Below are 63,040 nucleotides of genomic sequence, written 5' to 3'. Positions count from 1 at the left end.
GGACGAGCCAAAAGTCAGAGCAAATGTGTTGTGATTTGCCCACAGTACATTAATTATATACACTTACATCACATTTTCCCTTATGTGTTTGTTTGGGTTTTATTTTTGCTGTCTTGTCAATCAATCCAAATACATGTAAACTCATCAGATCAAGTTCTTGTCTACCTTGTACGCAATTACAAACATAGAGGAGGCCAAGTGGTTAATGTCATCTCATTCCTGATACACAAAATCCATTCTGTCTTTTATTGCTCTTTGCACCTGCAGCACAAGAATAGGACTAAACTCACATATACAGTATGCCACGAAATTAGATGGAATCAATATTTCCAATCATTAAGTGTTAATTCTGTAACAAAATAATTCTCGTTCCATAATTACATTTTATGCTATCACCCTTGCTTCAAGTGATCTTGTCTGCTCTTACTTGCTGAAAAATGTATTCAAAATGGGTCAATTGCTCATATATGAGGGCTGAACAGCGCATGGCCGGTCTGTTCAAAGCCACACTGTTTCCTGCAATGGTTAGAAATCCTTATTACTTTCAAGAAATTGTTGCACTTTATCTTGAATCGCATATGTCTGACTTTAGAGGAGTTAGTTATTCATTTGAGGGTCTGCTTTTTTGACCCTCTTCAGCTGGAGCAATTTTCACTCATTTATTAGTAAGTACAACAACTAAAAGAATATGCTGCAGTGGCCCTTGGGGTCACTGAAGCACTGATTATTCACTAAACACTTACTTAATATTCACAATGCAGTTGATAGTCACCAATTATTTCAGTGACAAAATGAAAAGTCAGAGGATTTTCCCCCCTGTTGTTACTTCATAGAATACTCAATGCATTTTGTGCAGCTTGCCTACTGATCCTTTCTCCTGTATATAACATTACCCATCTTAGCCCAGTGAATATTGCTGATTTTTCCTGTCTGAGTATAATATATGCTCTTCCCTCACCCTCCCACCATCTCCCCTGGTAGGGTGGGTGGCTGTTCATCTCAAGCTCGGGTACTCTACCAGAGGCCTGGGAGCTTGACGGTCCTGCGCTGTATGTTCCTAGGACTGCGCACTTCTGGACAGAGATGTCTGATGTTCTTCCAGGTATCTGCTGGAGCCACTTGACCCTGGGCACCACTGTTGCTTTCACCCCTCAGGCTCTCTCCAGCTCTTCCTTGATCACTTGGTATTCCTCTAGTTTCTCGTATTCCTTTCTCTTGATATTGCCATCGTTGGGGATGGCTACATCGATCACAGTGGCTGTCCTCTGCTCCATCACCATGAGAGGTGTTTCCCATTTCTATGTAGGGGTCTCTAGTCCATACTCTGCACAGATGTTTCTGTACACTGTACCGGCTACTTGGTTATGGCGTTCCATGTATTTTTTTTCTTCCAGTATCTTACACTCTGCTATTATGTGTTGGACTGTTTCATGGGCCTCTTTGCACCTTGACTTTAAGGTGTCAAAAAATGCCCTCCTGTTCAAAACTTTTCTTCCCCCAAAAAATAGAGCTTTTAAGCTTTCCAATTATGTATCACACATGCATATTAGACAATTCTGAAATTTGGCCAAATTTGAGTGTCATCGTTATTGCTGATTCTCAGGGGTACTTTTGAACCCCAGTAAATTACAAATAAATTATTTTAAAAAATCATACAATGTGAGTTCCAGATTTCAGTGGAAATGCATCCATGATTGAAATTTCACACTGCTACCTATTTTCTAAGTGAGTGAAATCACAAGGGGTGCAAATACTCCTGCTCCTCACTGTGTTTATTTGTAGCGACGGACAGAATGAGGAAATTGAATGACATGTGGCTCTGTGGAGACAGAGAAAAACGTGAAGTTCATTGACCAGGTTAGATCCAGATTCAGTTGCCAGAGTAACAGACTCAGAGATTTAGTTACACCTCTTAGTTAAACAGGCTTGTGTTTACAAAAAAAACATCATTTCCCTTATTACAGGTATATTTATTTATTTAGTTAGTTAATTTTCAGAGGGACAACCCACATAGAGATATCAAATGACGGAAAACAATCATATATACTAGTAGAGAACAATGATGAGTTATAATCTAACTCGTTATTATATATATTTTTAAAAATACATATAAATGTGCAGTCGGGCCACGTTGCATTCAACAGTTTAAACTAGTTTGGTAATATAGACCTTTTTTTTTTTTTTAATGTGCAAAATTACTTGGGGCAGCTTGACAATATTTTAATAAAACATGCAAAAAAAACAAGCCTAATAATGCCACTGATATAGCTATTTAATGACTATTTGGTACAAGCTGGCAGTTGCAGTAGGGCCATATACTGTATGTGAGTGCCCTACTTATCACTGTCGCACTGATTATGTCTGCCTTTGTTCAGATGGCTGCAAGCGCCTATCATTAGACACCAAGTTGAGAATGACTCATCCTTTTCAGTCAAGTAGTAATATTTCTGCGTATAAATATGGATGCAGTGGTATTGCTGATATCTTTGACCAAGTTTTTTAGCAAAACATTTTCTTTAGTGTTCCCATTCAAGCACGCTAGGTAAGTCCACTTGAGCAGTTACCTACCAAAAGACAAACACCACAGTTTTACGATAGATAGATACATACAGCAGGTTATGATTCTACATAGAGGCAATTACATTTCCTCTGTTATCATCATTCATGACCTTGGGAGCGAGAAAAATAGCTGAGATAAGGTCTGATCAAGCGTCTAGCGAATTTTGTCAGTGCTAGTGTAGCAGCTGAGAGCCATGCCATGGCAACATTTGGATATCGACTTTTTAAAAATATGTGTAATTATCCATGGTTAGCCTTAACCCTCTGATGCATTAGTTATGAAATCCTTGGTCAAATTTTTTTTCTGTAGTGTTTCTATTCTTCTTAGGACATTCATAGGCCTGAATAAGAAAACCAATGAAACTTCTATTTGTGACTCTGACACTTAAGCACCAATGTCTCTGTTGTTGTGTCTGGCAGCCACTCATCATCACCGTTGTCACTGCAGTCATCATCACTGAAGCTGCATCTAATTTCCTGGGCTATTCTGTAAACTTCCTTATTCTTTGCTGTTTTTGTTTACAAAATACGACAAAATGCATTTAGTAATGCAAACTACAGCTAATAGGCACAAAAAAATGTGTATTTTAAATCAACTGTTTATAAATATAACAATTACATACCAACTTATGACCAAAACAGTCATTAAAAAAGTGACACAATTATGTGACATGTGTTCAAAAATATACTGGGGATGCTTGATGTCCACTTCATTGGACACATGGTTATTCATAAATTTCTATATATCGGTATAGACAAATGTTTGATATTCCAAACATATATTATCTTTCCCTAAATGTCACTGTATATCATAATATTTCTTTTTACCAAAGTAGCTCTTCAGGCATAGAAGTATATCAAGATAGAATATGCCAGCTGTAGTCAACACAGGTGGCAAGTTCAAGTTGTTGGCTATCTTGCATGCATATGATATTTACTTGCAGTTACACCAACTGACCACTGAATTGACCTCAATAAAGTATCCCTACAGAGAGCACTTTTGAGGTTGTTATGCATTTAAACCATAGAAACCAATGCATTAAAGAGAAAGGTATGTCTCAGTAGCTGTCCACTGTAGTGACCACTATCCAACAGAGGGTTAAATGGCTCTTCTGTATCTTCTAAGTCGGCATGTAACTTATTTGACTGATTTTTTTCTCAAACGAACTTTCTTATGCTGTTTCTAGGCACTGCTTTCATGCTCGATCATCAGAATGTTTATATGGTGTTACAAAACAATCCAGTCGTCTGGGTGCATTTCACTGAATACAAAATTATCAAAAGGTAAATGGGAGTGTTCTTGTTGGATCATCTTCTACTTAGGAATGAAGGAGTGGAAATTCTCTGTTTAAAGAGTTTATCTCACTAGGTCACTACATCTGCTGTTGCTGATCAGTTGCAGCGACTCAGGATACCAAAATACTATTCTTGCTTACCCTAGGAGGAAGTGTCCTGGCAACTGTGACATTTCCTCACGGTCTCCTTAGTCTCTATCCGGTCTAGGAGATTACGCAGAGATCTCGCGGGGACATCTCCTGACTGACTTTTTGTGGTTACCGGTATGTGTGCTTGAGCGGGCTTGTGTGGGAGTGTGCGGGGGTGTTGTTGTCACCTGGAGTAAAACTACTTGAAAAACACATTTATGTACATAATTCATCGGAATTAATCCTACCTATTCATATTTTGTCATTATAACCTGTATGCAAGTTTGAATGATAGTCTTCCATTTGCAAAACGAACATTACAATTAGGGTGGTTCTGATCATGTTTTTTTGCTCCCGATCCGATCCCGATCGTTTTAGTTTGAGTATCTGCCGATCCCGATATTTCCCGATCAGATTGCTTTTTTTTGCTCCCGATTGAATTCCAATCATTCCCGATAATTTTTCCCGATCATGTACATTTTGGCAATGCATTAAGAAAAAAATGAATAAAACTCAGACAAATATATACATTCAACATACAGCACATAAGTACTGTATTTGTTTATTTTGACAATAAATCCTCAAGATGGCGTTTACATTATTAACATTCTGTGAGAGGGATCCACGGATAGAAAGACTTGTGACTTTGTATATTGTGACTAAATATTGTCATCTAGTGTATTTGTTGAGCTTGTAGTAAATGATACTGTGGGCATGCCCAAATGCATGATGGGAAGTGGAACCATGACTGTGCGTCGTGCTACCAATTGATAAATCTTGTCTGCATTGGGAAATAACATAAGGTGTTAAAAAAAAGATCAATTGCTACCTTGCTTCCCCACATTGCTTCCCATGATATTTCTAATCGTACGGAGAGGGATTGTAAGGCTTTAGCCAATTAAAAAAAGGCTCCAAAGGCTGCCAAAATTCACTCTACTCATTTTACGCTGCCTTTTATCTCTCTATATAGGTAAAACGGAGCCATTATAGATTGACCGCTACAATGGTTGAGTGGGTCGTGCAGTGCATGCATTAATTGCGTTAAATATTTTAACGTGATACATTTTTAAAAAAATTAATTACCGCCGTTATCGGGATAAATCTGATAACCCTACCTTAAGCCTAAACTAAAGACTCTGGATGAGTGTAACATATTATGTCTGTAACGTTAAATACAATTAGAAAGCGATTTAATTAAAATATATATATACTGTATATTAAAAAAAGGCATGGCCGATATTTTTTTGCCAATTCCGATACTTTGAAAATGACGTGATCGGACCCGATCGATCGGCATCCGGATCGGGACATCTCTAATTACAATCACAATATATCGGGATGAATTGATGGGCTGACTAAAATAGATAAAGCATCTTTGATATTTTTATGCTGCTGAGTGACCATTGCTAATATGGCTTTTCCCAAACCAGTTCAATATTTGCTCTCATTTGGTCTTAGCTATTAAAAGCTGCTTTGCTCCTTCTAATTGTTGAATGCTGTCATACAGCACTCTAGGGTTCCTTGGGGGAGGTCGTGTCCTCGTGGTGCTGCAGCAGTATTGTTTAAGTGCTAAATGGTTTGTGGTTGAGTGCTATGTCCCTGTTCACAGAAGACAGATAATATAAAAGGTTTATTTAAAGTGGTACTGTCTAGTGATTTACAATAAAATATTAATGTAAATTGAGAGACTTTCATCATCAATCACTGAAATAATAATTGCAGATTTAGAGACCTATTCCAATCACACAATTGGGCTCTATTTCGTGAGATAAAAACTCAGTCTATCTGTCTGTCGGTCAGTCAGTCATTCATTCACCCATTCACTCATTCACTCACTCATTGACTCACCCAACCATCCACCTGATAGGCTTGATGGAAGGGGAAAAAACCGTATCGTAGGGCTGTTCAATTTGTCAAGAAAATCTGGATTTTCTCTCAAACCCTGTTTTGTAATATCGTTTCTTGGAAAATTATAAATAATAACAATAAAGTATTCGGAATGTCTTCTATTTAAACTTACCGAAATGCCTGGACTATTGAGCGCCCCTGATTACAAGCCTCACCCTGTACATTTTTAAAGGAAAAACCAATTCGTACATACATAAGCATCTCCTGTTTATAAGCAGCGTGTGCCCACATAGTAACATGAGATATTTACAAAGAAATACAGTTTTCTAAATTTTAATATCATACCTTAACTTTTTTGCCAGCAACACGACAGTTACATAGCAGCAACACGGCAGTACAACACTAACTGGGCTGGCTATTAGTAACATAAAAGTCTTTGCTAGCCATTGTGTGCGTTGGCTCTCGACCTCGTACTCACAACGCTGCGCATTCTTTTTCTGTTCTGGAGGCTTTGATAAAAATGAAGTCGACACACAAATACTGAGAGGCTCAGGGTGCGGTCAAACAATAAACACAAGTTATAATGAATGAGGCACACACATTTCAGAATCTGACTCCAATAAATACCTCACATTTTACAATCTAATGGGCGTTTACTTTACTCATTCAAACCATTGGTCAACAAGGAAGAGTTCTGTGGGTTGTTTAGTGACTTCCCCTGATTGGATGAACAAAGACTTGAGTACTCTGAGGGGGGTTCATGTTACACCTTTGTGGTCTTCAAAGGACTAAAATAACTGAGCTTACTTTTATGACACCAAATAGTATATGTTAAAACTAACCAGAATGTGAATGCATGATTGCTTTGAATAAGAATAAAAGGTTAAATAATGCACACAAGTAAACATATAAATGTAAGTACATAACTCCATCTTCATCTTCCTCCTGTGCACTGAAATCATGGAAGTCTTCACCCTCAGTGTCGGATATGAATAGGCTTAGATACACTTCGCCACGCACCTTATCAGTCTTCGTTGTCCCTTTCACTGTCTCTCATAATGAGGCAAATTCACTCCTGAGCTTGTGCCGTGCTCTTCGTCACGCAACAGACCGACTTTTCAAACCCGTTGGTGATAGTGGATTTTTTTCACACTGCTCCACTCTGTCAGGATCCACTGGCAGACTTGTGCAAGAGTTGCTCTTCGCATGTGGCCAGTTTTGGTAAACGATCTCTTGCTGCTGATCATCCAAGCCTCCCATTCAACTCGTTCGATACATTTTCCATGATGCCAGTCTGTTAATTATACTCATGCACAAAGCACAAAGTACAAAGTGGATTTAACTCTGTTAATACACACAGAACAACCCCTTGGGATTAAGAACATTTTATTTATACAATGGACTCCACCTCTGTCCTTAATTAAAGCAGTAATGAAAGAAGAAAGTGCATACACCAGATGAAACAAAATCAAACATGAGAAAAGCTAGTCGGTCAGTCTGTAAATTAAGTAGTCTGTCAGCAAATCAGTCTGCCAAACATCTAGCCAGCCAGTCAATCAAGGCAGTCAGGTGAAGTGGGTAGGCAGCCAGGCTCTGCGTAATGTGTCATATTTTTCTTGGTCTTACTACATAAATCAATGATTAGTGCAAAACTGTGACTCAATAATAACAATATGCAAGGTGGCAAATACCTTGTCTAAACAAACACAAATATGCACTCCAGTGAAGGTAACAAACAAAAGGATTCCTTAGGTTTATGAGCACCACATCTTTACAATAGACATCAGGTCAAAGACATTAATGGGCCAATCAACAATGTGCATATAGATGAAGTTTTCAAATGTAGACCAATTTGCCAAAATATATTATTGCATAAAAACAAAAAGAACATGGCATGCTTTTAGTTACTGTAATCTGGTAGCAGCAATCTTGGCAGGAAAACAAGACAGGGGGACAGACAGGCAGGCGGGCGGGCAGGCAGGCAGGCAGGCAGGCAGGCAGGCAGGCAGGCAGGCAGGCAGGCAGGCAGGCAGGCAGGCAGGTAGGCAGACAGACAGACAGACACAAACACATGCACCCCCATATACTTTCATACTTGTAGTTTAGTGCAATATACACTCAGCCAGACGTAGCGTTATTTTACTGTCTGTCATTGTGTTGTACATGAAAGTGTGCAGACGAAGTAAATGAGATGTATTGAACATTTCAAGGCTTTATGTCTTTTTGACAGTTCATTGCAATCCTTCCATATACAGCAATACTTTAAGTACATCATGAGATAATACACTTACTCACGGCCTAATGCAAATTATGTCCAAAGTTTGCTGGGCAAAAGTTGTTGTTTTTGTTGTTTAAGATGGCGCACTCTCGTGGAAGGAGGCAGAAATGCAGAGGAAACTACGGCAGCTTAGATAAACCTAAATCGTGCGGTTTTAAAAATTGTATGCAACATTTTTAACCAGAAAAGTTTTGGCTCAAAATCGATCAATCGAACAGCCTCACCGCATCGTTACTAAAAAAAACAAAAAAAATATGCCAAGTCAACAAAAGGTAAATGGAGAGTACTTATATAGTGCATTTATCTGCATGGTTTCCATGCCCAAAACACTTTACATTAGCATACATTCACCCGTTCACGCACACATTCACACAACTATAGTGCCAAATGGTTACAGAGACGTGTCATACAAGACAACCCCACAACTTCCATAGCCTTGAGGAGCTCCAAATGGATGTCATCCAGAACCGGGGCCCTGACACCAATGAGCTTCTTTACTCCTTCAGTGACTTATACTGTGGAGATTGGAGGGCCTGCTTCAGAGTTGCCAGATTCTTCTTTCTTATGGGAAGACGGATCGGTGGACTTGAGAAGGTTTGTAAAGTATTCTTTCTATTGACTTAAAGGACTCATCTTTTTCACTTTAGCTGGCACCTCTGTAATTTTTCTATACCCAAGTTGATATTAAAGCCTGAGTTATGCTACTGCGTTACGGTGACAGAGAAGCGACTACGGCATCAATGAGCATTCAATAGTTCTGCGGCGTTGCTCTGTAATTCACCGTCAAGCCACTAAAGGGGTGTGGCGTTGTGTTTGTAGGGTTTTGGGGGACTCTTGACGACTTCTAGTTTTCTTCTGGATACACTGGTATGCTAAAATGCTAGCGGAGATAAAACGCCTGAATGTGGAACAACAAATATTGATCATACAAATGTTGAGGCGCACGCGACGCAGAAGACTGTTTCAGAGGGGGCCTGTCGGACTGTTTTTGCTGTCACATTATGAATTCTAGCCTCGGGTGGAAGCCAGCAAGCTATGGCGGCTAGCTTCAAACTGGCGTGGAGCACTGTGTCCAGCGTTTTGTCCGAGGGCTGCAAAGAATTGTGGACAGCCCTCCAGCCCGATTTTTTTTCTGCATGTCCTACAACCAGCCAGTGGGAAGCCATAGCAAATTTCTGGTGGCTATGGAACTTCCCAAACTGCGTTATAAGCCTTGATGGTAAACACGTTATTATAAAAGCACCGAGGCACTCTCAATCACTGATTATGTATCTAGTGTGTGAACTGTCTAGTTGAAAATTAAACATCAAAACAACTCTTTTGACACCAAACCTGTGCTTTATTCTTCATATACTTGAAGTTTAACTCACGTAAATAAGTCAGAGACTCACAGCAAGCATATGTACACAATATAAGAGAGTAATAAAATACACCTTGTGTCAAGTAGGGTTCATGCCCCCGATGATTTATGACTTTGACCTCTGTGACCCCGCCCCCTTTGATTGTAGTCCTTTGATCTCTATTGATGATGACAGATGATTGATGACCCCTCCCCCCTTTCTCCTTTGATCGTGGTCCTTTGATCTCTATTGGTGCTGACAGGTGATTGATGACCCCCCCCCCCCTTTATCCCTTTGATCGTAGTCCTTTGATCTCTATTGGTGCTGACAGATGATTAATGACCCCAGCCCCCCTTTACCCCTTTGATCGTAGTCCTTTGATCTCTATTGGTGCTGACAGATGATTAATGACCCCCGCCCCCGGACCCCTTTTGATCGTAGTCCTTTGATCACTATTGGTCATGGCAGATGTTTAACAACTTTGAAGTTTAGCGCATGCGTGCTAGGCGTGTTATGGGTTATGTCCGTACATGTCCCCCCTAGAAAAAAACGTAGTGTGTGGAGGGGGCGTGTTTAGCGCATGCGTGCTAATGCGTGTTCCGGGGACATGTCCGTACATGTGAATCGGAAGTAGTAGGGCGTGTTTAGCGCATGCGTGCTAATGCGTGTTCCGGGGACATGTCCGTACATGTCCTAACGAAGAATCGGAAGTAGTAGGGCGTGGCTAGCGCCTGGGCTAGTCGTAGCCAAAGCGAGCTAACCGGCATTCTCAACAAGCTACCGTGAGGGGAGCCATGATTAACGAGACGTGTGTTAACATTAGCCGGGAACGACCCAATGCGGTCACGGGTGCCCCCCGCAAAATGCAGATGTACCTAAGGCGTGTGCAATACCCGCCTAGTGAGGAGCTGGAAGAGGTTAGACCTTTACCTGACTCAGGATCATGGGGGTTCCGGTTCAACTATGCGATGGGTGAGCTGTGTTTCTTCAGTAAATATGAGGACAACGACAACATGCTGCCGGCTGACATAGGCATGCTTAATTCTAATGATTGGGGTGTTATAAAGGACCTCATACCTGGTGTGTTGGATAAGTGTTTATCTTCATCGGATGCGTGGGAAGATTTGAGCTTTGTTTGGCTCTCCAGAAATTCAAACAGTGGACGGTGGTTCTTCAGAGTGAAGATTAAGTTACAAGAGGGTTTGGAGAAGGAAGATGATCAAAGCGTCTGTCATGATGAGTTGGAATTCCAGTTAGAATCATTTAACAGCGAATGCGGAGTGTTTATGATCATCATGGCGGTCCCTCTGTTAGATTGGAATGATCTGATGAGGGAGTTCTCCGTGAGAATCTCCGCCCTCTTCCAAAGCAGCCGTCTTTGGCATAATGAGGTGGGCGTTAAAAAGGCGTTAACGTTTGTGTAGCCAACCTCGCGGTACAAAGTTATTTTTTTTAAAAAGAGAAGCCCCACCCCAACCACGCCCCCCGCCTCCAATAACACCACACCCCCTTTTCATGTATATATACCACAGATTGGCGGGGCACATAGCTCACTCCAAACCTACAACGGAGCCGCTTATATCACTTTTTTGAAGGAAACTCCATGATGCCTGGATCCAGACCGACTCGGAGACGTTTGTCCACCATCTGGACACCGTTTGAAACGGATCGTGGAGTAGTGTTTGAGGACGATATGGAATCTAATACCCCACTACTCGCCAGTACTTGGACGGAGAGCGTTACCTGTGATGGGCCTGAACTCGTCAACCCTACCGCTGAGGATGGCGAAACACAGCAAGCTGATCCTGAGCCATCATCGGCCATCGGGACGGACGATCCCCCACTACCGATGCATGCGTCAGGGGTGAGATCAGCCGCTACCAGGTCTGAGGACTCTTCACAGCCAGAGTTGACTGAGAACGTCAACCCTAACGCCGAGGATGGGGAGACACAGCAAGCCGATTCCATGCCGTCGTCCCCCCTCTGGCCGCCTGAGGCTCCACCACCTGTGCGCACTCTGCGACTCATGAAGAGGTCAGCGGATTCTGATGGCACACCAGCGGGGTCGTCTAACTCTGAAGAGACAGCCCCTCCTTCAAAGGCATCGGTAGAACCTCTCTCGGGTGAGCACCCATCCTCCCCTTTAAAAGAGACCCCGCCACTTGAGACACCCCCTCAACCACATTACTTGGCACCTTCCGAGTTCTTCAAGGAGGCGGAGGATGGCGAGCTTATTTTTCGAGAGACTCAAAAAGGTTGGCTAATGCTTAACGAATATGATTGCATTAAGAAAACAATTTACCATCTACTTAGTAGAGTGTTAGAAAAACACATGGAATCTGAGTGCTATGGTTGCCAGGTGAACCACCCCAGTCAAAAAGAGCATGCATGTCTCTATATAAACGAAGACTATTATTATAACAATCATTTCCACTTTGTGATTCGACATTTGTACACGCCAAACTTTTTTCCGAGCATCCAATTCATGCTGAACCTGTTCGAGTATAAGGCCGAGCTTAAAAAAGTGGAAACCGCGGCGGAGATAATTCTCCTGGAGCTCGAACAGGCTAAGAATATCTCTGATAAGGTCTCTGAGGTGAACGCAAATTCATTTACCACTGAAATCAAACGTGCCCTGGATCAATACTACTTTAGAGTCTGAGGATGGGGAACAACAGATCATGCCAGTCAACAGAGCCTGTTCCGACATGTAATCGGGACGAACCTTCTACAACGTGTGATCAGGACGACCCTCCCCCGACATTTGATTGGAAGGACATAGATCAGGACGACCCTCCCCCGACATTTGATTGGAAGGACATATTGGACAGAACTATTAGTTATGACTCTAACTCAACCGGAGATGAACAAGTAGAGAAATTACTGACTGTAATGCGCAAAGTTAGACCTTTGTCTAATTTGCTTTTCAATCTACCATGGGAATCTATGGTGAAAGATTGTGTAAGCGTCAGTAATCCAAGTGTAGCCACAACAGTACAAACTATTTTCAACAACTGGGATACTCAGATCACTACAGGTCATTTGAAAACTATTATCACATTGTTTGTTGATTGTATCAAATACTGTCTTGAAAATAATCAACCTTTAGACATAGAGAGAGAATTGACAGCCTTTCAAAATATTATAAAGTTAAATGTGAAACCTCATACACTAGCCGAGGCTGCATATGATATTTTCTCTTGATTGTATTGTATCAAGTATTTGTACTCCTTGTCACCATGTACTCATTAAAAAAAAAAATCTTGTGTCTCTGTGTGTCTGTATAAAATCCACAAAGTCCATGACACTAGTTCATTTATCACCATGGCTCTGAAGAGGCGTATGAAGAAGCTATACTATGACCCCACCCACCCAGCTAGTTTTGGGGGTGTGGAAAGGCTCCATCGAGGTTTGCAAGAGGAAACAGGAGAAAAAATAAACAGAGATAGAGTCAAGGATTTTTTAGCAGGCCAAGACAGTTACACGTTACATAAATCTGCCAGAATTAACTTCCCGAGGAATAGGGTTTTTGTCTCAAGAGCATTAAATCAGTTCCAATGTGATTTGGTTGATCTTCAAAATTTAGCCGAATTTAACGACGGCTTTAGATATATATTAACAGTCATCGATGTGTTTTCCAAAATGTCTTATGTCAGGACTTTAAAAAGCAAAAAGGCCTCAGAGGTGACCGAGGCATTCCAATCTGTTCTTTTAGAGAGCGGCATTCCACAGAAAATACAAACTGACGATGGACGCGAGTTTTTCAACAAGGTCTTCCAGAGGCTGATGAAAAAACATAATATTACACATTTTGCTACTGCCAGCGATCTGAAAGCGTCCACCGTCGAGAGATACAACCGGACTCTAAAGACCAGGATGTGGCGATATTTTACCGCTAAAAATACCCGTCGCTACATCGATGTCCTCCAAGACCTTGTATCGAGTTATAACGATAGTTATCATTCTAGTATTAAAATGAAACCTATCCAAGTTAACGCTGAGACTAGTCCTCAGGTTTTTCGGAATCTTTATGGAGACCTGACCTGTACAATTAGCAAAATGAAATTTAAAACAGGAGATATTGTCAGAATTTCAAAATTGCGAGGAATATTTGATAAGAAATATGAGCAAAGCTTTACAAATGAACTGTTTACTGTGAAAGAATGCCTACCACGAACCCCGCCTGTTTATAAACTGGCGGATTACGATGGAGATTTGATACAAGGCTCATTTTATGAAAGCGAACTTCAGAAAGTTAGGATAACAAAAGATCATATTTTCCACGTCGATAAAATTCTAAAGAGACGTGTGATTAATGGAAAAAGACAATTCCTAGTTCAATGGAAAAATTGGCCATCAAAATTTAATCAATGGGTCGATGCGGATCAAGTTATAGACATATAAAACAAATTAACAAACGCATTCGTCATCATTCAACCTCATGGACCCGAATCTAGTTGACGGGTTCTATGTAACGCTGCCTTCAAACGCCAGTGCCTCTGTCTATACAGATAATACAATTTCCCAATACAGAGTTAACTTAGCAAGTCATATAAATTTAAATTCCAATTGGGAAGTCGCCATAACAGAGATTTCCTATCCGCATACTTGGTTCAACGTGCCAGAAGAAGAGGCATCATTTGATGTTATAGACGTTTGGCATCATGGTCGTCCCAAACCCGGCGAGAGAGTGATTACCGAATATGATGAAAGAAAAATTAAAACTCTATTCTTAACAGAAGGGTATTACAACGATCCCGAGACAATCGGGAAAGAGTTTGAAAAAATCTTGAAAGATAATTTTGAGGTTGACATTAAAATAGCATACGCCAGGAACGTGGGGAGATTTTTTTTCACAGGAACTGGGCGTTTCAGAATCCGGCTCAGGCCACCGGTATCATATATATTTGGACTCTTGGCGGACGAATGGTATACTTGTGGACCCCATTGGACCGCAGCCACGCACCCCGCCGATATTAGGGCTGGTCTTTACCATTTCTACATATACACGGACTTGATTCAACACCAAACGGTCGGCGACACCCTAGCCCCGCTACTAAGGACTATTCCAATAACGGGGGAGCACCAAGAAACAGTTTTTAAAACGTTTAACCCGCCTTACTATCTTCCACTTAACAAAAGACACATTGAGGACATAGCGATAGAAATTAAAACTGATCAGAACAAACCAGTCCCCTTCGCTTACGGCAAAGTAATTATCACGCTCCATTTTAGACCAAAGTGAGAAAATGGTGGTGTTAGCAACACACCCGGACCTTTACCGCCTAGTGGATTATTACGAAAGCCAGGCTGGAGGGGCGTTACCTGGGTTCCACGGGTCACCAATTCAATATGGAAGAGGTCTGGGTTCCATCTTTGCCAAGCTGTTCCGATTTGTAACTCCGCTCCTTAGGAGAGGTTTCAGCATGGCGAAACCACACCTCCAGACAGCCGCTAAAAACATAGCGACGGACGTCGCAGGGCGCGTGATGGAAAGGATTCAGAAAAAGCCAGATCCACAGGAAGGCTCCGGTATCATGACCCTGGCACGCAGACCTCATAAATCACCTGCAAGGAGACTCGTTAAAAGGGGGCGTCGACCTGTGAAGTCACGTAAAAAGCGTGCGAGTGCATCTAGACCGAGATCAGTTTCCAGAAGGAAGCGTCGAAGAAGCCACGCGGACATCTTCTCCTAACCCCTTCATACCAAATGGCGCTCGCACACCACCGTTCACATGAATGCACTCTGGCCGAATTGGATTTGTTTGCCCCACCCCTTACGCAATTATCGATCGAAGGGAGTCAATATGTGGAGATGCTCCCGATCTCGGCCCTTACCGAAGACGGCCCCATCGAGTTTTTTGTTCCTGGCGATGGTTCTAAATATCTGGACCTCGCGGACACCCTGCTTCAGCTCCAATTACAGGTGACAAACGCCGATGGATCCCGTTTACCTGCGGCGGAGAAGGTGGGGCTTATCAATTACCCACTTAACACCATATTCTCCCAAGTTGATGTTACTTTGGCAGACAGATTGATATCTCAGTCCAGTTCGACACACCCTTATCGATCCATGATAGAAGCTTTATTAAACTTTTCGGACGCTTCTTTGAAGAGCCAGTTCACAGCCGGTATGTTTTTCAAAGATAAAAGTGGACAAATGGACACCACTGACCTTACTGGCGACGCTGTGAATGAGGGTTTGGTGAACCGAGCGCAGAGGGTTGCTGGCTCCAGATCATTTTATGTCATAGGCCCTCTACATGCCGACATATTTTTTTGTGAACGACTCCTGTTAAACAATGTGGACTTACGCGTCAAACTCATCAAGGCCAACAATGATTTCTGCTTCATTTCACCGGCTAACAGCGATCATAAGTTAAAAATATTGAGCGCTTCTTTATTTGTCAAAAGGGTCGCTGTGTCTCCAGCTGTTTCTCTGGGACACGAGGCTGCACTCCGCAAAGAGAACGCTTTGTACCCCCTGTCACGTATTAACGTAAAAACGTACTCTATCCCTCAACAATCTCGAACGTGTCAGCAAGATAACCTTTTCCTCGGACCAATGCCTCGTTATGTCGTAGTTGGCCTAGTTGCACACACGGCGTTCACGGGTCGTCGAGAAAGTAACCCTTTCAACTTTGCTAATTATAACATGGAGTATTTAGCTCTGACGCAGGAAGGAAGACAAATCCCCTCGAAACCTTTTCAACCACAATTTTCCGAAAGGAATGCCGCTCGCGAGTTTTATAATTTGTTTACGTCTACAGGCAGACATTTGAAGGATCTGCCTCTCTGTATTGATCACGAGGATTTCATGGACGGCTATGCTCTATATGTGTTCAATTTGAGCGCTAACGACGACACATCTGCATTATCGACTGTGTCTAACGGTAGTGTCAGATTGGAGATGAGATTCAAAGCTCCACTGCCTCACACAGTCACACTTATTGTCTACGCATGCTATGACTCTATTCTGGAAATAGACTCAAAACGGCAAGTACTGGTGGACTATTACTGAGAGATGGACGGGAGAGCCCTGGAAACTCTGATGACCCGCCTCCAGGGGAAGTTATTTGGAGGTGTCTACGCCTCTGATGAGTTAAACTCTTTAACCCCCACCCCGGCGAGACATTTTATTGTAAACACCCACCCGCGTAGCCAACCGGGGGAGCACTGGCTCGCCTTGACCTTGGAGGAGAATAATGTGGCAACATTCTTTGACGCCTATGGCCTGCCTCCAGATTTGGACTATTATCCCCCGAGTATCATCTCTTTTTTGGAAAAACACGCCAACCGAATAATATACCACACCTACCAACTACAGAACGAGCTCTCAATCGCATGTGGTCAACATTGTGTATATTACTTAATTCAGCGAGGCTGCGGCCTTTCATTTCATGATGTATTAGCTTGCTATAGCGATGACACACTTAAAAATGACTCCATGGTATCTACTTTTGTTAAACGTCATCAAATGTTTACCTATGATGCATGCTATGGTCAGCGATCATGCTCGTTGCAAAAGTTTAAAAAATGTCATTGTCTGTAAACGCTTGACTTTTTACAAACATTTTATTCAATAAATGAAAAAAAAAAACAGAATATTTTCTCGTGTGCATTACTCATTTAATCCAATCCACTTGTGAGGCGACGACCTCTCTCTCTTCGCTCTTCTTTTTTTTGGATGCGCCTTAGGCTGGTCGTTAAACTCCAAACCGTCGTCAAGTTTTAATCGTCGGAACTGTTCACGAGCATGCGGATTCGAGATGGAAGTCTCGGGGATGTTTAATTCACGCAGTGTATGCAGGAACTCATCCCAACCTCTAGGGGGGTGTATCATGACTGTTTTTCCAGTAGATGTCAGATGTTTGAGGAGATCAATCATGTGCGAGCCGATAATGGGTCTACCTCGGAATATGAATTCGTTTCGCGATGTCCAGCTTTTATCATTGTCGACAAATTTTTTTAACACAAATAGAGCGTTTTTGCGATAACTGATTGGAAAGTTTTGCACCAGATCATGCCATGGCTCCTCCTCCTTCTTTACAACCGCTCCTTCTCCATCAACGCTTGTGTTGTGTTGGTAAGTCGCTGTGGGGAGGGTCAATGTGACATTCCGAGGCTCCTTCTCCCCTTGTTTCAAAAGACTTAAGTAACGTTGCATCAGAGCTTCATACTTTTTAATTTTATCGTATTGACTCAAAGAGCGATTCTCTAGAACCTCTCTCATTTTTATATCCAGATCATGCTCGGCTTTCTGCCGAATGTTGGGCTCTGTGTTCCTCAGCCGTTCTAGTTGTTGTGGGGAAATCAAAAACATTTTGTCCGCTGTTCTGAGGGTCATGTTTATCAGTCTTTTCTGATCAAACCACCTATAACACTACCCAGGACAGGAGCCAGTGTTGCCAACAAAGGGAAAATAAAACCGCCTTTCTGCTGCAAGGCAGCTCTTTTTCTTTTCAAGCTTTTTCTCCTGTCGGCCAGTAGACGGATCACCGTCCTTTGTTTTTTCAGCTTTTTGAGTTGTGTTGACGTAAGAGGAATGTTCCCACGTACAAGGTTAAGGGCAATTTCACACAACGCTTTGACCAGACTGTCTGGACTTCGTTTCAGTATGTCCTTACGTTTCTCAGGTTTGGCCTGAAAAAGCGCTTTGAGTAGAGGGGCGTTGGTTTTTAAGAGAGTAGACATGCTAGGCCTTAGAAATATACACGGTAGGCCACTGATGAGGAAGCACACCTGTCCTCAGTCTGTATCGTTCTGGACAGTTTGGGGTGAGATCTACAATTAAGTAGCCGTGAGGTACACGTGTGGCATCTTCATAACATTCTAAAAAATACTTTTTCTTGGAAGGGAACATCTGGTTGGCCAACACACTTGTCTGCAGTTGATCTCGAGGATTTTTAAACAGTATGATATAATTACTATTTAAGCTGATAGTGCGGCTATATTTGCCTTGATGAAATATGTTTTGAGTCAAAAGAATCACACTCTTGTTACAATGATGTCTGTATTGTGTAAATAATCTAACCACTTCTGGGTGGTCCAAGGCTTGAAAAATGACATCATCTAGAATTATGAGATGGCTTTGGTTTGTTGGAAAGAGTCTCTCGTCCTCGAATGAATCAGGAATGCCTTTCAAAAATTGAATTTCTTTATTTTGTTCCTTCAGCTCTAAATACATGGGTTGCATTGAAGTGTAAATCCAAACAACATTTTCAGGCACATATGTCATCACATGGTTACAATTCTCCAAAAGCTTCTTGACAAAAAACGTTTTCCCAGCCCCGCTAGGGCCTGCTAATAAAATAGAGCATGGCATTTGGAAGCGGGGGTCGAAACCAACCTCAGACATTTCCATTTCCTTAATAGCCAAAAGGAAGAGTTTTACCGCCGGCTAATAACCGTCGTTTGTCGTACACGACTTTAAATGTTTTCTGAAATGATTTATTTCTTAGCTCAAACGACTTTTTGTCACGCACAATGATGTGTTGCGGAGTGTTTATAGTCCTGGGGGTGCCAACGCCACAGTGATCGACATACCCGTCGACCAAGTCCTTTATAGTATCAAAATTCACACGCTGTGAACAAGCATAAGTCTGAGTGATCCCCTTGACTTTTATTACTGTTTTTTTGGTTTGTCTCGTCTGATACGCGTACGATTTTGGACCGGCAGAGACGAATTCCTCGATGGAATCGTTAGCTAGCTCATCCGTCAAATCGCCAAGATAATTACCTAGAGGGAGGGGCTCTTCTCCAGGACCAACTACATAGATGAGAGAGTCAGTGTCCGAATACAGGACATTTTCCTGCAGTTTTTCCAAATATTCGTACATGACTAATCGAGCGTGCGCAGTTGTCATGCATGCGACAAAAACATTGGAAGTTGCAGAGGGCGGGGCAATGTTTTTTTTGTTAAAGTTGTACTGAATCATGGCTACATCCTTGTTAATAAAACCAAAGTATTTGATCTCATACATCCCCGAGAACAAAATTTTGAAAAACTCTGCAGCCTTTTTGACAAAATGGGTTTGATTCAAGTTACTCCTTTGACCAAATTTCCCCCAAAGACTGTTCAGACACAACTTTGCAACCTGTCTCTTTCCCGGATTGAGTCCGATGGAGTCGATGTCTAGTTGTATTCCTTGATTTGCTTGGTAGTCGCAAATGTATTTCTGCTTGTCGGCCTGACTAACAACATTGGTCGGAAAACCAGACGCTTCTTGTTTCCCCTTGAGAAACGTTTTTATATATCCTTCAAAGACCTCGCTGCTGGTCTTTTCAAAATGCCAGACCTCCATTACACGAGCTAATCTGTAACCCAACTCAACAGCTTTGTTCATTTCGAGAGTGACCCACACGCCGGTCAGGGCCCTCGATTCATCATCATGTTTGCAGTCATCAGACTGGTTGTTTATTTCCGCACATGTGCGGCATAGTGTAAACACGAGTTTGCCTTTAGCAGTTTTGTAAGGGAGCACCGGGAAATACAGTTTTCGCGGCGGGTAGACTTTAGCTCTAATGAAACCAAAGTACTTGGTTACATCAGCCTCAAAATTGTTGTGGATAATAATCGGATGTCCGATCGCATATTTTTTTGAGGCGTTTACAAAGGGGTACAGGCTAGTGACATCAACATAAAGTATTTTCTGATCGGGACCAGCAGTGTGTCTTAACACAAAGGCATTTGTCCTACCGCCAAAGAGAGCTTCACGGGGATCTAGCGGTTTGGGGAAATCAGAGTTGTGTAAGAACTCCCGGATAGCGGGGTTCTCACATTTCAGTTTGTTCCATTCGTGCTCTTTCATGATCGTTAGCCGGACTCCTGGCACCGACTTCAATGCCGCCAACTTTTCCTCATTTGCCTCATGAAGCTCACGAAAGGGTCTTTGCGTCATCGGACAAATCGCCGACGGTTCAAAACAATCAGGACAGCCGTGAAAATAACAGCCATCAAATTCCCAAACATGAATCGTACCATCCGCCCCTAAGGCGTGGCCGTCAACAAAAAAACCACCCACCTTACGTTCGCCTGTGTTCAAGGCATGTTCGATGAATATTCCTCTATCATGCGACACCCATTCTAAATATTGTATGGACGCGTGTGAGTAGGACTTATGCCGACGTCTGTAATTGTCAGGGGATGGTATAGCCAAAGTGTCGGCCTGTAAGAATTTTGTACGGAAGACTTTCATGCAGGCCGAGGCTATCGTGACACTGTTTAGAGGATCCACATCTGTTTCTTTCAAAAAAGCATCTCTGAACAGCCGACAACCAATAGCTAAAATGTCCACATCGTTCTGACAGTACATTAGCGCCTCCTTGCGGAAATCGAATGTACCGTGACATTCTTTTCGGTACCAATCAAGGAATTTCTCCCGTTCGATCTCTGACATGCGGTCTATGCTGTAAAATTCAGGGGCTGGGTAGGGCCCTACATAATTCAGGTTCTCTTGGGAGCTGAATAAGTGAGGGAAATACCCCTTCATTTTGTCTTCATACCCCAAAGTTTTAGGCATCGAAGACAACTTCATCATTAAGAAGGACAAGGAGTCAATAAATTTTAAGCCATACCGAGTCTCGGTAAAACATATAATTTTACTACCCTGCATGATAGGGGACAGACCGACACCCAGATCCAACATTTTTGAAATCAATAAATAAGCGTCAAAAGCTCGAGCATTGTGGGCCACGAAGATGTAATTTTCAAATTTTTTTTGTCTAAAATGTAGGATAAATTGACGACAACAATCAACCCCGTAAAAGCATTTGTTCTCTCCTGCAAATGATTTTGTGCACACCAAGAAAGCTGTGTGTACCCCCTCATTTGATAAAAAAGTCTCAAAGTCGTAAAAGACTATGTTCTGATTTGGTGCCTGGGGTTTCAGGGTTTGGATAAAGCAAAGGTGTCTATCATTGACAATGTTGGCTGTCACCAATGGGACCCTACAAATTTGGCATTTAGGGACAGGACATCTGTGTTGTCTGGCTTTCTTGTACATATTAACGTAGAATGTCTGACCACATTTCTCACATTTCTTGTATCTGGAGCATCTGCTCCCCCATTCGCCATGGGACGTTTTAACAACTTCTTTATGCTTAGCGTAGCAAATCTTGTTGTAACAAACGTTATTACAGTCTGTGCATTTGGTATAATCCACCGATCGTTGACGGCATTCGGGGTCTTTACATAAATGACAATAGAATGCACACCTGTGAATGTTGGCATTCGCGTGACCTTTATAACAGAAATAGCAGAAGTAGGCGTGACCCAGAAATTGTGCTGGAGATTTCACGCCATAAAAATGATTCTGAATTAGAGTCAACACCAAAGTGTTTGGATTTTTGACAAAATCAGTCTCGAAATGCTTCATCGGCATATCCGAGTCATCAGGCCTGTACAAGACAACTATTTTACGATTCAGGTGTTGTTCAAATTTGTGAATGTCAGCAAACCCCGCAGCAGTTTGTTCACTCAGACCTATGGCTGTATGGAGTTCACGAGCCTTTTGTATTAAGGCATTTGTGGGTAACGATTTGTCTAACATATATGCTAACGCCATGGCTAAACATAGTTGATTGTTTTGAGGAAGTGGGTCATACAGGTACCGTCGTTTTTTGCGAACAATCTCACAATCGAGCATGTGTGTCAACTTTCTCCTAACCCCGCCCCTTTGATCTTTAACGATGTTGACCACCATCTCCAACTCAGTATTGCAGAGGATTTGGTAATTGGATTGTACAAGTCGATCGATCACATTGTGAAAACCATGAAGGATTATTTCAGGGTCATCGGTGGCATTTAAGACGACATGTTGCTGAACATTGTCACCGACCACCTCAATTTGAATAATGTCACCAGGTTGTGTAATTGCAACCACATGATCAGCCTGTCGCTGAACATTTTCCATTATGTCGTTGTAAAAGCTGACAAAATCAGGAGAATCGGCGACCCTCGACGGTGTCAATATCTGTCTCAATTCGATATTGTTAAATTTTGGTCTTACTGTTTCGCTTGCACCCCCTATTTGTGTGTCCGAGTCAGTTTGCTCCTGCGTGTCAGCTTGTACATCATTGTGCATGACACTGTCAGTTTGCTCCTGCGTGTCAGCTTGTACATCATTGTGCATGACACTGTCAGTTTGCTCCTGCGTGTCAGCTTGTACATCATTGTGCATGACACTGTCAGTTTGCTCCTGCGTGTCAGCTTGTACATCATTGTGCATGACACTGTCAGTTTGCTCCTGCGTGTCAGCTTGTACATCATTGTGCATGACACTGTCAGTTTGCTCCTGTGTGTCAGCTTGTACATCATTGTGCATGACACTGTCAGTTTGCTCCTGTGTGTCAGCTTGTACATCATTGTGCATGACACTGTCAGTTGATTCGTTTGGAACATTGCTCGGTTGATTAAGTTGTATTAAAGCGTTTTGTAAAGGCTGAAAGAAATCGACAAAATCATCTATTGATCGAATGGCTACAAATGGATCATCTGAATCAATCAGCGTGTCTGGGTTGTGTTGCTCAAATGCCATCTCATTGTTTACCTGATTCACATTGTTTATTCCGCTGACAATATCCAACAGTTCGTAAGGTATATCAGGCTGTGACACCATTTGCTCGTTTATTTGATTGATAAAATCTTGAAATTCACACGGTATGTCAGGAATAGAATCATCCATTTTTAATCAGGATAGCAAATCAGACAAAATAATATGAATAATATCGACCTCTCGCTTCGTCAATAATGAATCCAAACGGGGTGCCAGGTTCCCGAGGAAGCTCATGCGGCCCGCTCCTGATGAGACGTGGAATTATAACTGCAAAGTTAAGAAACACATATCAGCTTGCAATTGTACAAATTCATTACATTTTCATTATGAAGTATGACATATACGTTCAATAAGGATAGATTAATAAAATATATAAATTCATTATTAAGGTCAACATACAGCTTAATAACAGGTAGATTAAATAAGAATCACACAATGTTTTGCATTTTTTTATTCAAAGCACTGCAGTAAGCGTTCCCCTCGCCTTTTTCTTGGTCTGCGTAGCGTTCCCATCTTGGAATGTGTGCGCACATACACACACACGCACGCACACACGCACATCCCTCCTCTTTCTTTTTCTCCTTCCTTAACATGTGCGCTAGGAAATGTGGACATTTTTCTCACTATACTATTGAATTTCATTTTCATCATTAAAAAAACACTGTCTCTTACCGTTTGGTTGAACGAATAACTCATCAATCTGCGCAGTTGCATCTACAAATAGAGGGGAATTTTATAATTAATAGGACATGTAGAACATAATAGAGGGAAAATATATAATAAAATATTCTTACCCGCAACTAACACATGCGCTGGGGCGGCTTAAGAAAAAATAAAAAATATATAAATAAATGATAATTTCATTAAGGGTAGATTAATAAAAAGTGAATACATATTCAATACAAAATCATTATTAAGGGCAACATACAGCTTAATAACAGGTAGATTAAATAAGAATCACACAATGTTTTGCATTTTTTTATTTAAAGCACTGCAGTAAGCGTTCCCCTCGCCTTTTTCTTGGTCTGCGTAGCGTTCCCATCTTGGAATGTGTGCGCACATACACACACACGCACGCACGCACGCACACCCCTCCTCTTTCTTTTTCTCCTTCCTTAACATGTGAGCACACACACACACACACACACACACACACACACACACACACACACACACACACACACATGACCCCACACACACCCACACCCTCACGTCTTTCTCCTTCCTTAACAAGTGCGTTAGGAAATGTGGACATTTTTCTCACTATACTATTGAATTTCATTTTCATCATTAAAAAAAACTGTCTCTTACCGTTTGGTTGAATGAATAACCCATCAATCTGCGCAGTTGCATCTACAAATAGAGAGAAATTTTATAATTAATAGGACATGTAGAACATAATAGAGGGAAAATATATAATAAAATATTCTTACCCGCAACTATTGCAGGTTTTGGGGCGGCTTAAAAAAAATAAAAAATATATAAATAAATGATAAAACACATTTCATCATTAAAAAAAAACTGTCACTTACCGTTTGGTTGAATGAATAACTCATCAATCTGCGCAGTTGCATCTACAAATAGAGGGGGATTTTATAATTAATAGGACATGTAGAACATAACAGAGGGGAAAATATATAATAAAATATTCTTACCCGCAACTAACACCTGCGCTGGTGGTGCGTATCGAATCACCGAGGGGGTAAATATAAAATTCTCACCAACTAAGATGGCTGGCTCATCGACAGCTTAAAAAAATGATAAAACACATTTCCTTGTAAATGAATAATTTGTTTTAGAAAAAAAAAAGGCTTACCTTCTGATTTAATGAATATGTCAGTTTGTGTAGAGGCATCTGTAATATGAATTTATAGAAATGTTATAAGGTTAAGTATTGGATAATCGATGGGGAAAATATTGAAATTCTCACCTGCTAAGTATGCTGTTGCTGCTGTTTAGAAAAATGATAAAACACAGTTTACATTTCGTTCTAATGAATAATTTGGTTTTAGAAAAAAAAGCATACCTCTTGGTGGAGTGGATAGGCCATTAGATTGTGAATAATAGCCACTGTCCTCCTCACTTGATCGCGATAATGGCCTACGCCAGTCGTGCGGCTGTATGTCGTTATCCGAAGTCGATTGCGAAGAATAATTAAGATCAGCCTCCGAATCACCAAGGTCCCATAGTAGGGATGGCGAAGAAGCCGGTGTCGACGCGTGATGTGTCAATTCAGTGTCCTCCGCATCAGACCTTAGGTCCAACTCTGGTGTATGGGGGAATTTTGTACTAAAAATGCATACATTTAAACAGAAAGAAAAAAGGTCTACATACCATAGTTTGAAATGTTGATTTCTTTAACCTCTGTGAATATAAAGCAAAGAAGCTTTTGTTATCAATAGCTACATCTTCATAAAGTGCCAATATTAACATCATGAAAATGAGTTGGAACTCACCTCTGGCCATTTGGTATCAGGTATGTTGAACGGACAACGAAGAAGGCGAGGAGATAGCGAATTTATAGGGTTTTCCCCACCCATTTTTACGTAATCGTATTTTGTAGTTTTTGATTTTTAAAATGTTTTATGACCTTGATCTTTAAATGAACATGGGGCTCTGCATTTTGCTGAGTGGACATACATTTGTTGAAAAAAATGCTTCGTTTCTCTCCACTGATAACGCCTTTGAGATTGCACAGATACCCATCTTAACACAAACATGAGATCTGTATATGTGTGTAGACATACATTTGTTGAAAAATGCCGCGTTTTTGCAGCGTCTCCCCCCACTGATACACAGGTCCGCGTAAACTATCATGCAATAGGAATAACATCTGCAGGACTGCGTCATGCTTCAACCATTTTTCTGTACAGACTTGAGATTCCTTCCAGTAGCATTACATTTTGGAGCTCATTTTGAGTCATTATTAGTCTAAAAAGAATAGACTTCATGGCATACACTACATTGCCATCTACCTACTGGTGTTGCGTCACCAGGAGCATTGAGGGATTCAGTACCTTGCTCAAGGATACTTAGGCGAGTTCAATAGGTTAGGTTAGGTTAAGTTAGGTTTAAAAATTAACAAGTAAGAGGATATTATGTTTTATGATGCTGTTCCTTTCACTAAATGATCAATAATTTCATATAATGTGACCAACCTGGTAAAAAGCAGTCTTCACCAGCTGAGGGCTAATGTTAACACACGTCTCGTTAATCATGGCTCCCCTCACGGTAGCTTGTTGAGAATGCCGGTTAGCTCGCTTTGGCTACGACTAGCCCAGGCGCTAGCCACGCCCTACTACTTCCGATTCTTCGTTAGGACATGTACGGACATGTCCCCGGAACACGCATTAGCACGCATGCGCTAAACACGCCCTACTACTTCCGATTCACATGTACGGACATGTCCCCGGAACACGCATTAGCACGCATGCGCTAAACACGCCCCCTCCACACACTACGTTTTTTTCTAGGGGGGACATGTACGGACATAACCCATAACACGCCTAGCACGCATGCGCTAAACTTCAAAGTTGTTAAACATCTGCCATGACCAATAGTGATCAAAGGACTACGATCAAAAGGGGTCCGGGGGCGGGGGTCATTAATCATCTGTCAGCACCAATAGAGATCAAAGGACTACGATCAAAGGGGTAAAGGGGGGCTGGGGTCATTAATCATCTGTCAGCACCAATAGAGATCAAAGGACTACGATCAAAGGGATAAAGGGGGGGGGGGGTCATCAATCACCTGTCAGCACCAATAGAGATCAAAGGACCACGATCAAAGGAGAAAGGGGGGAGGGGTCATCAATCATCTGTCATCATCAATAGAGATCAAAGGACTACAATCAAAGGGGGCGGGGTCACAGAGGTCAAAGTCATAAATCATCGGGGGCATGAACCCTACTTGACACAAGGTGTATTTTATTACTCTCTAATATATGATGAAGTGCACCAACCAAAAATACAACATAAGTGATAAAAAGCTCAAAACCTCATACGCTTCTTTAAATCTTTAAATAGGACATGCATATACTGGACTGAGTAAGTGCGTTAAGAGTTGGGTGAAATGTTATAAAATGAGAGGTAGTCAATATTCTCTCAGGGCTCTGAGATGGCCATGTTTTTGCTGATATAGTGAAATATTTATGTGGAAGAAATTCTCATCTAATTACAGTGGCTGAATTAATCTGGAAGAATTTCATTAGCTGAGTTTTTCTTTCTAAATGAGGAGAGCTTTTGATATATGCCATATGGCATTTCTCTTCAATGCTGCAGTTCACAGGTTATTAAATATGAACTACCTCTGTCTGATGCCTCAATGAAATAAGCTAAATAGTGACAGAGTGTATTAGCCTTAGGTTGTAGGGACTATTGATAAGACTATATTACATTTTCCAAATTATGTAATGTCATTCTGAAAATGATTAGATAACATATGCAGACTACCATGTCTATATTGGCAAGAGAAATATGATACATTTAGTGATAGGATTTCACTGTAATCCACTTTTTATGTGTTTTCATGATTACAGGCATTGGGGGCTCCAGCCCACCTAAAATATTCGTAAGCCCCCTAAACAATTTGTAAAAAGTTAAGAATATTACAGAAATGCTGACATATTCATGACGAAGTTCTCAGAATTTTAGTTTAAATCAATAATCACATAACCTCTCATTATCAACTTAAATATGGTCATAAATCTGTCAGTTTCCCCTCACTCCATAGAGTAAATGGTGTTGCACTTGTATAGCGCCTTTCCACCTTTGAGGGGTTCAGTATCTTGCCAAGGATACTTAGACAAGTTCATCAGGGGGGAGAATAGAATCCACAACCTCTGGGTTGGGGAACGACTACACTACCACTGAGCCCTTCAGTGCATTGTTATCCAATCCATTCCACTTGTTCATATAAAGAACACTTTCATCACTGAAAATCCAGTCCGCGTTTACCCTGTGACCTTGCTTACAGTCAGTACGGGCAGCGTGTGTGTGTGCCTCTGACTCAAACAGAGCAGAGCGTGAATAGATCGATGAAGGATGAACATAAAAAAGGTTTTTCAAGAAATTGAGCATTTAGCACACTGCTGGTGGTAAAAGTTAGATAGCTCCAGCCCACAGCTAATAGCAGAAAGTCCCATGTAATTAATAAACCAAATGCTCCGTATTTGACAAATAAGAACTTGGCTTTCACACTACAGACATTATCTGCGCACGTCTTACCTTTCTTGTTTTGCGGTTAAAACTTACATCCCAGTTCTAAAATAGCGCTGCTACTTAGCTGTTGCTAGCTAGTTAGTCTGAAATGCATTGTGAAGGTCCTGGTTGTTTATAGAGTTAAGTGTGGACTCTTCTTATCTTTGGGGTGACCTCCTTCTAGAGCATCAGCTGTGTTTCTCACTTTACGCATAGATGAGTACAGGAGCTGGGCTCATTCACGTATGACTATCATCTGTAGATAATCATAATAATACACTAATAAGAATCACTCCACCACCTTTATTGACCTGTAGGAATCAGAGCAGAGAGGCAAAAAAAAAAACTGACAGACTAGAGACCTCTACTGGAAAGGTGAGTAGGAGAGTAATGATTAGAAAGTGGAGAAAGCCAAGAAGATATATATAGCATACATTACCCCCCCCCCCCCACACACACACATACATATATATGGCAGAAAACACATACAAGACTGAAAAAGCAGTTTCTGCTATTGCACTCCTCTTTAAAAGAAACTACTGTATTTTAAGCCAAAACAACTGTTGTGTTTGATAGAACAATATGTTTATATGCTGCTATAGCAGAGTCATGGCGCATTAAGCCCCCAAACTATCTTTAATTTGACCGTGTTAACCCTGAAAGCCCCCGTTTACAGACGTCGCGCAACCGCTTTTGTTTCAACCCAGCCATAAAACGAAGGTAATTAATTATATTTATTATTCAAAATGTCTGACGTTTTTAGCTTAGAATTATTCATTGATGTCTCATATTTTGTTAAAAAAAAAACCGACTTTAAAGAATTGTTCACTCACATATTTTAAACTTTTAAACAAATTATGTCACAATGAAAAAAAATGGTGTCTGTAAAAAGTCACGGATATCTACCTCATAACTATCGCTTAATTGCTTTTTTTTTTTTTTTTTTTTCGTTATTGTCGTATTTTCTCCGATATGTTAGATAATAAATAATCGATCCAAACAAAGAAAAAATTAAAAAAAGGTTTAAAAGGGTAAATATATGAAAAAGAAAATCTCAACCACTACTTGCTGTCTGCGATTTCTGAATCGCGACGCTTGTTATATTACTATGTTTCACTCATAAAATCCCCTAAAAATCCAGCTGTGGCCATTCACAGCTGTGTCTTGACACTCAATGATACATGCTACATGGAGTTTTTGGAATGAAACAAGGTCAGTATGCAATATTATCTCGTTAAAGTCATGGCGTCTGTAATTCTGCTCTCGTGTGGTCTCACCTCCAGATAGGGTTTAAAAAACATTTTTTTTTTTTTTTTTTTAAATGCCCTCCTGTTCAAAAATGTTATTCCCCTGAAAATTGAGATTTTAAGCTTTCCAATGATGTATCCCACATGCATATCGGACAATTTTGAAATTTGGCCAAATTGGGGGTTTCAGAGCGGAACTTAAGTCACCTGAGTGTTTTCTGTCATATATATATATACACACACACATACATATATACTGCTTATACTGTATACGTATATAATGTTTTGACATATTTTTGTGGGGTTCGGGTGCATGTGTGTGCACGTGAGGCAAATTAGCCTGACCCAGATGTTACTAAAATTCAAGTAATTAGTTTATTTTTCAGGTTTTGAAAGTACTCTATTAAAAAATAGACTGAAACAACACTAATTGTAATAATAATGATAATGAATAAATTATCAGTCTTTGTTAACTGTTTATGACGTTTTGTGCTTGTACGCTACGTTCACATTCATTCTGTGAATCCCCTGGAGGCTAAGCCGCCCTTGTTCTTAAAACTTAGTAATGCCCCTGGCTACAGGCAATTTTTTTTCACATTCCAAAACCCAAGGAATCCATTTTATACGCCAACACTAACCAAAACAGTATCGTCTGATGGCTATTGTGTAAAAATGAAACAGGCTAATTTATCAACTTCAGTAGGGTGTCATGTTTATTGAAATCATCAACCTCTCAGTTAACTGTCGCAACAGTACATTTCATTAAGCTTGGTTTGTTAAAGAAGGATTGATAAGAGCTACAAAGGGCCCGTACATGTCAAAGGTAAAGGGTGCAAATTCATTTTCATTCATGAAACGACCTTTCAAAAGTTGTCCTAGGCTGTCAAACACACCCTACGCTCGTGGGCAAGTGTGAACTGGGCAGGGTTAAAGGTGGTTCAAAATTTAGAAAATGTTTTCCAGTTCTTCTAAAGAACTACGCAAACAGAGAAATGGTTTGTGAATGAGTCAACACTAATCCTGCCCAGTTCACGCCCATGAAGTCGTCTGGATCTAAATTTGAATCCCACCCAGTTTTTATAGGCTACTGACTGAAAATCTGTAGTTATTTATGCTGCATAAATAGGAAGGAGAGCCAAAATGAAATTAATAAATGTTGAAATAAATAAATAATTACAGCAGAGAAAATGAATAAATGAATATTAAAGTAAATGCATAGAATTAAGTTAATACTTTTTGAGAAAAAAGTACATGTTGAAATAAAGTTGAATAAATATTGAAATATTAATATTTTAACGAAAATGTTAAATATATATTTTATCATGTTTTCCTTTATTTATTTTTTGGAACTCCGGGTCCTTCATAGAGGTGATTTTGTACTGCTCCTAATTCCAGTACGGCCAACGCAGACTGGTGAGTAGTTGCTATCTTGGCAGATATTGTTTAATATTTACATCCATATGACCAACCTTTTACGGATGAATGAGTTTAAAATCCCAGTGACAACATGTGCCACACAACTGATCTGATTAATTTCAAAGCAAAGGGAAAACATACAATAGATCACAATCTTATTCTTATGTTGCAGTGTCCTATATTTGGTATTGTTTAGAGATGGTGTACTTGTTCAAATGAGAAACTGAGTAATTTATTATGGCTACACAGCTTGAAGAACAAACAATGTTCTTTTGCTAGAAGGGTTTGTCAATTTGCTGCATTAAGCCACCACTGTAGAATTGAGAACATGTACTTGCATGACCGGCCACAAATTAATTCGTTAAGTCTTAGCTAAAAATTATATAATTAGTAACTTTTAGGTAAAAAAAAATGTGCTCATGTTCACTCTTCTTTTCAACCTATTCAACTCACCGAAACCCAGAAGGTTCCACAATGCAACGCCCCACCTTTCTGTGATTTCATTAAGCTCCTGGTCAACTAGCAGAAAAATCCCTTCAATAACTTACACAGCTTGTATGTCATTAAGTTACTTGGCAATACAACTGGGTTTTTACTGATTCTTAGGATTTCTAATTTTGTGTACTGTCATATTGTGCTTTAAGACTAATCAGAGCTATACCAAAATACTCTACAGAACCGATTAGATTCCATTTTTATGTATTAGTCCCTGGCTTTGCCCTCCTCCTGTGGGCCTTGCCATATTTTTTTAGTTCTTGTAGTCATTTTTTATTTCATGTTGGCCTCTTTTTCTTATTCAATATTTTTTAATACACAATTGAAGTGTTAAGCTACATTCACACCGGCCGCGTCATTTGCATGTGGCGCGTCGGGTTTCCATTGAAAGTCAATGTAAACGCGCCACAAGGCGTGTCAAGCTGCCTTGCGTCGCGCGTCACGCGTCGGGGCGTCGCGATGACGCCAAGTCGACTGACGCGCGTCAAATTTAACGCACCGCAAGGAGATGGTTTGGTTGAACTTTTGCGCGCCAGAGTTCGGCGTCGAGGGGGAAGCAGCCAATCGAATACGTTTTCTCATTCACGTGACTTTAGATACCCCGGAGCCGGAAACATGCCGCCACATCTGGTGAACAAAAGTCAAAACATTTCGAACTACTCAGAAAATGGACGGCGCTTTGATAATTGCTGTGAGTGACCATAAAGTCCTTTACAACACGACATTGCCAACATAGAAAGACCGGAACAAGAACGACGCTGCCTGGAGGGAAATAAGCGATGTGCTCCATGTTTCTGGTAAGTACTGAACGCCGCAGCTAACGCAAGCTAACGCAAACAAAGGTAGCAAACGCTAAATTACGGGCTACAGTACTTAAAGCCAACAACTTACTACAACTCGGACAAAACGGGAAAAATGCTATGCTTATTTGTTTATAATTATTTAGCGCAGCAGCGGCTGGTTCGACGCTGGTCTTTTTTTTTTTTTTCTTTTTTCGGCACAACGCCGGCCGACGTGGAAATGCACGATATTAATGGCGTTCCTTGATAAATTTGTAGCATCCATCGAGAAAGACCTCTACCAATTTCGGTTCGTTTGTATGTGCATAAAGTTTCGATTGCATGTGCATTTAAGGTTTCTGTGCGATATGGAAGAAATTAATAAGGAACAAAAAACTCTTCATATCTGCTCATAGGAATGCCATGACCCCTATATGACACTGACAAATGCAGCATTGTTACTATGTTTTGGTTTTTATTTTGTTTTTTTAATTTACCTATATCTATTTAATTTTTTTTTTTTTTTTTTTTTAACATGAGCCAAGACGAACATCAGAGTTTGATGGGGGATTCCACTCCTTGCATAGAGCCTATCCGTCCTTCAACTACACCCTCAATGGACTGGCCTCCTGGAACACCTGCCTTGGGAAGTACGCTGACAGACTGCACACCAGCCATGGTTCACATCGCAGAAACGCCAGCCGTTCTGTGCTACTCCCCTTCCACAGTTAGCTGAGGACCCCTCCTCTCTCACCCCGGCAGTCACACCACAAAGGTCGCGTGGTATGTATAAAGTTTATTAATCGACGTAACCGATGTTTGTGTTGGACTTTTTTTAAATACAGGTAAAAAGCGAAAGGCGGGAGAATCCGTGGGAGAATGAGATTATCCAAGCCATCAAATTCCACGGAAACGATGCACCAACCCACAAAATAAACCACTGTCTTCTGGCGATTCAAGAGCTTATCGACACACTTCCAAAGATGAAGCAGCAGGAGCTTCGATTAAAGGTGCATCAGCTTGCGTTTGAGTTTGTGAAGGCACACGGGAGCTGTGTGAATTTTTTCTTCTACAACTATTGTACTGTGTGTATTTTGCAGTGGGGAATTATAGTTTTAATTTGTACCGAATTGATCTCTTGCAGTCTGGTCTATTATGTATGGCGTATCAAAGGAGTCAAATTACAATCAGACTTAAATGATTTGCAGTGTAGTTGAAAAAAGGGCTTACATAGGTTTTTGCATTCTTCTATGTATATAGGTTTGTTAAAAAAAAAAAACTTTTCTTTTCAAAATTGTATTCATTCCTACTTCATTTGTTACCTAGTTAGGTACTGTACAGCTACACTCATAGTTAGTTACAACTTGGGTTTTCATTTATTATACCATAAATTCTATTTCCGTTTATATGAGCATTAAAACATCAGGCATCAACTAAAAAAATAGTAGTTTTACATTTTTTACTGTGTGATTTTTTTTTCTTTATTCTACAACTATTTTACTGTGTGTATTTTGCAGTGGGGAATTATAGTTTAATTAGTACCGAATTGATCTCTTGCAGTCTGCTCTATTATGTATGGTGTATCAAAGGAGTCTAATTACAATCAGACTAATATGATTTGCAGTGGAGTTGAAAAAATGGCTTACATAGGTTTTTGCATTCCTCTATGTACATAGGCTTGTTAAAATTCTTTTCAAAATTGTATTCATTCCTACTTCATTTGTTTCATAGTTAGTTACAATTTGGGTTTTCATTTATTATACCATAAATTCTATTTCCAATTATATGCGCATTAAAACATCAGGCATCAACTAAAAAATGAATAAAGGAGTAGTATGAAATGTGAACTTAGAAAATCCAACCCCCCTGCACCAACAAATTAGCTGACAACTGTCATAAGTACATAAATACTTGATTACAAATATTATGTATCCACACAAACATTTTTAATGTAACTAACCTCTTCGTTTTCAAACAGGTGGTTAGAAGCAAGGAACGTAATGAATTGTATAGAGTTTGTAATGATTGTGTGTAAAAAATAGGATAGGCCTTAGCAAGAATTGAAATACTTGGTGATAGATTGGCTTGGACATAGCTAATGTAGGGGTTCCAGCAGATCTTGTCATCGATTAATACTAAATAAACTAAATAAGAAATTTACAAACACTTTAACATCACATTATTAACTTGTATGTTGAAATCAATATCATACAACTGCCAAACACCATGTTTTGTCTTTTCCAGCCTCTAATTACTGCACACACAGAACAAGAGTTGCCAGTACAAGTGAATTTTAATTTTAAAATATTATAAAAATGAAAATTTAATAATTTTCATTACAGAAAATGCAGGCATGGCAAATGCCCATGCGGGGTATTTATTAACACTTTGTAAACAATTTACAGTCTTGCTACTGTAATGCAACTTCATTTGTGAAATATACGGTGAATGCTTCCCGCACTGCAATGGCCTCTCGTGTTGCGTTGTTGGCAGAAAGTCTGCTAACATCAGGGAGAGGATGGCTATCAACATTAGCTTTGGCATTTGGTGATTCAGCTGTTCCTGGTGAAGATTTCCTAATGATCATCGACATCTTCTCTATGCCATTTTCAACGATGTGTAATTCTTACATATGGCTACTGTAATATCTGTTTGATGCAACAATGTTAGCATTTTAGCCTAGAGGAAATCAAATCGCAACTTGAAATACGGGTCTGCCTCAGTCTGCATTTACAAATTGCTATGGCTGCTGGGGTCCCCACGTCCTCCAGATATGAATATACAGTAGCTGTCCCTCATAATTAGTTTCCACCTTCTTTGGCACTCAAGCACCTCTCAAACCCATCACTGTGGAAGTATCACACCAGGAATTTATTGACATTTGTAAAATTTTGTTGTGTTTGATGCTGGCATCATAAAGATACACTTATATTCAGCCACATATTTGTTTTTAAAGATGTTGTATATGCCACCTTTCCCTCTCATTTGGGTCTCCAGTTTCCACTTGAGCCTCAATGGTATAAAACATGTTTGCACTTTATGGCATTCCAATACTAACTGAAAGCTAAAGAGAAAATGTGCCGTAGTTATTAATAACCACCATTTAACTATATTGAAGACGTCCTGCTCCACACAATCTTTTGACTATTGTTTGTCGCTTGAATGTGTAGTTTTTTTCTTTTTGTTTTATTTTTCCCAAAGTAAAACACCCTTGAGGTGCACCTTGGGATCCCCAGGCCACACAATGTTGTCCTGGCCACTGGAGCTCTAAATTAAAGCCTATTGGTGTAAGACTAGGGGTGCAGCTTATTTCATGGGCTAACAGCACACAGTTGAAGGACCTCCCACTGACTGGGAACCGCAGTGTGTGTGTATTCATGTAAGTGTTTGCGTGCATGTACACACAGTGTTGTTAATAATGGCATTAGAGTATAACAGCGTTATTTTCGTTTTTAGTGAGTAATCTAATTCATTAGTCTTCCCATCTTTGCAACGCCGTTGATGTTACTGAGGATGTGAAGGTGAACGTTACTACATTTTGGTTGAATGACGCGCAATTTGTCTGATTTTTTCACAGCTGCCTTGAAGAGAGCAGGTGACGCCGTTCCAAACGCGATGATTATTGGCTAGGTGGCTCAGAGCGTTAGCATAGCATTCGTGTTCGCATTAGCATTTAGCATGGCGAGCATCATCTTAGTTTATCGGGCAACTTTTTTTTTTACATACACCGTAGATCGTAGCGTCCGGGTGGGTAGAATTGTCATGTCAGTCAGGCACAGAAATAAAATTGAAATCATCATATAGAGTATTGAAATTGTCCAAAAAAAAATCCTTTTTAATTTACAAGGTACTATATGTATATACGGACGCTGTTATACTGTATTTATATGTTGCACCATCTATACTATCTGTCACCTGAGAAGAATTTGTCTATATATTTGTCTGAGTCTATATTCTTTATATCTATACTCACTTCAGAAAAATAAGGGGAACGTTTCCCCTTGTTTGCAAAAGGATTTAAAAAACAAAACAAAAAAACATACGTATGTCACTAGCCATGCTGCACCAAGACTTTCATCCTATGATGAATTACACCTATGATAGGACCCAGGTTATAGAAACATACTACGTAGCAAACCCCCCCCCCCCCCCCCCCACACACACACACACACACAAAACAAAACAACTCCTGAATAAAACCTGAATACAAGTATGCACGTATGAAATTATGGAGCCTTGCATATCAGTTATCTTCAGCACTCCTTTGATATCAATGAGTTATACAGCTGTTAATTTCCTGAAAACAATTATGGGGAGTTTGTTTTGAATACAAATACACCTGAGTAGCGCCAAACAAATATAGATTTGCATGTGTGTTTATTCAAATATAATAATGCATTATGCATGAATGTGTGCAAACAATAGCCATGACTTGAAAGTGGGTTGAACTAAATAAGTTTCCCTTTGATCATTCCATGTACAATCAAGTGTACAAGGAAATCAAGAAGGAATAATGATATCACAGCTGTATTATTGAAGACAACATGCCTCTGATGGGTTTCAAATTTAATTCAACATTACAAACAAGCAATTAATTATGTAAAGCTTATCTTATATTATTAGAAAATATACTGTACATTCAAATGTAATTACGCCACAGCAAAAAGGTTCCCGTAGTAACAGCTGGTGGATATTCATCCAAACTCATATCCATTTTTTAAATTTTCAAAATACTCTGCTTAGTTTCATTGTATTTCTATTTAGCAAATTCAAAGTTTAGAGAAATGTTTGTGCGTGTATTTTTTTGATCTACTGAAGTCGAAAACACCCATCAATATAAGAAATAAATTGTATTCTCATTATATAGGTCAGTTATCAGAATTACTTGCTGCTGTACATTAATGTACACATGTTTGATCATGGTGTGTACTTTAATTATGTACTCTCAAAAACAAACTTTCCAAATTTGACATTTCTCCAACAAATGCCAATGCTTTCAATACCATTCATTAAATACGGTCTTAGTTAAAGTTAGGGCTCTTGGATTATTGTGCTCTAAATCTAAACCTTGTCAATATCAACTATAGTGCCAAATATACTTCTGGCATCAGTGGGATTCTTGGTTTCACACTGAATATCAAACAAATCTATTGTAGCGACTAGAGATATCCAAAGTGAACAAGTGAGATTCATGGATTTGGAAGTGGATTGGATAGTGTCAACGTGCATTAGAGTGAGGGTAATTGAGATTGAGTACTAATGGGCTTTTGGACAAATTGGAAATACACTCTAGCTGTTAAGGCATAGATAAGTCATTCAGAAATAAGAAAGAAAGGACTTTGTGCATACCTTTGTTTGTAGATAATCAGGAAATTACTTATGATTCAATATACCTCACTTTCAAATACTCAAAATCCACAATTAATTTGTCTGAGTCTTATCTGACCTTCTACTTTTGTGGTTTACCACCTTAATTGAATGCTCATTAAATGATATTTTTTTATTGTGTGCATAATGTATGTACTAGCTTTTTACTGCGACTATGGCCTACCCAACCAATGTGTCTTGTCTCCAAATAATACTGTGGGTTGCAAAGTCACAGACATTTCTTGCATGATACTTTACAGTGTTTGTTTTCAGTTGGGCTCTGTAAATACCAAGAATATTGAGTACCATCATCAATCATTATGAACGCTATCATATCTAGTACAACATAGCTTTTACCTTTGTTCCCACCACATTTTGATGCTCGAAAAGGTCAAGTAAACAGGATAACTGGACAAACAAAGAGAACAAACCATTCCACACACTATCACAACATTGATATCATGTATTAAGATGTCCTCACTAGGGGCACAATAAATATGAAACCATACCACAATACGAGATGCATGAATACAATTAAGCTACAGTATTTCCAATAATTGGATACCTTCATCTAGCTCCACAAAATGGCCAAAATGTGACAAACTGTTTTTAGTATGGCTGCAACTATAGTCTTTCAAACAAGCCGGTTGATAGGGGCGGGGGGTAGGGCGGGCAACCGGGTATGTTGTCCCGGGCCTCAGGACCATAGGGGCCCCTCAATGACCCTTAATTTATTTTACTTTACATTAACATATTTATTTTTTATTTAAATCATTGTCTGATTAAATATTATGTTCTACTCGATATATACTTAAAAACTTTAACATATTAAATATTCAAATATATATTTTGTCCTTTTTTTGCACAGCACCCCCTCCCACCCCGTCTGTCTTAGCAGAGAATGGTTCGAAACCGCTCTGGCGCACTCAAGGCTACTCTACATACGTACCCTGAAGCGGGAAATTAAAATCTGTCATTGTTATAAACTCTAAACATGGCCAGTCATCATAAATCAGGTGCGCAGAAAAGAAAAAAGAGAAAGAGATGAAGATCATAGAGGTGAACGAGAAAAAATGATGAAGTTTTTTAAAAGGGGGACAAGAAGCCAGAGAATAGGGCTAGAGTTGGTGGTGGACAGTGATGTCGGTAAGTGAACAACAGCCTTTTTTCGTGTGCGACACGATGAGCCGCTTCTGGGACACGCAGCCGCACTGCGACTGGTCTGCATTGGCTGATTGATTTTAACGGCCGCGTTTCACTGCATTATCAAGGCGGCATCGTTGACGCGCCGTTGACGTGAAAATTTACATTCGTGATCACCGTGACCAAAGCCCGATTCGAGTCTGTCACTGGCCGCTTGTAGCCTATTGAGCTGCAGTATGACAAGACATGCTGCTTGCGTTGAGCCGAGGGGAGAGAAGGTGATGGGGAATCAGGGATATACTGTATGTTAGATATGGGGAGCAGGTGCGCGAGGCTGAACAGACTCGGGTCCAGCGGCTGGATTTATCTTGGGTTTAAAACCCACAGTGTATTATAGGAAACTCTAATACCATATTAGTGCTCAATGGAGAGTCTCCATTGAGCATGAGCTTGCTCAAATACTGGATTTCACTGATTTTATAAATGACTTTGCTGCCAAAAAATCTTGGCGCATCACTGTTTAAGGGCTTGATAACCCCAGGGATGTGGAGGAGGCAGGCACAGGATGTTTAGTTATACTGTTTTGTTGCTTGGCAGGCAGGCATAGCACTCTCAGTTGGATTGTATTGTAGCCTTCATGGGACAATAGATTGTTTGTTTATATTGTGTCACATCACATTCACTCATTCACTATCCAGCGTCGACGTTGTCGCTTGCTCACCGTGCTGCCTCCTTTGTTAACTGTCTCCAGGGTTTTCTGTCCTCTGCCTTTCTAAAGGCTTCCTGTATTGTGCTGTTACTCCATTTCTTGATGTTGTCCATGTATGCCGTTCTTGGTCATCCCCTTTTACGTCGACCCTCCACCTTTCCTTGAATTATGTCTCTCGTCATGCTGCACTTTCTGTTCCTACTTATATGTCCAAAGTAAGACATTTTCTTTTCAATTATTGCTGGTAGAAGTTGCCGCTTGATGTTTACTTCCTTGAGAATGCTTAAATTTGTTCTTATTTCTTTCCAGCTGATTCTGAGTAATCTTCGGTAAAACACACCACACATCACATTACGGTCTGTTAAATTGTACTGTCCGTCTCAAATAAAATAATTTGAAAATTTACACTCTCATTGCTTGCAAAGCGTTAAAAGTATACGTTGTCATGACAAGCCGGTGGCAGGGGTGGGGTGGAGGGGGGGGCCCTATAACGGTCTCTTGTCCTCGGGCCCCTGCAAGTCTGTTGATAGCCCTGCTTACAAATAAGTTAGAGAAATATTTCAAATTCAAAACGGTTTTAATAACTTTAATATATTAAATAGAATATTGATTCAGCTCATGTGTTCGACCTTATTAGCAGTGAGTTGTTTTCTCGTGCCACTTTTAATGAACAATAATATCAACTCATTAAATTTTCATTTTCACTTGTTCAACTCATTGCATTCCCTTGTGTTAACCAATCAGCTTCCTCCAACCATCCAACCAACGTTGTCTCAGTCATTTGCCTATATTTAGTCATTCAGTCTATTTTGGTTCTGTGGCTGGGTTTACATGCAGCCAATATTTGTGTTAAGGTCAATATTCCATTTTTTTTTTTTTTTTTCAAAACATTCAAAATAATCTGTTTACTTGCGGGAGTATACAGGGTTGTAAATCAATTGTAATATTCTTGTTCAAACTGCAACGGATGGACAATGTCATCACGCACATCATGATACAAATTGTGTCATTTCCACATTCTGCTGAACTCCACTTCTCTTATCATTTAGCCACCACTTTCATCTACGTAAATCTTGTTATCCCAGAACTGTCTACCACCAATAAAAGATAATGTTTTCACTACACTAATGCAATTGTTGTTATTTATTTATTTGTATAAAAAAAAAAAAAAAAAACGGAATATGAGCATATATTAATTGTGTTTACAAAGTCATGCATAACTGGGTTACTGCCAGTAAGTGGGAAAGAGTTATTAACTGATTTTATAGTACATTCCATTGTACGCAGTCATCAGTAGCATGTCCTTTTTCCCTTTTCTTTTCTATTTATCCCCAGCATTTAATTTTTGCCTTAAACTTTGTTGTAAGGTGTATTTATTAATTTAGTAGTTCGATTCTTTCATGCTTATATTCTGTTCTCCCCACCAAACAAATCCGTCTAACTGAAGTAGGAAAAAAAAATATATATTCTAATTGGAAAAAAAGTATATACATATCCTCTAACATATAATAATATACAATATTTTTTTAATTTAGTTCATTTGTTCAAGATATACAACAGTCAAGTTATTTATTTATTTTTTTTATTGCCTGCTAGCAAAAGCACAAGGTTTTATCGATGCTTGGAACTCCATTTGTCATCAGATTAATCCTCTCCCTTCCAGGCAGTTAGTAACGTTGACCTCTCCTCAGCCTTTATCAGTGTGCCCTTCTGATTCTAACAATCCTTCCAAAGGGAAAGGTGAAGTATCATTTACATAATTAGAATGGATGTTTCAAAGATAAGCAGATAGGTCAATCATCTTTTTTTTCTCTTTGCTAAATCTAATATTGGGAGTCTTTTTCTAAAGAAAGGAAAAAGGCACCCCCCGCCCCCAAAAAAAGAAAAAAAAAAGCATGTGAAAATGAAAACTGAATGATTTGCAACCCCCTAAAAAACATATTTGTATGAAAACTTAGAAAATGCTGACGAAATGTGAAAATGTTTGTCTATCCCATCATGTAGACAATAGGTTCGCCGGCAAGCATACTGACATTTGGTGTAGAGCTGAATTTGGTCAATTCAATTCAATTCAATTCAATTCAATTTTATTTGTATAGCCCTCAATCACAACAGAAGTCTCAAAGGGCTTTACAGAGGCATTATGATACACAATTAGAAATGAAGCAACAAAGATGAATAGATGCAGTTCAAGTCCTGGGTATCCCCTATCCTTAAGACCCTCCATGCCGGCAAGGAAAAACTCCAAAAACTCCAGAGTCAATTGGGAGAAAAATGAGAAACCTTGGGGAGTACCACAGTCAGGAGAGATCCACTCCCAGGACGGATAGACAGGAACCCCAGAACGGCTAATGGGAATTAGCAAGCGAAATTATAGTCCGTAAAAATACAGTGGAGTGAAGGTGCAAGAAGAAGTCCCTCTAGTCAGATGAGACGGGGGTAGCAGCGAGGACGTCTATCTAGCCAGGGGTCCGGACAGTCAGGAGGCTGCAGCTGAAAAATAGCCCCTCCCCAGAGGGGAGGGGGGAAAGGGGACACCGGGTGACTAGTGATGAAGAGACTAGACAACTAGATATTAACATTGGAAAATAGAAATAAAGTAAGACAAGTGGTAGGTAGAGTAAGAAAAGGAGACAGAACTCAGCGGCTGTACTGCCCCCAGCATTATAGCTTCTAGTGCAGCTTAGACTAAACTGTGAGTCTACTCCGACTTCAACTAGCCTAACCATAAACTTTGTCGAATAGGAACGTTTTTAATCTAATCTTAAATGTGCAGACTGTCTCGGCTTCTTTAATACTAGCTGGAAGCTGATTCCATAAAACAGGGGCTTGGTGGCTAAAGGCTCTAGCTCCGACAGTACTTTTATGAACCCTGGGAACTACCAGTAGACCTGCATTCTGAGATCGGAGTGTTCTGTTGGGGTGGTATGGAACCAGAGCATCGGTGAGATAAGGTGGCCCCAACCCATTAATGGTCTTAAATGTAAGAAGAAGTATTTTAAATTTAATTCTAAACTCGACTGGAAGCCAGTGAAGTGCCTGGAGCACAGGGGTGATGTGCTCTCTTCTATTGGTTCCTGTTAAAAGTCTTGCTGCTGCGTTTTGGACTAGCTGAAGACCTTTTAGAGAGCTTTTAGGACAAGCTGCAAGTAGGGAGTTACAGTAATCCAATCTCGATGTAACGAACGCGTGAATTAATTTTTCTGCATCGCTTTTAGATGAAATATTTCTAATTTTGGCGATGTTGCGCAGGTGAAAGAAAGCCGTTCTACAGGTTTGTTTAATGTGTGCTTTAAACGATAAGTCAGGGTCAAATAAAACTCCTAGGTTTTTAACTGTGGTGCTGGAGGCTACATTTACATTGTCCAGAGTGACTATCTGGGCAGCTAAAGCATCTCTAACACTTTTCGGGCCTATTATAAGGACTTCTGTCTTTTCAGGGTTAAGCAGAAGATAGTTAGTGCTCATCCAGGTATTTATATCTCGGACGCAGGCGCTTAGTTTTTCTACTTGCCTGACCTGCTCAGGTTTAATTGATAAATACAGTTGTGTGTCGTCAGCGTAACAATGAAAGTTAATGCTATGTTTTCTGATGATATTACCTAGAGGAAGCATATACAGCGTAAACAAGATGGGCCCGAGGACAGATCCTTGCGGCACACCATAACTAACTCTAGAGTACGATGATGATTGTTGGTTTACATTGACAAACTGGTACCTATTAGATAAATATGATTTAAACCAGCAGAGGGCTGCTCCTCTAATGCCTATGTCACATTCTAATCTCTGCAATAAGATATTATGGTCGATTGTGTCAAAGGCTGCGCTCAGGTCCAACAGAACCAGGATCGAGACTAATCCAACGTCAGCGGCAAGTAACAAGTCATTAGTTACTTTAACTAATGCGGTTTCAGTGCTATGATGAGCTCGAAAGCCAGACTGGAACTGTTCAAATAAACTATTGTCCTGTAGGTGCTGACAGAGCTGTTTAATTACCACTCTTTCAAGGACTTTGGAGAGAAATGGTAAGTTAGAAATAGGTCTATAATTGGCCAAAATTTCAGGATCAAGAATAGGTTTTTTCAAGAGCGGTTTAATAACTGCATATTTAAAGGACTGCGGCACGTAGCCAGTAACTAATGAGGTATTTATTATATTTAAGATAGTGTCAATAGTTAGAGGCAGGGTCTCTTTAAAAAGTTTGGTTGGGATTGGGTCGAGGAGGCACGTTGATGGTTTGGAGGACATTATAATTGAAATTACATCAATTTGGTCTACAGTGGTGAAGTTATTTAATATTTTAGAGGGGTTTATAGGAGATTCCGAATTCTTTGTCTGCACTTTATCAGATCTAATAACTGGAAGTGATTCATTTATTTTATTTCTAATAGTTGCGATTTTATTGTTAAAAAATTTTAGGAAGTTATCACAGCTAAGGGTGGTTGGGATATAAGGTTCTATTGAGCTGTGACTGTTTGTCAGCCTTGCTACAGTGCTGAACAGAAACCTAGGATTATTTTTGTTTTCCTCTATTAAGGATGAGTAATATCTGGTTTTAGCCGTACGCAAGGCCTGCTTATATGTCACTAAGCTGTGTTTCCAGGCAGAGAGGGTGTGCTCTGTGTTGGAACGGCGCCAAAGTCTTTCTAATTTACCTGTCGATTGTTTAAGAGAGCGTGTTTCAGCATTATACCAGGGAGAGGCTCGTCTCGGCTTGACAAACTTTAATTTGGAGGGAGCGACGACATCGAGGGTAGTACGAAGCGTAAACATAACACGATCAACAAACTCGTCATTAACAGCAAGGCCGGACATTATTCCTTCATAATTAGATGACATGGAGGCAAATATAGGCTGAATTATCTGTTTATACTCTGAAACAGAGCGATCACCTAATGTCCTTTTCATCTGAGTTCTAGTCACTAGTGGCGGATTATCTTGAAGCACAAACTGAAAGGTAATTAGAAAATGATCAGACAGTACGGGGTTGTGGGGATGAACACTAAGATCACTAATCTCCGTACCGTAGGTTAAAATCAAGTCCAGGGTGTGCTTGTGACTATGAGTTGGTTTATTTACATTTTGAATGAAGCCAGTCCCATCTAGTAGGTCATTAAAGGCCTTACCAAGGGAGTCACCTTCATCATCAACATGTATATTAAAATCCCCTACAATTATAATTCTATCCCAGCTTAGCAAAATACTAGATAAAAAGTCAGAGAAATCTAACAAAAACTGTGAGTAGGGACCAGGGGAACGGTAAACCACTATGAAAAGAACTGGTTTTTGGTTCTTCCAGTTAGCGTCTATAATTGATAGTGCTAGGCTTTCAAAGGAGTTATAAATGTAATTAGATTTACTTTTTGGGCTCATACCTAAACAAGAGTGTGATATTACTGCCACCCCCCCTCCACGGCCCGTGCTTCTAGCTGTGTGAAAATTCACGTGACTTGGGGGTGTGGATTCATTAAGTCTAACAAAGTCATCCTGCTGAAGCCAAGTTTCAGTCAGGGCCAAAATATGAATATTATAATCCCCAATTAAGTCATTAACTAACAGAGATTTGGGCGAGATTGACCTGATGTTTAATAATCCGCATTTTATATATTTATTAAGAGCTATTCAATTCAGTTTGAAATTTCAAATCGCCTCTGAATGAAGATGGAAGATTTAATGTATGACACATAAACAGAAATTCTGAGTAGGTCCAATATTATAATAGAAATGTAACACTTAAAAAAATAGATTTATTAAGTATTGAAGAAATGGTCTCACAATTCCTGAAAACTACAGTTTCCTGAAAACTACAGTACTGGTATACTTCTTTGTTATTCTGAAAATAAGATTTTTGTGTAAGTTTAGACAGTCTGAACAGGCAATGGAAACTCCATAAAGTTAAAAATGAGACATTTTGAAAACAGCTTAACAACTACATTACAGCGAATCTAATGTGCTGTTCTGTGTTTCCAGACCATCAGCAGAAAGTTTCACTCGAGCATTGTGGGGGGACTATATAAATGAGCTAGTGGCATGAAAAACTTTTGACATAAGGAGCAGTAAGTTCCTGCGTGTAAAAAAAAAAAAAAAAAAAAAAAAAAATTTGCAGAAGTGTTTTAAAAGCATGCAGTACAGGAGAGTGCCACTGGAGGCTAGCTCCAGTCTGAGCAATCTTCCAAAAAGTCCCTTTCTGAACCGCACAATTTCATCATCAAAATAAATCTGTTTGAAGTCTTGTACAAACTTTGAATTTGGAATGTATGGCAACTCCATCACTTACCACAATTGCACGGGGGGTGAATTTTTTTCATAGGACAAACGTTAAATTATGATACTTCTGTCAAAATACAGTGGTACCTTGACATACAATCTTACACATACTTACGACATACAAAAAGATCGTACGTCGAGAAAAAAAAATGTCACAAAAAAATTAGGGCTGACAAACGATTAAAATTTTTAATCAAGTTAATCACAGCTTAAAAATTAATTAATCATAATTAATCGCAATTAATTGCAATTCAAACCATCTCTAAAATATGCCATATTTTTCTGTAAATTATTGTTGGAATGGAAAGATAAGACGGATATATACATTCAACACACTGTACTGTACAAGTACTAGATTTGTTTATTATAACAATAAATCCACAAGACGGCATTAACATTAACATTAACATTCTTTCTGTGAAAGGGATCCACGGATAGAAAGACTTGTAATTCTTAAAAGACAAATGTGAGTACAAGTTATAGTAATTTTGATAGTTTGTATATTGTGACTAAATGATGCCATCTAGTGTATTTGTTGAGCTAAACTTAATTTTTGAATAGGGTATTATTTTGCATAGCTATTTTGATTGGGAATGCCAGATCTCTTTGCATTGAGCGCTTTTCTTTTTGTGAACATTATTTTATTTTTGAGAGATAGGAATATTATTTTTGTTGTGCTTTCACTAAATGATACTGTAGCTGTAAAATGTTGCTGTAAATGGTATATCTTCTCTGCGTTGAGTACAATACATGGCGTTAAGAAAAAATATCCTCTCCAATTATTCTTCCCCATGTCGCTTGCCACAATAGTTATAACAGTTGTGGAAGAGATGTCACCGCTTATTCCATTAAATAGCACGGCTCCAATAAATGCCTGTGTTACCAATCTGCCCTTCTTGGTAATTGGCGGTGCTATAGACCGGCCATTCATGTTGGCTCGTTGTCGTCGGCCGGCTCGGTTCATCCGATTTCCTCCTGAGGGAGACGACGGCGTACATACAAACACCAAGAGGCGTTGGATGGCTTCTCTCAATATACTTCAAACGGCGCCATTGTAGTCTGTTCGCAGCAATGCTTGAGTGGGTCATTCCGCGCATGCGTTAATTGCGTTAAATATCTTAACGTGATTAATTAAAAAAATTAATTACCACCCGTTAACGCGTTAATTTTGACAGCCCTAAAAAAAATGTGACGTTTTGCTGTCTTGCAGGAAAACAATAAAATTGCGACGCTGTCGTAAATCGTCATATTTCAAGCATGTCGTCATATGTCGAGACTGATCAAATTTTATGTTGTATGTTGAAGAATCGAATGCCGATGCGTTCATACATCGAGGTACCACTCTATATAACTTCTGTGCCACACCTTCTCACCTCACTGGAAGATTCACTGTCATCTTGGATATTTTTTTTTGTTTTTACGCCAAACAAGGAGTTGAGTTTAATTTTTTCATCTTTTCATTTTGTTTCTCAATTTTCCAAAATTTGAAATGAACATTCAAATGTTGAAGTGTAGTTTTGTGAGGAAGCGATGAATAGAATGTATCTTCCCAAATACCCCATGCATGGGCTTCACCAATGCGGATGGGTGGTGCCCTGAACAGTGAAAAGTGGGGAGAAAATGGAGGCCGACCAACGCTATTGGTGATGTCACCACTTATTTGTCTAGTTCATTTTTAAAGTCAATGGGCATGCCCACAACACCCCAAGTTTTTAATGCTCCCATTCTAGGACATATTGGCATACACAAAGTTTGGCCACACTGGGAATTCCCATATTTTTTCATGCCACTCTCGGTCCAGTGGAGATAAAAATGTGCATTAAGCTATCTATTTTAGAGGAGTTCACTCAAGCACAAAGAGGATGGCCAACTATTTGAGACACCAACATAGTCACAATCAACAAAACACGCATGCAATTTATCAGCCAAAGTGCATCTAGAATGTTTTCGTTGTTTGATTTTTTATTTTATTTTTTAAAATATCTTCATTATTGCAAATGTATCATTATTATTATTATTTTTTTTTTTTTCTAAAAATATATCCTCAGCTTTAACCCTAATTATAAACTCAAATCTTTTTTAACATAATGCCACAAGCTTGGCACACCTATCATTGCTGATTCCACTCCCCTTCTATTACTTTCTAAGCCTCATTGATGATGCATTTGCTGCAATTTCATGGATTTTGTGTTTGAACTGACCGGCCGCCGCATTCTGCTCCTTTTTATGACATATAGGACTGACGTCTCATCAGATTTACAGTGCCTTGCAAAAGTATTCGGCCCCCTTGAATCTTGCAACCTTTCGCCACATATCAGGCTTCAAACAAAGATATGAAATTTAATTTTTTTGTCAAGAATCAACAACAAGTGGGACACAATCGTGAAGTGGAACAACATTTATTGGATAATTTAAACTTTTTTAACAAATAAAAAACTGAAAAGTGGGACGTGCAATATTATTCGGCCCCTTTACTTTCAGTGCAGCAAACTCACTCCAGAAGTTCAGTGAGGATCTCTGAATGATCCAATGTTGTCCTAAATGACCGATGATGATAAATAGAATCCACATGTGTGTAATCAAGTCTCCGTATAAATGCACCTGCTCTGATAGTCTCAGGGTTCTGTTTAAAGTGCAGAGAGCATTATGAAAACCAAGGAACACACCAGGCAGGTCCGAGATACTGTTGTGGAGAAGTTTAAAGCCGGATTTGGATACAAAAAGATTTCCCAAGCTTTAAACATCTCAAGGAGCACTGTGCAAGCCATCATATTGAAATGGAAGGAGCATCAGACCACTGCAAATCTACCAAGACCCGGCCGTCCTTCCAAACTTTCTTCTCAAACAAGGAGAAAACTGATCAGAGATGCAGCCAAGAGGCCCATGATCACTCTGGATGAACTGCAGAGATCTACAGCTGAGGTGGGAGAGTCTGTCCATAGGACAACAATCAGTCGTACACTGCACAAATCTGGCCTTTATGGGAGAGTGGCAAGAAGAAAGCCATTTCTCAAAGATATCCATAAAAAGTCTGTTTAAAGTTTGCCACAAGCCACCTGGGAGACACAACAAACATGTGGAAGAAGGTGCTCTGGTCAGATGAAACCAAAATTGAACTTCCTGGCCACAATGCAAAACAATATGTTTGGCGTAAAAGCAACACAGGTCATCACCCTGAACACACCATCCCCACTGTCAAACATGGTGGTGGCAGCATCATGGTTTGGGCCTGCTTTTTTTCAGCAGGGACAGGGAAGATGGTTAAAATTGACGGGAAGATGGATGCAGCCAAATACAGGAACATTCTGGAAGAAAACCTGTTGGTATCTGCACAAGACCTGAGACTGGGACGGAGATTTATCTTCCAACAGGACAATGATCCAAAACATAAAGCCTACAATGGAATGGTTAAAAAATAAACGTATCCAGGTGTTAGAATGGCCAAGTCAAAGTCCAGACCTGAATCCAATCGAGAATCTGTGGAAAGAGCTGAAGACTACTGTTCACAAACACTCTCCATCCAACCTCACTGAGCTCGAGCTGTTTTGCAAGGAAGAATGGGCAAGAATGTCGGTCTCTCGATGTGCAAAACTGATAGAAACATACCCCAAGCAACTTGCAGCTGTAATTGGAGCAAAAGGTGGTGCTACAAAGTATTAACGCAAGGGGGCCGAATAATATTGCCCGCCCCACTTTTCAGTTTTTTATTTGTTAAAAAAGTTTAAATTATCCAATAAATTTTGTTCCACTTCATGATTGTGTCCCACTTGTTGTTGATTCTTGACAAAAAATTAAAATTATATATCTTTATGTTTGAAACCTGAAATGTGGCGAAAGGTTGCAAGGTTCAAGGGGGCCGAATACTTTTGCAAGGCACTGTATCTATTTTGTAAAACACATAAAAAAGAGGCCTGAGTTGTATTTGAAGTACATTTTTACTGTTCACATTGATATGAAAATATTAGAGAATACAGTATAGGAAAAACATCGTAATTGACCTGCAGCATGAGCTACTAGAACAACAGAGCAAAATAATGTGCTCAGGAGTCTTTATGTTGACCTAATGTCTTTCTGATGGATTTGCTCTGACACCACACTGCTATAAATGTGTCCATTAAGTCAATGGTCTAATACTACCACCCCTTACATGGTGGACTTAGACCACTTGGTTAAGTTCATATCACCATTAATTTGCTGTTTTCACACCTGTCGAACTCAACTCTACCATGCTTAGAAATCATATGTGTCCATTGTCTATAGTGCCTCTCACCATTTGGGAATTTTAGAGTCTTCAATTAACCTTCTTCTTGTTATTGGAATGTGTGAGGAAGACAAAGTACTGGGGAAACCCCGCACAATAACAGGCTAAACATGCAAATGCCACGCAGGAAGGTCTGTAATTGAGAATAAAAAACAAACCTCAGAATTGTGTGACATGGCTGCAGAATTTTCGTCCAGAGTCTTGGATGTTGTTACAGCAGACGAGTGACAAGTTATAACAGTTTACTCTGAGGTAAAATTGTGCAGCTGTTGAACAAGAAGAATACAGTTGAGCAAGTCTGTGATCTTCCTGTGAAAAGTGGGGGGAATCAGTAAATCACTTCGTAATAACTTGAATAATAATCACTGATTAAAGATGATTTTTATTTAGTCCATTTCAAGCTGAGATAATTTTACATACAGCAAATGGGTAATGAATGCTCTGTATCTCAGAAGGGGTCATCTAAATTATTCGAGTGGATTCCTGGTGGAAGAGAGTTGCATGACCCATGAAAGAACCTAATAAATGTGAGTTTATTCAACAGTGCTTATATAGAGCTCAGTGCTCGTCTGCCTACATTTTTCTTGAAACAATTCATATTTTAGTTATATATATATATATATATATATATATATATATATATACATACTGTGTGCACCATGGTAACCTTTTTTCTCATTTACAATGTTGTTTTTACTCACTTCAATATCTCACACAAATATTTAATAAACCTACTAAACCTTTTTTTTTTTTTTTCCAGAGAGAACCGTATGAGTATAATGTGTAAAATATAGATTTTAAAATCATTCTTACCTACTGCTGAAGCTTTGGCCACTACAGGATCCACTCTACTTGGAGTGACCTGCGTGTCATGTCAAATATACACAGAGGGAAAAAAAGTACCTTTCCAAAAACATATAACTGTCCTTACTTCAAAATTAAAATACATTTGTTCTATACAGTATTTCTCTTGCAAAATGTAAAAATTACTCCATGTGTTTCCATTTTCTGAGCTGCAAGGGTCGCAGGGTTTCTGGAGCCTATCCCAGCTAACTATAGGCAGTTGGCAGGGTACACTCTGAATCGGGTGCCATCCAATCACAGGGCACAAGGAAATGAACAACCTTTCTTTCTGAACAACCTAATACTTGGTAGCACAACCTTGAAACAAAATAACGGCAAACAACCGCTTCCACTATCCATCAATGTGTTTCTTACAAGGCTCTGCTGGAGTTTTAGACCATTCTTCTTCGGGCAAATACTCCAGGTCTCTGAGGTTTGAATGGTGCCTTCTCCATATTGCAATTTTCAGATCTCTCCACAGGTGTTCTATAGGATTCAGGTTAGGACTCCTTGCTGGCCACTTTAGAAGTATCCAGTGCTTTCTCCCAAATCAATTTCTAGTGCTTTCGGAAGTGTGTTTTGGGTCATTGTCCTGCTGGAAGACCCATGACCTCTGAGGGAGACCCAGCTTTCTCACACTGGACCCTACATTACGCTGCAAAATTTGTTTGTAAGCCTCAGATTTCATAATGCCATGCACACGGTCAAGCAGTCCAGTGCCAGAGGCAGCAAACCAACCCCAAAACATCAGGGAAACGCCGCCATGTTTGACTGTGAGGACCGTGTTCTTTTTGTTGAAGGCTTCGGGTTTTTTTTTACTATAAACTCTGTTGATGCCTTTTCCCAAAAAGCTCTACTTTTGTCTCATCTGACCAGAGAACATTCTTCCAAAACGTTTTTGGCTTTCTCAGGTACGTTTTGGCAAACTCTAGCCTGGCTTTTTTATGTCTCAGGGTCGGAAGTGGGGTCTTACTGGGTACCCTACCATGGAGTCCCTTTTCATTCAGACCCTAACGAATAGTACTGGTTGACACTGTTGTACCCTCCGACTGCAGGACAGCTTGAATTTGTTTGAATGTTAGTCAAGGTTCTTTATCCACCATCTGCACAACCTTTCATTAAAATCTCTCCTCATTTTTTCTTTTCCGCCCACATTTAGGGAGGTTAGCCGCAGTGCCATGGGCTTTACACTTATTGATGACACCGCACGGTAGACACAGGAACATTCAGGTCTTTGGAGATAGACTTGTAATCTTGAGATTGCCCATGCTTCCTCACAATTTTGCTACTCTCTGAATCGAATCAAATCCTGGCCCTCCGAATCGTAATCGAATCGAATCGTGAGGGCAGTGCCAATGCACACCTCTATGAAATAGCAAATCTAAATAGTGGGTATTCTTGACCTTGTTCCTTATACAAGATAGAAGTTTGGTGAGGTAAACGCATTCATAATTATTGCGGTTAACTTTGTTGTAATGCTTTTCTGTGTCTAAAAATACGTTTGTATCGACAAACCTGTTGTTAACAAAGATAATGAAAAAGGGTCTCTGAACTAGTGACGGGATCTGTCGTTCACTTGAGTAAACGAATCCATTCCGGTTCGTTCAGTAAAAAGATTCGTTCAAACAAATCGTTCAACGAATCGTTCGCCCCCCTCATCTCCCTCCCCGCCCAAACGAATCGTTCGGTTACTGAACGGGAAGTGACGTTGCCGAACGAATCACCAAAGACCGGTTCGTAGTATAACTGAACGGGAAGTGACATTGCTTGGTCCCTCCCTCTCTTGCACACAGGCACCACTCATCGTAGTTTCAGAAATGAGTGACAGGCGGTATCATTCTGCTTTCACAGACAGCCTCGTCTCCCTCCTGCTGCTGCAAAAGCGAGGGAGAACTTTCGCGTCGTCTGTCCTAGTTCTATGGGCTCAAAGTAATGGCCCGTGCTTGCATTTCGATTTAGGACCCGGTTAAACATTTTCCTTTTGTGGGGGGGAGTGGGGGTTTGGGGTCGGGGGCACACGGACTTTCTTTAGCATGATCTTGATCACATATGCTACCAGCCAACGCAGCATGCTTGCTGTCACGAAAATAAAAATAAATCGAAAGTTTAATTTCTAAATATGGAACGACCAACACATCATATTTACCTCTCGCTCTGTTGTATTTTTGTTTTTATGCTCATCACTATTATTTTAGGTCACTATTGTTAAAACTGAAGTGTAAATAGCTAGTTGCCAAATGTGCTGCTCTGAAATAAAAACAATACTACATTTTGATATTCGACAGTTTAATTGCAAATCAGTATTAAGATGATCGTATTGAATTTTTGCACTGGTATTAACAAATAAAATAATCCGGTCAGCTCCCCTGTCGCCCCCTCATCTCAGATTGTCAAATGCTGACGAGAAATAATTGTTTGCTCTTTATGATGTTGCCTTTCTACTCTCATTAGTCTGTTAAGAAAAATGTAGACATATTGCGACATCTCCCGTGTCCGCGTGCGTTGTTTTTGAGTAGCACATGATGGACGGATGGACATAATTTGTCAAATCAACACCCGACACGCTGACACGAAAAAAAATAAAATAAAACAGTCGGAAAAAATTGACATGTATATACAGTTTCATTGCAAATCAGTATTATGGTGATAATACTAAATATTTTTTCTGTGCGCATATGAGGTAAATAACGCTGCCATGAAGCCTCCATAGTGACAGTTCTCTGCCCCCTTCACTGCCGTGAGTGCCGTCACGCGACCGCAGCTCACTTTTGCTTGCCTCGTAGCTACCCGTGTTTTTTTATTTATTTTTAGCTACCCGTGTTTTAACTACTGCAAATTTGATAGTATGTTGTCAGTCATAGGTAGTTCCGAGTCTGTTGAGAAAAGTAGTACACTAAACCATGCTCGCTAGATTTGTGTGGTGTTTTGTCTGTTTGAGCAGCATTTGATAGGCTCCACGTTAACAAATATGTGACAAAGTCATTTCCTTTCATTTCATGACTCGTTCACCGCATAGTCATTACTGGAAAGTCAAGTTAGCAGCAAGCTAGGTCAGGCACCGGAGGACCGAATCACTGAACGGGAAGTGACAAAACTCAGTCTTTCCCCCCTGCCTGCACGCTGGCTGCTTATTGGCCACACGTGGAAATGAGTGACAGACGCCTTGATTCTGTTTCCGCTCCCTCCCCTGCCCGCGATGAGGCTGGCGTCTGATTGGTCGTGTGCGATGTCAGAAGACGCTGCCGCTTGCTCAACGCCCTCCCACGCAGCGAACAAGCGCCACCAACTTCATAGAACGAATCAGTGCAGATGGTGATTAGTTCGGTCTCGTTCACCCAAACAATTCGTTCAAAAAGACCGAATCGTTCGCGACCGATACAACACTACTCTGAACCTATGAACGACCAATCGTTTGCATTTTACTTTTCCGCAACGTAACTCAAAACCAAGTTTTGATCTTCTGCTTTCACTTACATGATCATCTCACTTCCTCCCCGATGTGCCATGATCTTTTTTTTTTTGTAATGTGGCTTTTATTCTTCTGCAAAAGAAGAAGAATTTATTATCTACTAGTATAATTTTAGTAGTGCTATTATTCAAAGAAGGTGTAGAAAGGTTATAGAGGCAGGCAAGTGAAACAGAGGAAACTTTTAAAATGATAATGGGTTAAAAACAACATAAGGCCTGAGAAACAGGGGGTTTAAAAGTATTAAGTTGTTAGACCCCTGGACCTGAGCACTGGAGCAAGAAAACGTTTAATTAACTTCCATGACAATTTAATCATTATATCAAACAAAATGGAATAGCAGTCAGAAGCACGGATAACTGCCATTTGTCAGCTGTACTATACAAAACATAATCAGAAAAACCCATAAAAACAGTAATTGGATTTAGGGGAGTAAAAATAGATTTTTACCAGTAATGCAAAGCTAGACAGAAATCTGGTTTGTGTGTTTATATCGTGTGTGCGCACAGAGGACTGGTCAATGATACATTTTTATTGCACTGGTTAGCTTTTGACCATCTTTTTATGACTGGGGGAGCACTTCATAGAATGCAGTAATTTAGCTATTGGTGGACGGAGGGGGGGGGGGGGGCTTCTATCTCTGCATACCTCACTTTATAAGCTTAAAGGTGGCAGGTTCACAGACTTTGATGCGCAAGTTTTGTACTAACTTTGTATTTAAAACACACTTTGCATTTGTTCATGAAAGGTAGTCTGGAGGTTTTTACTAAACAATAAATGTTAGCTAATGTTGTGATACCAAACTGCCATAAACAATTCAGACTTAACCATTTTAAGAGCGTATACGTTACAACAAACACGGGCACTTATATAGCTAGACTAGTAGTTGCGACAGTTTCATGCATAATATTGGTCACTTCACATTAGTTTCATGATGATCACCGTGAGAACCGATTTATTTCTTTTCACCATCTCATCAATACATTATATGGATCTTTCACTATAAAGGGCAAAACACACGGAATGTGATGTCGGTTGCGTTCAATACAGTTTCTATGGAAGCAAAGCAGCTGAAGACGCTTTGCTATTCAATAAAACAATGTTGTCGACAAAATGTTTTCAAATCCATTTCACAAATGATCACATCATTGGCACTTAAAGAGTTAAATTTTCCGTATTCAATTCGAATGAATTCACTAAACCATTTAATGGTATGTTACCCAATCCAATCATTTGTTCAAATCACAGTTCACAGTTAAACTGTCTATTTATGACCAACCTAAGAAGTAACATTGTACATTTTTTATAAATACTTCTCTTTGACAATTTGGTAGACAACAGTAATTTAGATACATCCTACCGACGAAGGCTAGTGTTTTAGAGGGAAGGCATCTTTCACCTGTCTTTTAATCAATCTTCAGTATAATCTGTGTCATCTTTTTTTCAAATACAAATGCCTTATTGCGCTACACTAGTCTACAGTATTTAATTTGAGCACTGTCATACCGATTTAATGCCCAAAGGAGTAATTCTCTCACTATCCTCCTGCTGGGATTCAGTGTTATGTCAAGGACACTCTAGGCCATTGAATGTTTGCTTTCATTTGGATTATTTTTAGACCTTGCAATCCAAGGACAATCACTCTGTTTTAAATCACAATGTTGCTCTAATTCTGGCCAACCGCAGTTTTTTTTTCACATTAGACTTGAGCTGTACTCTCTTACAAAAGATTAGATTGTCATTGTTATATAGTAGAACTCCAAATCTAGCCCAGTTGCATACCTTATCCATCATTCAAAATAAAAAGGAAGTCAGATTTATTCAAATCACTGTAACTGTAAATGTGTATATGTCTTTTATTAATAGGATTGCACTTGAAGTAACAGTTACATGTTTAATGATTTTTTTTTTTTTTTAGGTGTTTTTTGAGAGCGCAATCAAGGACAAGCATGATATATTTTTAAGATCTATATTCATGTGCTTCCTTTAAAAGTATGACTTTCTGCTATATTCTAAAATGGGGATTAATTCCTCCTCTCTTGCAAGATTTAGAATGCTCTAGATAAATTCCAAGATGTTTGTCTGGTATACTGTATTGCACACCAAAGTGCAAATGTATTTTATACTTCTTTATTTTTAAAGATTTACAGGTTGTTAACATCATTATTGCTTTGGTTATTATTTTACTATTATTATAATTGTAACAAAATGCTTTCCAAGGTGCAGTGCACATTAATTAGAGCAAAGCCATTAATGATTTATACTATTCATTTCAGGATCCAATTTACTGGTGTTGTTTTGGGAGACAGCCTGAATGGGAAAGTTATTGATGACAAAGAGCAGGACGTTCTCCGAGGAAATGAATACAAGCACTATTAGACATGTGTTACTGCTGAAACCAATTGGGAAAAAAACAAAAATAAATAATAATCTCAGGGGAGAGCAGACTTCTGCAACTGTCAACAATTTTGCCAGATCGTGGCTGATTATTTTCCTCTAGCATACCATATACAGTGGCATGCAAAGGGTAGTCCCCTGGCTATGCCTAAACCTTGCATATCACTTCTTGGTTTCTCAAGAATGAATAAATGAAAATATCTTTAACATTCACAAGAAAAATTGAGTATCGTTTGGGTATTATCTCATAGTCCAGGAGTTGGCAACCTGCATGCTGATGTATCTTAGTTTAAATATACATAAATAAATAAATGAGTATTTGATTAATATGTATTATGGCGCTTACATAATTTAACAAAATAATCCAGTTTCCCTTTGGTAAGCAAACTAAAGGCTGTTTTATACCTAACGCATCGCGGGGTCTGCACGGCCTCACATGGAAAAACGATGTCATCCCGTTTTTCGGCGCACGAACGTGTCAGATTTCCATACTGCGTACATTCTAATATTTTTAAACCCTGCGGCTATTTCCGCACGGAACCGCATGTCATACAAACTTTCGAGCTGTTTTGTGTGCTTGTTGCCTTCACCTCTGTATTTTGCAACACTTGCACTAGTTTTGGTGTTTCTCTTATTCTGCCAGTAAGTACTGTGATTTTCAGTCGTACTTTGCTTGCATAGTGTAGGTATTTGTAGTTGCTATTCCTGTACCTTCCTTCCAGGGAACTGTCCACTGTATTACGGTGTTTGATAGGGCTTTTTTGTTCATGTTGACCTTTATAACATCACTTTATGTTTTTTTGGATTAATTCACACTTGTGCTGCCTCTGTGTTTACTAAACGCTGTGAAAGTTGCTCTATCTGTATCCACAATGGTTTCTTTAATTTTTATACATTTATTTTTTTCATTTTCAAATATCAAGTAATAGCACTGCCAGGACTGAGGGCTTGAGCATTTACATGAGCTGGTGGAAAAGGAAAGCAAATGATAAAGGAAGACAAAAGTCGAAACACTCTCTGGAGTGATCAACTCTTCGGGCACATAACATAGGGTAACCACCATGTCAAATGCACACAGACATTAAAAACAAATTCACAAACATAACAAAACTCCCAATACTTTACAAAGCAAAGTTTTACACAAAACAATAGCTAGAATAGATTTGAACTGGTGGCAGAGTGGTTAGCATGTCCTCCTCACTGTTCTAAAATCAAGAGTTAAATCCCGGGCTCCGGCCTTCCTGTGTGGAGTTTGCATATTCTCCCGTGCCTGTGTGTGTGTTTTCTCTGGGTACTTCGATTTCCTCGCACATGCCGAAACGTATATAGTAGGCTGATTGAATACTCAAAATTCACTGTTGGTATGGGTGTGTTGCTGCTTGTGTGTGGTTTTTTGTTGTTTGTCTTCTGCAATTGGCTGGTAACACATTTAGCCCATTGTTGGTTTGGAAAGACCCCAGGACGGAAAATGAATGAATGAAAAAGATTTTAATTGCGACAATTAGTCACACTACCACATGGCTTGAGAGAAAACTCAAGAAGAGCCAATATAAACCAAAGCCAATGTAAACCTGTGGCTATGAGTGGCTCAATATTAAATAGGAAACATGAGCTCTATTGCTGCCAAACATTTAGGGAGACTCAAACAGCAAGCACAATAGCCAACTTACTTGTTCTTCTAGCTGATGCCAATCAGTGGTTAACAGTGGAAATGTAAAGTAAACAAAGAGAGCACAAAAACTAAAAATATACAATTGTCGTGCTACATAAAAAAAAAACCTTTGTTAAATTGGAAGGAATGTTGAGCTCGTCTGATCCCCTAGGCCAGGGGTGGACAAACTGATCCTCAAGAGCTGTAGTGGGTCCTGCTCTTTGTTCCAACTGATCCAGCACAGACAGTTTAACCAATGAGGTTTCTGCTGAAACAAGAAGCACCTGACTGCGATCAACTGATTGCACTTGCAGGACAGCAGATTGGTGAAAATGTTTCCTCTTGATGGATTGGAATGGACACCCACACCCACTGCGGCCCTTTGTGGAAAATTTTGCCCTCCCCTGCCCTAGGCAGTCTGCATTGAAATCCAAAGTAGCCTAGTGGGGAGATTAATCTTACTACAAATCAATTTCAAGACTGGCCTTAATTCACTCCACAGTGTATATACTAGGTTTGTGTATGCGTTTACTACATAGTGTGCGTGCATGTACATTAACATAAGCAATGTAAATGTAGGTTGGCCATTATAGTGAAGGCCATATTAAAGGTAGCACTGTCACTTTAACATAAGTCCCATAAGAGCATTTAGAGCAGGGGTGGGCAAACTATTTCACAAAGGGCCGCAGTGGGTGCGGGTTTTCGTTGGAACCTATCAAGAGGAAACCTTTTCACCAATCTGATGTCATACAAGTGCAATCAGTTGATTGCAATCAGGTGCATCCTGTTACCCTGGACCTATTATTGGTTAAACTGCCTGTGCTTGATCAGTTGTAACCCAGACCAGGACCCACTGCGGCCCTTGAGGACCGGTTTGCCCACCCCTGATTTAGACTGAGTGAGGCTTTGGCAAGGTAAAGGGAGAAGGGAGAAATGCTACAAAGACAGAAAAACTTGGGATTTCACCAATTTGACCACTAAAAGATCATGATTGACCCCCCTCGATCCACTGTGTTGGGTGGACAGCATCTCCAGATGGCTTCCAACAGTACTTGCATGACAAGGAGATCCTACCTGCTTTTTCATTCACTGGAACATTGGAGTTTCAGGTGGTGCTGGGTTGTCAAACGACGGCTAGTTACGTACACATACCACATGCCTCTCTCATGACTGAGGACCCTAGTCTGTGTGGTAACAGCTGGGTGTTTTTCAATCGGACAATGCCGCAGTTCACAATGCTTGCTTGGCAAAGGACTTCTTCAGAGAGAATAACATCACTCTTTTGGACCATCCTGGATGTCTAAGTTCTCCTGATTTAAATCCCATAGAGAACATTTTGGGGATTTCATGATTTGAACGACCTTTGGTCAACGCATAAACTGGCTATTTCAGAACGGACTTTAAAAATACTTTTTCAAATTTCTTTTTGTCACACATACCCTTCTTGCTTTTGTATATGCTTTTGCAGTTCTACTTTAACCTCATTAACGTCAAAATGTGCAAAAGGCAGTTCTAGCTATTTTTCAAACTGGTTTCAGTTTTTGATAAGGTCTGTATTCAGTATTACGAATGGAAAAGGATCAGGTGGTTGATTTTATTTTTCAACAAAAAAAGCAACAGCAACAAAAAAATTCTCTGTTTTCATATTATTAATGATTTGCATTTTCATCTTGAGTCAGGTATGAATCCAAAACATGTCTGGTCCTGTAGTCCATTGACCAGGCCACACTTAGAAAGCGACAGTGCTGTAATAAGTGGAGATGTTTGTAAAGGAGCAAACGCTGATGCGGTGTAACTGAATCTAATGACCCTCCTCATCTTTATTAAGGTACCTGTCTTCACCCAAAAGAAAAAGAACTGTCACAGAGCAGTACATTCGTTAAAGTATTCAATATGGACTAATGCACAAACCCACACACACAACAAATCCTTAACAAAAAGGTCACATGACAGAGAATTGGAGCAGAGGAATGGACTTTCCGTGTCCCAGCATCCTTTATCTCCTTCATTTCCTTTGACTATTACTGCATTAGTCATTCTTTCACACGTTGCACCATCAAAAGAAGATGGAGATTGCGTCTTTAGTCTTTACGAATCAAGAAACAGCAAACATGCACCCTAACACATAACACCAACATCCTTTTGCAAAATATTCTGACGACAGAGAAGGACAGTGGAAAAAAACATGCACTTTGAGAGCAGATTTGCTGTTGTGATTCATCAGAAAAGTTTCTATTTGGTACTGCTTGTTGTACATTGTACATAGAGCAAAATATAAGAATTGGGACACAGAGCCATGTGTGAGAGCTGGATCGGTAATAAAACATTACAAGAGTGTATCATCAAAAAATAATTAAAGGTTACGCATGGCATGCTATAAACTAGTTCGCACAATGGCGTGAGAGTACTTACATGCAGCAAAGTAAGATGGTCAGTTCTTATGGTAACACTTCAGTTGAATGCTTCTTTTGACCGTGCCATAAGACTCATAATTATGACACCACATATGTCATGAACATGAGTGAATACTTATGACGGATGTCATTACATTTCCTATCGCTAACAGAATACCTAACCCTCTGCAATCCTAACCAAAAGCCATTACAAAGCCAGAATTCTTCTAAAAAATTAGCGGGTATTTAAAGATAATAATCCAACAACAATTTGCCTTTCAGACCCCGCGTATTAGTCAGCTTTGTTTCTGAAAGAAAGAAGAAAAAAAGTCCTGTGCTAAAGAGAAAAGCAATCCCAATGACAAAGATTTTAACATGTATTTTACAAATGAAATGCCTCAATGAATCTTTTTTTTTTCTTGTGAACGGTTTTCAAAAACTTTATTGGTGGATTTTCTCAAGTTAAAGCACTACACAGAAATTAATAAATTTAATTGTGTAAGCAGGATCTTATTATTTAATTACAGGTGTTTTAGCTCATTTCAACTTATTTTATTTAAATGGGTTATTATTTATTTTATTATGTGTTTATATTTTACAAATGTGATGTAGTATTTATTGATATTGTATATTTTATGTTGTATAACTTTAGTTCCTCTGTGAATATTAGTTCCTACTTGTTTTGTTGTGGTAGGAGGGTTTTGTTTGAACACGGGGCCGTGTTGGTTATTATTATAGCAGAGAAGACAGCAGTAAATCAACAAACTAAAGTCAACTGTGCCCCGATCTACAACTCAAGAGATCTGATGGACTCAAAAAGTGGGTTCCGATTGCATATTAGTTTGAAAATCGACCGGATCCACCGTGTTTTTACACGAGTGACTTCCGGTCTGCCCGCTGCTAGCTAGTAGTATTGACGCAGGAGGGCTGCGTCTCGCGTCAAATAATAAACTCTGCCGTTCTTTTCGAGTGCGTTGCGTTGAGCCGCTTCTGGGATGCGTCTTACACGCGGCCGCACTGTGACTGGTGTGCATTAGCTGATTGACTTTAATGCCCGTGTTCCACTGCGTTCTCGCAGCGGCCACGTTGTCACACCGTTGACATTGCTTATACTGTCCTACCGTGTTGGTCCTCATTATAGTAGAGAAGACGGAGTAAATATAATCTACACAAAGAAACTGTAACCCGATCGACTCAAACAGGCTCAAAAAGTAAGGGTTACATTACGTTAGAAACTCGTTCGGTACGCCTCCGTTCCGAACCGAGGACACCGAAACGGTTCAATACAAATACATGTACCGTTACACCCTTTAAGTATATGTGTATATATATATATATATATATATATATATATATATATATATATATAATTACGGTAATGATTTTAAGTTAAAAATGACAGACATTTTGAATAATAAATACAATTAATTACCTTTGTTTTATGGCTGGGTTGAAACAAAAACGGTTGCACGACGTCGTAAACGGAGGTTTCCAGGGTAAAACGGGCAAATTAAAAATAGTTCGGGGGCTTAATGCGCCATGAATGTGCTATGGCAGCATATAGACATATTGTTCTATCAAACGCAACAGTTCTTTTGGCTTAAAATACAGCAGTTTATTTTAAAGAGGAGTGCAAGAGCAGAAACTGCTTTTTCAGTCTTGTCTGTGTTTTCCGCCATATATATATATAAGAAGACATGAAAAAACATGGAACACTCTGGATTTTTTAGTCAGATTTGGGGCGGGATTATGCACTGTATGTCATTCACAGTTGTTCTTTGCGAGGTAGCTAAACACAGTCACTAGTATTATTTGAGCAACTGAAGAACAGATCAAAGGGATTGATTAGTTAATGGAACGAAACGTCCTGCTTACAATATTGTGTGTATAATTATCCTTCACTCTTCAAATAATTTTCTAAACGATGTCCGAAATATACCATGACCTCTCTTTTCTCTTTGGCTGGCATGCCTTGCAGACAAAAACTGAGTCTGGCTGCTAAAACTGTGCCCTCAGAGCATCACTTATCATCATTCCAAAACCATATGGCCGAGGGGACCCATCGATTCGTGCCATTCAAGTGTCACCTTGTCAGTTACAGAAGATAGATGACTGTATTGATGCAATCCTTATTTTAGCAAGCCTTCTGGACAGAAGGACAAGCCAGTCTTTGATCATTTGTGTCATAGAGTAGATTCTGATGATTAACTCTTTCAATGACAGATATTTTTAGAATAGACAAGTTCCAAGATTGCCAGCGGATATATGACATTTTAAATGATATTTCAAGGCCCACACAATACTGTGTTTTTTGACCGTGAACAAAGAGACTGCCAAATTAAAAAAAATAGATTCTCTTCTTCCATCTGAAAAATAAGTTCATTTTTACCTCATTCCATTCTT

General features: G+C 39.7%; 2 protein-coding genes across 4 annotated transcripts; one reads left to right on the top strand and one right to left on the bottom strand.

Moving 5' to 3' along the window:
• Positions 1-15,264: 15,264 nt before the first annotated feature.
• Positions 15,265-16,470, top strand: LOC130912341 (uncharacterized protein F54H12.2-like). Its single transcript, XM_057830376.1, has one exon. It carries the CDS (start codon positions 15,265-15,267, stop codon positions 16,468-16,470), a length of 1,206 nt encoding a protein of 401 aa, XP_057686359.1.
• A 6,349-nt stretch (positions 16,471-22,819) lies between these two features.
• Positions 22,820-26,719, bottom strand: LOC130920931 (uncharacterized). 3 transcript variants are annotated; one of them, XM_057844488.1, is made up of 12 exons: positions 25,462-26,719; positions 25,340-25,369; positions 25,032-25,271; positions 24,936-24,956; positions 24,822-24,860; positions 24,661-24,753; positions 24,538-24,579; positions 24,439-24,465; positions 24,317-24,358; positions 23,800-23,826; positions 23,678-23,719; positions 22,820-23,272 (listed from the first exon to the last, which is right to left on the bottom strand). In XM_057844488.1, the coding sequence occupies exons 1-12, from the start codon at positions 25,469-25,471 to the stop codon at positions 23,154-23,156; spliced, it is 732 nt and encodes a 243-aa protein (XP_057700471.1). In that variant the 5' UTR covers positions 25,472-26,719; the 3' UTR covers positions 22,820-23,153. The 3 variants fall into 3 exon arrangements, with proteins under 3 accessions (XP_057700471.1, XP_057700479.1, XP_057700488.1); XM_057844496.1 differs by having other exon boundaries at positions 24,936-24,953; XM_057844505.1 differs by lacking the exons at positions 24,317-24,358; positions 24,439-24,465.
• Between the last annotated feature and the right edge of the window lie 36,321 nt (positions 26,720-63,040).

Source organism: Corythoichthys intestinalis, chromosome 1 (genome assembly GCF_030265065.1).
Source record: "Corythoichthys intestinalis isolate RoL2023-P3 chromosome 1, ASM3026506v1, whole genome shotgun sequence".
Lineage (NCBI taxonomy): Eukaryota > Metazoa > Chordata > Actinopteri > Syngnathiformes > Syngnathidae > Corythoichthys > Corythoichthys intestinalis.
Note: the sequence above shows the minus strand (reverse complement) of the source record. Positions and strands in the feature narration are given on the sequence as shown.

Coding starts and splice junctions, on each gene's coding strand:
- LOC130912341 (XM_057830376.1), top strand. CDS start 15,265: ATGCTCCCGATCTCGGCCCTTACCGAAGACGGCCCCATCGAGTTTTTT.
- LOC130920931 (XM_057844488.1), bottom strand. Junction 24,359..24,438: donor AAAACCTGCAATAGTTGCGG/GTAAGAATATTT, acceptor CTCTATTTGTAG/ATGCAACTGCGCAGATTGAT. Junction 23,827..24,316: donor GTTATTCATTCAACCAAACG/GTAAGAGACAGT, acceptor TTTTTTCTTAAG/CCGCCCCAGCGCATGTGTTA.